The sequence below is a fragment of the Rhinolophus hipposideros genome, assembly GCF_964194185.1.
Source record: "Rhinolophus hipposideros genome assembly, chromosome: 1".
Classification (NCBI taxonomy): domain Eukaryota; kingdom Metazoa; phylum Chordata; class Mammalia; order Chiroptera; family Rhinolophidae; genus Rhinolophus; species Rhinolophus hipposideros.
Window position 1 is genome coordinate 64,167,779 of NC_138047.1, and position 55,696 is coordinate 64,223,474.

The following is a 55,696-nucleotide window of genomic DNA, read 5'->3' on the forward strand; positions in this document are numbered from 1 at the left end:
CCTTTCCTGGTCTGTTTTCTCATTTGCCACTCTTCTGTCATTCTCTACAAGGCAGAGAAGTGTTTTACAAACATAAATCAGATTGGGTCAGTTGTCAGCTCAAATTTCTCAGGTGGCTTTCTCTACACTGAAAGCAAAACAAAAGCTTCTTACTGTGGCCTGTGTGGTCCCCAGTACTTGTAAGTGGGCCCTGCCTACTTCTCGAAGCACATCATCTACACCCCTGCCCACTAGTTCCTCCACGCTGCCTGCCCTCAGTGACCCTCACGCAGTTCTTTGGAGAAGTTTGTTTCTTCGTTAGCAAATTTGTACTTTCCTTTCCCTAAATATTTGTATGGGCTGTGCCTTCCATCCACACATATTTCCACCCCCAAATCTTGCTTTCTCAGAGTTCTTCCCTGATCCTACTATTTTAAACACTCTCTCATAATATTTGTAGTCTCTTTATTGTTTGTCTCTCCTACTAAAATGTGACACAAGGAGTTTCCTTATTCACTGATGTTTCCCCTGGATCTAGAACTTGTGCTGACACTAAATAAGTGTTTGTTATGTAAGTTGGTAAACAAACAACCTGAGAAAAACTGGAAACATCTTAAATGTCTATCCCAAGGGAGTGGTTAAATATATTAGGGTGGTGCAAAGGTAACTGAGGTTTCTGCAATTATTTTTAACCTTTTAAACTGCAATACCTTTGCACCAACCTAATGGTACCATTTAATACTGTGTACCCACGAAAAAGGATGATGTTAAACTCTATATACTGAAAGAAAAGGCTATTGGTGATACATTAGTGACTTTAAAAAAGCAACTTACAGAATATAATGTATATTATGAGTCTACTTATGTAACATGCAATTAAAAATGTAATGTCATATAAATGTACTTGTTCATATATATGTTTTTGTTTTCATTAGACAAAGATCGAAAGACTGTGTATTAACAGCCTGACCTCTGGGGAATGGAATTGTGGGGAGTGGGTTTATATGATTCACTTTACATATTTCTCTTTTGAAGTTTTGTAATTATACTTTTAAAATAATACATTTTAAAGCGTCACTCAGAAAGTTCTTAGTTTTAAGGCAAGGAATTAAAAGAATGTCATGAACAAAAATTATTGCCAAAGTAACTAGGAAAAAAACATCTCAAAACAGTAGTACTCTCAGTGCTACACATAGAAAGGACTAAGTAAATTTCAGTTGATAAACCAATGCTCCTGTCAAAGAAGCCAGTTTCCCCTTAATATCTGCAAGATCTAGCTGTGACTATCCGGATCCTTGCTTCTTAAGAGAGACTCATAGAATCTCAAATCAGAGATTAGAAATCAAAGCTCTTTATGACTACAAGAGGTTATTTTTTTTAAAGCACAACAACATATTTATCATTTGTTTTTAAGAAATTGTTTTTACTAGTGGTTTATTTTTAATCATTTGTTTTTAATAAAAATAGTCTGACATAAAAGCAGACTGTAAAGTATGTAAAAAACACAGAAAGCAAAATTTGTCTTGATGCAGTGGGAGTCAGATTTTTCTTTCTTTCCGCTCTTAGACCCATTGTCCAGTATTAGGTAGCCAGCCTAGTTCTTTCTCCTACGTTAGTTTTCATTCTTAAAGCTCAAAAATATCTACACATCTCTGGTACCACTGATATGTGAAAGTATAAACTATAAAGAGTTTATCATGGGGTTAAAGTTTCAGATACTCCAAGAATTGAGTCATCTATTGTAATGTTACCGTATTTTAAGAGATTATAAAAAGAGCAGCGAGTATGGAGGGTCTACAAGGGACAGAATCCAGAGAGAATGTCCATAAAACCGTTGCACTCTTTTGGGCTAATGAAAATGGGAGACCCTAAAGGAAGTTTCCAAGCGTTGAATATCATAGAAGTTAAGTCTGTCCTTTGGAATGTGGCTGCCTGCTTAAACTTGATATCTAACCACTAGCTATCACTGTGTACTTGTTGACATTCTGTGGAGCTACTGACTAGAAGGCTACTTTGAGAATAGTCTTACTCAGAGAATAGTCTTAAACCTTCCCTGTGTAAATAACTTCTCTTTGTATTTACTCTCAGGGAGGTAGCTTTGTCCACCTTTCAATAGAAAGAAAAGAAATGAGATATCCTAAAGACAAATTACCTTTTAAGTATGTTTATATAAAAATAGAAGTTTTTAAGAGGCATAGAATAAAACGTGGGTCTGGGTATTAAAATTACATTAATATTCTTGAGAAATAGAAAGACAAGTCATTAGTTTTATTCGTTCGACTGCTGCTAATTTTGACAGCATTGAAAAATGTGAAACAAAGCTTTGAAGCATTGACTCTAAATTTAGATCCTCATCATTAAAGGTGCATACATATCTGGCTGTAACTCATTTATTCATTTAAGTTTGGTTTTGTGGGCAACCACTGACTTCAAATTGAGTATTTTGTATACGATTTATAGTTGCCAAGGTACATTCAGGAAGAAATATGTATGAAAACAAATTTTTCAATACAAAAAAAATTGTTGTGACTTAAAATACCTTGAGAGTTATCTGGTTTGCATGTAATTTTCCTCTGTTCTTCCTGTCTTTCTTCACATCTACCTCTCTCTCTTTTTTCTTTTCTTTTTTTTTTTTTTTTTTTTTTGTTGAGAGCCCACTGGCCCATGTGGGAATCGAACCGGCAGCCTTCGGAGTTAGGAGCACGGAGCTCTAACCGCCTGCGCCACCGGGCTGGCCCTCTCTCTTTTTTCTGTGTGTGCCTTTTAATACTCATAGTTCAAGTATTATGTAAATATAAAGAAAGCACTGATATATACCAGTCTTCTCACCTTCTCATTTTATATTACAAAATCTTATATGAGATCTTATATGAGTAAGGATCTAAAAGTGAAGGTCTGGGCTTATTGCTGAGTAATGAATCCTGATGCTAAGAGTTCACAGGAAGACACCACTAGAATCCATTCCGTCCAGCTCTCTACCTCTCCTTAAGTATTTACTGAATATCCACTATGCACTCTATACTAAGGTAGACTAAATTAGTACTGTGAAAATAGCTACTGTGTTTGAGAAGCTTATTTTCTTGGCTGAGAGGCTAAGATGGCCATCTTGAAACAATTATTGAAAAATATTAGGGATCTCTAACTAAGGGCTAGAGAGGATTAATTAAGTGTAAGGAGGATTAATGTGAGTTGGAATAGTGAAGGAAAGCTTCAAAAGGACAACTGGGTGTTCAACTGGGTAAGATTTGAGTAGGCAGGTGAAAGGAAAAGCTTATGAGTGAATACAAGGAGGCAGACATAACACATTCTGTTAAAAAGGTCATATTGAAAATCACTTTGGTATTGTTGACTAATGCAAGTTGTATTTCCCTGTCTTGGGGTGGGAGGTGAGTAGGGTAGAATATGGAGGAATCGGCAAAGGATCAGGGAAGATCTGGCTGGAAGAAAGCCAAATATAAGAATAGAACTTGTGGGGCCGGCCCTGTGGCTCAGGTGGTTAGAGCTCCGTGCTCCTAACTCGGAAGGCTGCCGGTTCGATTCCCACATGGGCCAGTGGGCTCTCAACCACAAGGTTGCCTTTTGAGTAGGTTCAATTCTTCGAGTCCTGCAAGGGATAGTGGGCTGCGCCCCCTGCAACTAGCAATGGCAACTAGACCTGGAGCTGAGCTGTGCCCTCCACAACTAAGACTGAAAGGACAACAACTTGAAGCTGAATGGCACCCTCCACGACTGAGATTGAAAGGACAACAACTTGACTTGGAAAAAAAGTCCTGGAAGTACACACTGTTCCCCAATAAAGTCCTGTTCCCCTTCCCCAACAAAACCTTTAAAAAAAAAGAATAGAACTTGTACAAGCCTTTTAACTACTCTCACAAAGAAACCTTAATGCTAGTAATTGAATATGCTCACAAAATTGTCTATTTCTGCAAAGAGAATTAAATGCAAAGGAGATTAACAGAAAGTCCCTGTTGTTGAATAACAAACCACCAAGATAACTCCACAATAATACCAAATATTTTGAGGCTCTTGTTTACTGTGCAATTCTCCAATTCTGGCAGAATAACTATGTTTATTGTCTTGGCTACATGCAAGTCTGCTATCATTTCAGATTTTTTCAACATTAATATGACCTGTTTTGAGCCACAAGAGAGTAGGAATCCCATGAAACTCATTTGTTACAGCGCTCAGCACAAATACACTAATTTAGTCAACTCTTGAGATGCTGTTGTCTGAGGTTGAGGTTATGCTAACTTAAATTAGTCTGTTTAAGCTAAAATGGAAGATTGATGTTGATTAGCAATGCAGTTTGTCCCCATGCTTGAACTGTTCCATTCCAAGTTAGATGTTACCTTCTGAGTAGAGCCATTCTGTGAGTGTCAGAAGAGAGCTAGAGCTCATAAGAGTTCATATGATATTGTAATTGATAGTGAGTAGAAGGTATAATATGGTGAAAAGAAAGGTTGACATTAAGCCATTATTAGGAATATAATCTTTTCAAATAAATACGCGTTTTTTCTTTCCTGGAGGTGTTCATTAGTTTATTGTCAGGGGTTCTCTGTACTGTCAAATTGGTAAAGCAGTGTTAGACCGTCTTGAAGATCATGTAAACTTCTCCTTGAGGTTCCAAACTCTAGTATATACCCAAACAAACAAATCCCGAAGTCACATCTAATAGAGAGCTTCAACATATTTTTGGTTTATATTCATCTCTACAGTCCTACTTCTTTCCCTGACATGACAAAGAAAGAGCCCTGCTTTCTATGGTCTGCTTCTCAACCTTTCTTTCCTTGTTCCTTGAATTATTCTTCTTTCCCTGTTAATTCCAATTCTTCCTGCCTACAGGACCTCTCTCTCTCTCTCTCTCTCTCTCTCTCTCTCTCTCTCTCTTTCTCTTAGGACCTGTCTCTTTTGCTTTCAACAATTTTCCAATCTCTCATATCATAAAAATATTCAGTAACATCTTTATCCATCCATCCCCATTGCCATCTTGTCTTTATATCTTTCTGTCAAATTAATCTATGGTGATTGCCTCTGCTTTCTGGCTACCCATTTCCTTGGGAAGATACAGATCTTTTACCTCTCTACTCTCCACCTGGTGCAAAAGTCTATGACAGTCTTAAATATAAGGAGCTATGTGAGCTCATAAGAAGGGCAAATCACCCCGTTGTGAAGATAGAGGTGGGAGATGAGCCATGAATGGCACCGAAAGGATGAGCAGAGGTTTGGCAGATGATGAAGGGAATAAGAATGTTGCAGATATAGGAAACCATGTATGCAGGCATCAGGAGGTGAGAGACCGTGGTGCATTCAAGGAATAGAAATTCTGTCTTGGACACAGAGAGAAGATAGAGGACATAGCAGAGGTCCAATTACTCAGTCTTAGCATGAATGAGAGCTAGTAAAAGATTTTGAGTAGAGGCCTGCTGTCATCAGATTTAGAAATGCTGCAGGATGAAGAATGCATTGGAAGAAGGACAAGAACAGATGGAGGGAGACCAGTTAGGAGGCTTTTTAGGAATCTGGGCTAGAAATGATGGTGGCCTGAATGAGGGTGGTGGCAAAGGAGATATTTAGGATAGAGAATAATAGAAGAAATGGGCATTTTATATATATATATATATATATATATATATATATATATATATATATATATATATATATCAGCTGGTATGCTTTAGGGACTGTTCCAGGCATTAGGGACACAGCAGTGAATACAATACATAAAAACAAGTGACTTCCCTTGGGAAGCTAATGCTCTAAGGGCAATGTAGACAATAAAGAAGACAAGCAAAATATATGTATACACCATAGTGATAAGTGCCAAGGAAAAAAATGGGAACCAGAGGGAGAAATGGAATATTGTAGGATATGACTGTGTAGGCAGGGTTGCATTTTTTGGTATGGAGTGAGAAGTTCTGGAAAGACTTAAGGAAAAAAATGGAAAAGGAAAGAGGGAGTTAGCCTTGTGAATATCTGGAGAGGAAACCGTAATGTGCAATTCTTGAGATGGGAACATGTCTGGTGACTTGAGGCACATCAAGGGGACCAGTGTCACTAGAGTGAATTGAAAGAGGGTGAGGGAGGTGATGGTTAGTTTTATAGGTCAGCATGGCTAGGCTATAGTTTTCAGTAGTCAACCAAACACTAACCTAAGTGTCTCTGTGAAAGTCTTTTGTAGACGTGGTTAACATTTATAATGAGTACTCTTTAAAAAAAAGAAAATAATTCTTGATAATGGGTGGGGTCTCATCTAATGAGTTGGAAGGCCTTGAAAGCAAAACTGAGCTTTCTATGTGCTGTAGACTGAATGTTTGTGTCCCCCCAAGGTTCAGAGGTTGAAATCTAATCCCCAATGTGATGGTATTTAGAGGTGGAGCTTTTGGGAGGTGATTAGGTCATGAAGCTAGAGGCCTCATGAATGAGATTAGTGTTCTTATAAAAGAGACACCAGAGAGATCCCTCACCCCTTCTGCCATGTGAGGACAGCAAGAAGACAGGGTGGCTATCTGTGAACCAGGAAGCAGGCTTTCATTCACCAGACACCATTTCTGCTGGTGGCTTGACCTTGGATGTTTAGCCTCCAGAACCGTGAGGAATTTCTGTTGTTTATAAGCCACCCAGTCTTTGGTATTCTGTTATAGCAGCCTGAACGAAGATATCCTAAGTAGAAGAAATTCTACCTCAAAACAGCAACATCAATTTCTGCCAAGAGTTTCTAGCCTGCTGGCCTACCCTGCAGATTTCAGACTTGTTAGCCTCCCACAATCATGTGAGCCAATTCCCCAATTCCTTGAAATAATTTCTTTCTCTCTCTCTCTCTCTCTCTCTCTCTCTCTCTCTCTCTCTCTCTCTCTCTCTCTCTCTCTGCATGTATGTATGTATGTGTATCTGTATATAAAAATCTACTGGCTCTGTGTCTCTGGAGAACCCTGATAATACAAGTAGTAAGGTAGTGGGTAAGAAGACTGAATCACCTATGTCCTTGTAGGTCTTGGTAAGGACTTGAGCTTTAGGTTTTAGACGAGAAGCTAGTGGAGGATTTTCAGCTGAAGCATGACATTATCTCCTGTTTTACAGAATCACCTGGCTGCTGTGTTAGAACTAGCACAAAGGGGAATAAGAGGTGATGGTTGCTTGGATTGGGGTGTTAGCAGTGGGGGTGTTGAGAGTTGATAGAATTCTGGATATATTTTTAAGGTACAGCAATGGGGTGTTAGCAGTGGGGGTGTTGAGAGTTGATAGAATTCTGGATATATTTTTAAGGTACAGCAAAAGCAAATGGAACTGTTTTTATCATGGATGTGGGGAGTGAGACACAGTAATCAAGGACGACACTGACTGTTTTGGCCTGAGCAACAGGAATAATGGGGTTTGCAGCGGGTTTGGGATAACATCAAAAGCTCAGTTTTGGCAACATTACCTTGAAATGAATGTTGGCCACACAGGCAGAGATAACAAGAAGCCATGTGGATATGTGTCTGATGTGCAGAGAGGTTCAAGCTGAAAATGTGAATGTGGGAATGATGACTGATATTGAATGTGTGTTGTGGGGATCCGAGGATTTTGGTGAGGTGAGGGAGGAGGGTGGGGGGAAGGAAGGAGTCAGGTAGTACCCCAGGTTTTTGGCTTGGACACCTGTTAGACATTCTCTGTTAAGGAACACAGATAGGGTAGAGAGACGCTAGGTTTTGCATTTGTTGATTATAAGACATTTATTTAACTGGTACTGGAGATAATCTAGGACAGGATGCAGTCTAATTTGATTCTTTTATAGATGAGGAAACTGAGGTTCCAGAACGCCTAGCTTGAATTAGATTGCCCAGTGTTCTTTTTTGCAGTACTAGAGCACCTGCAATTATAGAGAAGACTATAAAAATAAAAGGCTTATCTTCCTAATTCTGAGGTTGACCCAGTCATTCCTAGACAAAAACAAAAATAGAAAAGAAAAAATATTCAGTGGTCAGATGGGCTCTAAGGTCAAGTGGGAATTCTTATCTATTTCGGGGAAGATGTAATGTCCAGTGTAGATTAAGACTATACCAGTATCTTCAGGCTCAGTATTTTAATTTCAGGAAATTAGATTATTGATATTGGGCCAGGCCAGAATGGACCTTTTTCAGGTAGAATAGTTGGGCATCTGCATTGTAGCATTTTATTTCACCATAAAATAATTTCTAAACGAAATATCTTCAACTGCTATCAGAGATTTCCATTGGCTGATCTTGGAATATTGTTTGAATACCAAGGAAAGCTTGGGTAAAAGGAAGCAGAGGGTGGTTAGGGTGATGTTTCAACTCTCCAAGAATTCCACTGAGGTCATGGGATAGTGAGGTCAGCAAACTTGGGCTCAGATTCTCAGCTTGATCTCTGAGTAGCTGTGTGATTTTAGGTACATTTGTTGAACCTCTTTGGACTATAGTTACCTCTGTGATAAAATGGGGATAATGATGTCACACACAGAGAATTGCCCAAGGGAATAAATCTGTCAGCCAGCCTGGAGAGGAGGCTGTTAGTAATTGTTCCCCTTCCCCACAGTAAAGTCCTTATTAGCCATTTACTCACTAGCCAAATTGGTATTGAGGATGTACCAAGAGTGAATTTTAACCCTTTTCCGTGGCTGATTCCACACTCTTTCTAATTCTTGTTTCCATTACAGAGTAGATTTCTGGCAAGTGAGAACAGTGGCATGGGGACAGGGCAGGGAAGAGGGTTTCGGAAAGTGAGCAGGTGAACATTCTCAAAGGGAAGAGAAGAGAGGCCACTGAATCCTAGCAGTTCTGTGGCAGGGCCCCAGGATGACAGCAAGGGATCAGAGGAAGGCTTTCCGGGGTCCATGGAGGGCAGGTTCCTTGCCACAGTCGGGATTTCTGTACCCCACAGAAGAGAGCGCCATCTGTCAAGGTCCTAGTGTAGGGCCAGTGTACCATGACCGTTGACATTAGGGGTCTTTCCCATTTACCCCAAGACAATGGAAGCTTCTTTGATTTTGGTGTGATGGTCGGAAGTAGCCCTATTGATGGCTAAGATGGATTTTCCCAATAATCTGTTGAGAAGTGGGTTCAGGGTTAGGATTCACCCCATTCAAATAAATTATAAATTTTCAAATTTAGAGTCACCGCTAAGGTGACTCCAGCTTCCAAGGGCCTCAGCTCCTGCACACCGCTGCCGTGTTCACAACTGCTTCAAGTCCTCCAACAAGACTTGCACAGGACGGCAGGGGCGTTAAATGGCAAACTGTGCCTAGCATGTGGTTCACATTCAATAAAAGGAACTGATTACCATTTTGTCAGCATAATCACCAAGAAGTAGTACTTATTTCTCAGAAGAGTTAAGGCCAAAGTTCATCCAAGTGTTAATTTCAGACAGGTGTGTTAAGAGCCAAAACATGTTTGTTGTGAAAAGAGGGAAGTTGTCAGTACACTTTGGGCCTCAGTTATCTTCCTGAAGTTTCTCTACTGGCTTCCTCCTAGCCTACTTCACAGTTCCACTAAGCAAGCTAGAACAGGTATAACTTAACTAAAAGCATAAACAATTACATCTATTTCAAACCGAGTTAGCAGCTGACTGGAACAGACTCTACGCCTTCTAGAGTCATTCTCAGATACTCTAGCAAAGTGCTACTGCAGTATGGCTAATGTATGGAAAGGAATCTAAGTTACAGTATTCAAATGAAATATATATATGTATATATTTAAAGATTTTATTGGGGAAGAGGAACAGGACTTTATTGGGGAACAGTGTGTACTTCCGGGACTTTTCCAAGTCAAGTTGTTGTCCTTTCAGTCTTAGTCGTGGAGGGCACAGCTCAACTCCAGGTCCAGTTGCCCTCGTTAGTTGCAGGAGGCGCTGCCCACGATCCCTTGCGGGACTCGAGGAGTCCAACAAGCAACCTTGTGGTTGAGAGCCCACGGCTCCAACCAACTGAGCCATCTGGCCACCCGGGAGCTGAGCGGCAGCTCATTGACTTCGTTCTAGTTGTGGAGGGCGCAGCTTACTGGCCCATCTGTGAATCGAACCAGCAGCGCCTTTGCCCATGTTGTAACCAACTGAGCCACCCATCTGCCCCCAAATGCAATGTTTTAAAAAGCAGGCATTTTTGACTCAGAAGTCTTTACATCAAGCTAATGTTGAATACAGTCAAACAGTAACTGTATTTTGATTCTCTGTATTAGAAGACAGTAATTGATGGGAAAGAGGGAGAAATTTGTTGTAGGAATGATACCTTCTGTGAAATTTTCTTACATGGTATAGAATGGTATAGTGTCTACAGTATAGCCTTCCTTAAACAAATTGTCACATGATCATGATAATCTCCAGTGGCACTGATGAGATTACTTAACTTGTTCAATAAGTGTTTAGGACAGCACCTGACACGTGTTGAATAAAGAAGTTTCTGCTTAGAGACTGGATCAACATCTTTTATCAGGAAGTGTCTGAATCTAAATGTGGTTCATTTGCTACATTTTACAGGGGTCAGTGACTCTGATTTATGTTATCTGAATATGAACCTTCTGATACAAGTTCTTCATATGTATGTATCTAACATTGTCCTGAAAATATTTTTCTTTAATAGAAATCCAACAAACCTTATTTTTTAATTTATAGGTCTGATCTTATATTACCATCTCTCTGAGCCTCATTCTCATCTGAGAAATTTCCAGACACGAAAATAAAAAATAAAAAATACAGACAGACCTTTGATTACATAATCCATTTTCTTTTAATTTGAAAGTTAAGCCATGTTCTGTGCCAATCAAAAAGATGGAAATACAAGTTTAAGTTTGATCCATTTATTATTGTTGCCACTTATGAGTCTATTCTCCCAGTTCTCTGCCGTAAGTCCCAATGATGCTTTTTCACTTGAAGCACGTGTCCACTTCTAGTTTCCTTGTGCTGAAATGTTTGGTTTTGGAATGTGAGGTACCTCTCAGGAAACAGAGCGGTAAGGTGTAAAATGAAATGTTGGAGTGACATTTCTTACATCACGTGAAATTCATTGTGAAACACCACTAGAGATAGTCTTTCCTTATATTTAGGGAGCTTAAAGTTTCTATTTTATGTACAATAGAAAAAGGAAATGTGCATTATTTAAAATTTAAGTGTAATTAAAAATAAAAATATATCTTAAAAATTTATAGTACAAATGTTGCAAAGCTTTCATATGAGCCACAAAATCTTAGAAATTATTGTAAAACTGCTTTTGTTCTTTTTCTCCATTTTCCATACAGTCGATTGCTAAGGTATTTCTCTTTCTGTATTGTATGACATTAGCCTTCAGTTAAAGAACAATGGTAATAAATGAGGACTGCCAGAGCTTCAAAAGGTGATATGAAAGAAAAAAAGATAATTAGAAAAAGCACAAGTCCGAACATTAAAATTCTGATTATTATTAGACGACATGAACTTAGCCCTGGTAAATCAACTTCCAAAAGTACTTATTGTCCTTCAATTTTTATATCCAATAATTGCATCAAACCTAATATTGATCTTTCGCTTTAAAATTGCCAGGAAACGCTCAGGAAAGATCCTAAAAGAAAGATACATGAAAATAATTAGGAAATTAATATTATGTGCATTTGTAAGATATCGTCTCTTAAAATACTTGTTTATCACGTATCATGTCCATGTTCATTTTAAACACGATTAAGAACTTTAACTCACTGTCATTACAGCATGTTATTCCCAGTTAAATCCATTTTCTTTTCAAAAGGAAAAGGAAGGAGGTTTAACATTCTTTAGGGTAGAAGTGATTTGAAATATTCAGTTTTTGAAATAAATATATGCCTATATAGAGCTAAGAGCTAAGAGAGGAGGTGAATAGAACTGAATCATTGAGATGCTAAAGGCTTTTTTAAAAAAAGAACCTGACATTGGAAAAGCAGTGAGAAGAGGAACTAATTTTATACTGTATAATCCAGAATATTATTAAAATGTTCCACTAAGAGACTAGGGAAGTAGAATTGCTAAACGAAATTGCAGACAACAGACCTGGCTTTGAGTAGAATGCTGAAAAAGTTATTTAACTATTGATTTTAAATTCCTCATATGTAAATGGAAAAATCAACACCTACCCCACAGTGTTCTTTGAAGAATCAATGTGTTAATATAAAATACCTTAAACAGTGATAGACTCATAATAGGTCTAATGTTTTTCCCCACCTTATACTTAAAAATAGTGAGGAACTTATCACATTCCAATGAGTCTGAGAGAAACTAAACAGAATATGTAAGTCAGTGTAACTATATATAGACATCGGCCGAGATGGCATTAAAATAAAGTTTTGAAATTGCTCCCCGAACATTCATGGTCAAGGCAATGATAATGATAGGGTAATTATAAAAATAATAGTGGTATGTAACATTTGTCGAATATTTATAGTGTATTAACTACTTTAAGTGCATTATTTTATTTATTCTTCACAGCCCTATAAAGTCTTATTATTGTCTCCATGTGACAGATAAAGACACTAAGCATCAAAGAAGTTAAATAACGTTCATGTTCAGACTGTAAGCATGTGACACAAACATAGCTTCATCTAATTTGAGTCTTTATGTTAAAAGTCTAGGAAATTTATAATGCTAAGTGAAATAAGTCAGACAGAAAAAGCAGAGAACCATATGATTTCACTGATATGTGGTATATAAACCAAACACAACAAAAGAACAAGACAAACAAATGAGAAACAAAAACTCATAGACACAGACAATAGTTTAGTGGTTACCAGAGGGTAAGGAGGGACGGGGGTGGTAGATGAGGGCAAAGGGGATCAAATATATGGTGATGGAAGGAGAACTGACTCTGGGTGGTGAACATACAGTGGGATTTATAGATGATGTATTACAGAATTGTACACCTGAAATCTATGTAATTTTACTAACAAATGTCACCTCAATAAATTAAAAAAAAAGTCTAGGAAATAGAATTAATTTATTCAATCAGCAAACATTTTGGTGCCTCCTATGTGTTCACCAACTCTTCAAAGTGTAGGGGACGTAGTGATTAAAAAACAGGCAAAATCCCTTCCCTCGGAGTTATATTCTATAGGACTGTAATCACTGAGTGCTTACGTATGTGACGTGACAAGTAAAACGCTAAACACTTCACAAGTTTTACCTCGGATTTTATTCACCAAGGAGATTCTTGGGATTTATTATCTAAACCTCTAAGGAATGTTTAACCACAATTACCAAAAGAAGTGGCTAAAAAACCTGACACATGTCACTTATGCTTTAGATCTCTTGAATTTTTTTCAGTCAGTGACTCTTATTTAAAGTATGCTCTTTGAACCAACTGTCTGAGGCAATTGTCCGTGAACATACAGGTTTCTGGATCCCAGCTCAAACCTCCTATATTAAAATCTCAAGAGGTGAGATCCAGGAATCTATTTTTTAAATCGACTTCCCAGATGATCCTGATACCAGTACCACGTTGGACAAGCCTGATTTAAAGGACATGCAGGAAGAGGTGTTTTTTTGTTTTGTTTTGTTTTTTAACCTAAGGCACCTATCTCTTCAGTTTCCCCTCATCACAGCTTTCCCAAATGAGTAATGAAGCAATGTGTTATGATGAGGCATTCTTTAAACCACTGGTTTCCAGTCTTATCTGTACATTAGTATTACCAGCAAAGTTGTATCACTTAGAGACCTGGCCCCACTCCAGACCAAATCAATCAGAATCTTGGAAAGTAGGTCTCAGGCATTAGCATTTTTAAAACTCCCAGGTGAATTCCAATGTGCACCAAAGTTGAGAGCTACTGCTCTAAATAAATGCATATTCTAAATCTAAATAAATGCATATTTTAAATCTGAATATGCATACAACTCACTCGTGGATCTCATTAAAATACAAATTCTGATTCAGGAGATCAGGAGATTCTGCATGTCTAACAAACTCCCAAGTGATGCTGATACTATTGGTCCATGGACCACATCTGAAGTAGCAAGGCTCAAGAATCTCTACAATTATAAAAGATTATTTAGCAATTCCCAGGCTTCAGTGTGATTTTGCACAAAATAAGAGCTCATGGATTATCTGTTATATATTTAAATGAATATCTAAAACCTACCTATGGACTCCTCTAATATCATTATTCTATGATTCCATTATGTAGTAATATTTAAAAACTGTCATAAACATTCATTTATAACATAAGACTTCCAGAAACATATACATTTCTTTCTTAAAAAAAAACACAAAAACTTATAAACTTGTGGAAATTATTCAGTTCATTTACCCAACTGCTATATCAATCTTGCTTCAATGATTAACAAATGTAGTTTAAAAATTGATGGACTCTTTAAGCCTATTATTTTTATTAACTTAATTCCACTTAATTGTGCTTTCTAAAAATTTGGTTTTAACCTGAGTAAAAACATGTAATAGATAAATATTTATAATACAGACAAACATAACTGCTGCTTACCTTTCCACCACTGTTAAGAGGTATACAGAACGTGGAACAAAAATCATTTTCTGCTCAGTCAGGATCCCATTCATCAGCTGGTTCACCACTTCCTCAGGTTCCAGGGTGGGTCCCAAACTGAAATCAGAGGCAGTCTTCAGAAACAAATCATTTCACTGAGTTATCAGCTTTAGTTTAGTGCTAAACAAATAAATTACCACACGAAACCATGAAGGAACTGACTTATAGCTTCTAGCCCATCATAGTGCTCAAAAATGGTAGCTACTTTAGCATTAACAACACTTACAACAACAGCAACAACCATTTAGGTCCTGCTTATCATGTACTGCACACCGTACTAAACATTCTACACAGATTATCTCACTCAAGGTTTACAACAACCCTACGAAGGAAAGATTATACTCCCTATTATGCAAATGAGAAACATAGAAATAACCAGGACTCAAAAATAATTTAGCTGGATTAAGACTGACAAATTCACTTTCAAATCTTTAGAAGTCTTGGGAAAGAAGTTAGATACCATTCTACTAGTTTTATTATGTACTAAACCTTTTTAGTGAACATTTTCTAAAGTGTCAGAGGAATTAAAATATAGGAACGTGCCCGGCTCTAGGTTCTTGATCACCATATGGAACCCTTATATTGTGTTTGATTATCTGACGTTATCACTTTATTACTAGGTCTTGATTTAATTTTCAACTTTGTTACTTAGTTTCATGTTACATCTTCACTGTGTAATCACCCTGGTATATGCACTACTGAGTAGCAGGTGATCCCTAAAATGTGTCCTTTGTTATTTGGGTGTTAGAAGAAGTGCACTAAGAATAGAATTGCACAAGAGTTGGCCCCGAATTTTTAACATTTTACTAATGATTTAGAAAAAAAGACACATAATTAAATATACTCATGAAATCTGCCAATGTCTCCAAACTGTTGGGGTGATTAACATTTTGGGGAGGCAGATTTTCAATGGTGTGACTAGCTAAAAGAAGTGAGACAAAAAGAATTACATGAGATTTCTTAGGAACAAATACAGAATAGTTCATTTAGAAAAAATATATGCAGTAAAGTAAAAGTGGGACAACTGAGCAGTGTAGCCTTGTACTTAACTCATAAACACAGACAATAGTTTAGTGGTTACCAGAGGGCAAGGGGGGTGGGGGGAGGGAGATGAGGGTAAGGGGGATCAAATATATGGTGATGGAAGGAGAACTGACTCTGGGTGGTGAACACACAATGGGATTTATAGATGATGTAATACAGAATTGTACACCTGAAATTATGTAATTTCATCAACAATTGTCACCCCAATAAATAAATTTAAAAAAAAAAGAAAGTAAAAGAAAAAAAGTGAGTATGGTAAGTGGATTCATGAAGGAGAGAGAGCACAGCATAAAATATATATGATATGATATTTCATTCTCAGCATAGGTTAGTCATTTATTAGAATGCTGTGTTCACCCCAGGACCCTGAATGCAAAGTTTAGAGAGGTGACAGGAGAAGAAATATAATAACGAAAGTGATGGCTTTTGGCCCAATGGCTGTAAAAATGAAAGGCAATGGAAGCCTGAAGAAGACTAAGCTATCTTTTAGCCTGTGGCATAAGCAGGTAATGTGTGCCAAGGAGGATGAATCTAGAAACTGAAGGATGCCTGTGCCTTGAAAAGTGTTCAGAGGGAAACTCACTTTCTAGCATACTGCTACTCAATTTTCCCAAGCTCCATGAAAGCTCACAAATACCTGTCTAAACAGGACAGCACACTCCCTTATTCATACTGTGGCCTTGCCAACCTACCAAACAAATGGGGCTGTACTGACTGAACTCTTCTTCTTGTACTTGATCTCTTTACCTAAAACAGTCTTAGCCTCTGTCCAAGGAATTTCTTAAATTTCATGGCTATCCAATCATTTTTAAAAGACCAAAAGAAAAGGCTTTCAGAAAAAAATTCAGCTTTGTTACAATTATTGGCAGCATAAAATCTTAATCATTAAAAGGTCAGTATGTGGAAATTTTTTTTTCTGATAGTCTAATGTAAATAAGAGTTTTAAATCCTATTAGATAAACATTCATAATGGATTTTGTAGAAAATATCCAAAAACACTTTGGGTTACTCTGTTGGGGAGCAGAAGGAGAATACATGTGGGAGCATAGGAATACTTAGAAAGAAAGAGTATTTTCAGATAGAAGGACTGTGTTTGATTATCTAACTTTACACTTAAGTAGCTGAATAATTTGGGGGAAGATATTTCTACTCTTTGAAGTTCTGGTTTTTGTTTTGTGTTTAATCTGAAAAATGAGGATAATGCAGTGGTATACTGGTAAATGTTTAACAACAGACTTTAAAGGGGACAAAACTATCAGTTTGTAGCATTTTCCAATTTCTATGGTTAAATACTCATTTCTTGGCCAATTTCAAGCTACCAACATGGTGTCACTGAATAAGTGTAATCTATCTTCAGTCCACTGGTAATATGATGATTAAATGGGAAATGCACATGTAAGCACTTTATACAGTTATACTATCAAATTGTTACTCATCACCTTCTCATATAATACCTTTTTATGGTAGTAGCCAATAAAAAATGATATCTTTCTGTAGCACATTGAAAAACTAAATTTTTAGAGCAAATAGATTTTGCTATATACAGAGAGTGCCAAAAAAAAATGTATACACATTTTGGGAAAGGAAAAAAACTGTATTAATTATACTCAATATATACCAATAACAAAAATGAATACAAATCATGTTTGACTTCTGCAGTTACAAGAGGTTCTCAAAGTGGTTACCATCAGCATAATTTTAATAGTTTTTTCCTTTTTTAAAATGTGTATACATTTTTTTGGCACCCTCTGTATATATTACATGTCGGAGAGTAAACATTTTAAAAGGATGTTCAACAAAAATAATTTTTTGTTGTCAAAAAATTAATGAGAACATCCAATTACACTTAATGTTAATAAATTCAGATTATGCTGCATTATTTATATCACTAATTGGAAAGAGATAACTTATATGAGAAAAAAACATTTCATTAAAAATTGTTCATATACCTAACAATAGAGTCCCAAAATACATGAAACAAAAATTGACAGAATTGAAGGAAGACATGAACAGTTTAAAATAAAAGTTTGAGACATTAATCCCACTTTTAATGATTGAACAAATAGAAAAAAGATCAACCAGGAAACAGAAGACTTGAAAAAACAGCATAAATCAACTAACTCTAACAGCATCTATAGAACACTCTTTGCAACAGCAGAACACATATTCTTCTCAAAGGCACAAGGAACATTCTCCAGGACAGATCATATGTTAGACTACAAAACAAAAGTATTGTTAAACTTAAAAAGAAAACTGGATAATTCAGAAATATGTGGGAATTAACTAATGGGACAAAGAAAAGAAATCACAGGAAATTAGAAAATACTTTGAGATGAATGAAAAAACGTAAGATACAAAATTTATGAGATGCAGCAAAACAATTGCTCAGAGGGAAAATTATAGCTTTCAGTGCCTACATGAAAAAAGATCTCAAATCAATAAACTAACTTTCCACTTTAAGAATTAGAAAAAGGAACAAACTAAACCTAAAGCAAACCTAATGAAGGAAATAGTAAGATTAAAGCAGAGATAAATAAAATAGAGAAAAGAATCAATGAAACTCTTAGTTAACTCTTAACTAACTCTTCGAAAAGATCAACAAAATAAGTAAATCTTTAGCTAGACTTACCAAGAAAAAGAGAAGACTCAAATTATTAAAATCAGGAATGAAAAGTGAGAACATCAGTACAAACCTTACAGAAATAGAAATGATTATAAGAGAATACTATGAAAAAGTATATTCCAAAAATTAGATAACCTAGGTGCAAAGTACAAATTCTTAGGACTACACAAAGCACCAAAACTGGACTCAAGAAAAAATAGAAAATCTGAGTAGACCTTTAAGAAGAGATTGAAACAGTAATCAAAAAACTTCCATCAAAGAAAAGCCCAGGACCAGATGGCTTCATGTTTAAAGAATTAACACCAGTCTTTCTCAAAGTCTTTCAAAAAAATAAGAGAATACTTCCTAACTCATTCTAGGAGGTCACAGTACCCTGTTACTAAAGCCAGACTAAGATATCATTAGAAAACTACATACCAATATCTCTTATGAATATACCATGTTTCCCTGAAAATAAGACCTAACCGGAAAATAAGCCCTAGCATGATTTTTCAGGATGACATCCCCTGACCATAAGCTCTAATGTGTCTTTTGGAGCAAAAATTAATATAAGAAATGGTCTTATTTTCAGGGAAACACGGTAGATGCATATATTCTCAACAAAGTACTATCAAACCAAATCCAGCATCATATTAAAAGATCATATGCTATGGCCAAGTGAGATTTCTTCCAGGAATGCAAGGTGGTTCACTATATAAAAATCAACCAATGTGATGTATCATATTAAGAGAACGAAGGAAAGTCCCATATGATCATTTCAACAGGCTCAGAGAAAACATTTGACAAAATCCAATATCCTTTCACGAAAAAAAACCACACTTGACAAATAACATAAGGGAACTTCCTTAACCTGATTTTTATAAGCAGGTGTATAATGTAGTCTGATGTGTATAAGCAGACTGGAGTAGAGAAGATAACAGGACTTATTAAATATGAAAAAATAATTGTCAGTCTTTCTAATAATCAAAGATACATTAATGTAATATAGAAGTACTGTTTTTTCCTATCATATTGGCAAAGATTAAAAGTGTGCTAATATTCAAAGCCTGCAAAGGTGAGAGGAATGGACACTTTATACCCTGTTGGTGGGAGGATAAATTAGGGCAATCCTTCTGGAGAGCAATTTAAAAATTCTATCAGAAGTAAATAAGTTCCTATTCTTTGATCCAGCAGTTCTATTTCCAAAACAAAAATAAATAAATAAATAAATAAATAAATAAATAAATAAATAAATAACAAAATGGTTGGGAGAGTGAGCAAATACACACATATATACATATAGGTACATATGTACACCTACATATTAATATATAAACACATAACACGTATTTGTGTGTGTGTATATATATATATACATGTATGTATGTATATATATATATATATATATATATATATATATATATATACACACACACACACCAAGGGTATGTATTTATTACAATAATGAAAGATCAGCAATCTAAATATCCATCAATGGAGAAGTCATACCCAAAGGTTGCTGGGCTAACTTTAAAATGAATAAGGTAAGGGAGCTCTGTATACTGTGTTTCCCCGAAAATAAGACCTTAAGGGTCTTATGTTAAGGTTTGCTCCAAAAGATGCATTAGGGCTTATGTCCAGGGGATGTCATCCTGAAAAATGCTAGGGCTTATTTTCCAGTTAGGTCTCATTTTTGGGAAAACACAGTATATCAACACAGAAAGGTGAAAACAGTTTATTGTTAAGTCAAAAAGGACAGCTTATAGAATAGCATGTATGTTTCCATGTACCCAAAAAATAAATGCATTAAATTAAGAAGTATAGCCTCTTAAATTGGAAAGTTGTTACTGGAAATCTAATTTTTCAGTAAAGTGGTTATCTCTGGGATAGCAACATCTTTGCAGGGGCTTTTCTGTATATTATTTAAATTTTCTTTATAATAATAATTATCAGAAAAGCAATAGAGATATTGCCAGTGAAACAGTGAATATGCATTTAAAAAATTATGATTCTCAGGAGAAAAAAAACTTCAATTAAAATTTTATTAAAAAAATAAAGCTAGGAATAGTAGGGCATTTGGAGGCAAGGACCTGGTAGGAATTTCAGTCTGCCCCTTTGGGGCTGTGTGAACTTGGGCAGTTTTCTTAACTCCTCCCAGTTCCAGTTTAATCCATAAAATGGGTACAGTAAAATTTATCTTGCAAAATTGTTGTAAGGATTAGGGCAGGTATAGGCAGACTATAATCTGGGGCCAAATGTAGCCCTCCCGGAGTAGAGTTTAGAGGTAATTTATATAAGGTAAAGCACCTAATAGAGCACCTGGCCTTCAATACATGCTTTTAATAAAACAACCTCTTGTTTTAACAAAAATAACTCCTAGTTGTTAAAAAAAAATTACACAGGACACCTGTGTAATTTAAATGTATTTAATTTTAATTTAATTTTAATTTATTTAATTACACAGGATACCTGTGTAAGTTTAATTTATTGGATTAAACTTAATTCCAATAAATTCAGATGATGATGTGTTATAACCTTTACAGTAAACCAGTTTCTTCGCAGTGTGTTAGATATGTAAATATAAGAACCAACAACCTACATCTTTGGTGTGCTTTAAAAGAGAATTTAAGTTCCAGTAATAATATGATACAATTATTTTGAATCAGTCATTTAGAGGTCAGTTCAATTTCCTTCTTTCAGAAAGGCTGTCCTCTGTGTAAAAAGAAAAGTTTGGTCTGAATCTCAGTTCTGCTACTTACTGGCAAGTTACTTGACCTCTCTAAGCAAAGTATTATTGTGAGGTTTAAGAAAACTACTACAAATTTTATTTAGTGCTCAAAATATAAATTAGAATAAGATCTTCTGTCCTCTAACTAAAAGAACTAAGTTTCTATATTAAAACCAACTTAACTTCTGGTATACACTCTAGTATCAGCTTATCTTCAAAGGCGTTCAGGTGGCAGGACCAAGCCCCAGACCCTTCCTTAGCCCGGTTATATTCCTGCAACTTGCCTAGAATTATGCCAGCTTCCCTTTACACTTTCCCCCTACAGCAAATTTCCCAGTTGCGTTTTAATTGTACCAGTAAACCTTTGCCAGGAGAGGGCACTCCTGCCCACATGAAGGTTAGCTTTGTGCAGCCTGTCCTGGGGCAAGGGTAAAAAATTCAATTATAATTAAAAGAAAATATGGTGTCTGTTTTTAACTGCTGAAAGACAGGCTGAGTGAAAAACCTGACTCAAACATATTCTTTTAGTATCTACATCCTGAAAATAATGAAGGAAATCGGCAAATTTTATCCTTGGGGATGGTACTCACATTTTCCTTTGATACCCCCTTTCAGTTTTAGTGAAGTCTTTGCATTAATTCATTTTTATGGAGATATAATTGACACACAACATTGTGTAAGTTTAAGGTGTACAACATGTTGATTTGATAGACTTATATATTGCAATATGATTACCACCTTAGCGTTAGCTAACACTTCTATCACCTCACATAATTATGATTTCTTTTTTGTGGTGGAAACAGCTAAGATCTAGCTTCTTAGCAGCTTTGAAGTCTGTAATACAGTACTGTCTATAATGACTATGCTGAGGGAAGTAAGCAGTTTATTTATTGCTTCCAGAACCCTATGTGTAATATATGCCAGTTACATAAAATTTAGACATTTAATCTGTCCAGTGATATATCTAGAAGGATGTTCATCAAAATGTTAAGAGTAGTTTCCACTGGGTGGAAGGTTTTAAGAAATTTTTAAAAGAAAATTTCTTATTTGTATTTTTCTGTATGTTGGAATTACAAAGTATACATCACACATACAAAAGACATTATTCCCAAAACAGGAAACATTCAAAATTAACCTCAGAGCAGATTCTTATGCGTTTATTTTTTAACATAGGAAAGACACGGTCTGCTCTCATTTTGGAAAATAATCTCTAGAGTACCAATGGAGAATGTTTTTCACACTGTGGTCCTGGGTTCTTTCTATCAGAATTACCTCTGATGCTTGTTAAACACACACAGTTCCAAGTCTACCACTACCTTGTCCACCAAGGTAGTGGGGTACCTACCCCACCACTACCTTGTTCCGACCAAGGCCAGTAAGTCCACATCTCTGGGGGTAGGGCCCCTACCTGGTTCCCAAGCAGTCCTGGCGAAAGGTATTATACGTTAGTCTAAGAACCAGTGCTTAGGGGAAGGAAAGAAAGGAGGATTAGCAAGTTCACCTGTGTCATTCATGTTTATATTTATGTACATTCTCTCCCTCCTTCTTTGTCTTTCCACCTGTTTTCCCACAATCTACAGAAGCTGAAACTGAGATGAATGAAGGGCATGGAATATCAGATGTTTTTTTTGTTTTTTAAATTATTTAATTTTTTTTTCAGTTATAGTTGACATTCAATATTATTTTATATTAGTTTCAGAATATCAGGTGTTTTAAGGATTCAAATACTCAGGAAAACCCAAAGAATGGCTCATATTCACACAATCACCAATCATTTTATCTCCTTTTCTGTCTCAACTTACCTGGTACTTGGGTTTTTGATGAAGCCAGTGTTAATGAAATTAGGGCAGAGACATGATGTTTTGACTCCAGTTCTTTCTAAGGAAGCCAGTTCTTCAGTCAAAGCTCTATGAAATCCAACAGCAGCAAACTTGCTTGAACTGAAAATAAACAGGTCACAAAATAATTCAAGAAAGCTGCCGCATCTATTTAATTCAGATGTCTGTTTTCCTTAGGTAAGTGTGGTCCTCTGTCAAACAGCACAGATAGCACCTGAATCTCAAGGCCTGGCCCAGACCTACTGAAGAAGAATCTGCATTCTAGAAGATTCTCAGGTAACTTTATAGGCACATTAAAGACTAAGAAGCACTGATGTAGAACATTTACTGTATCTCAACATTATTTATCAGAGTGACAACTGAGTAGGTGTAAATGTTTTTTTAGGAAAATTGGTATTTGTTTTGTTGTTTTCATAAAACTTAATAACACAGTAGGCTGCTCATTATTTATTAGACTTATGAAATTCATTGGAAAATTCTCCTGGATAAGTCCTATTCTTCCTTTAAGTTTCTGCTTGACTTCCTCAAAGAAGCTTTTCCTGATCCCTAGTCTAAATTGTTTTCCCATTATATGGTAAACTGCAGTATTTCCATGACAGCACATCTTGAATTTCTAATTAAATATTCAGTCGGGTGAATTTTTTCAATGTCTGTCCCTCCTACCTTTTACTATAAGCTCCGTGACTATTTTGGTTTCCAGTGAATCCCCATGGCCTGGCACAGTGCTTGGCCTGTAATAGGTGTTTAATAAATATTTGTCAAATCAATGAATCAAAATGCAAAGCAATTCTTATTGTCATAGCTCCTTCATTTGGAAAGAGAAGGGAAATTAATTGTATTTTAAGTGGACGTTACTTTTCCAATTAGGGTTTTTTTTTAAACTTTATTGAGATATAAATTCACATACCATATAATTTACCCATTTAAAGTGTAGAATTCAATGTTTTTGGAATATTACATTATTAATGTTTTAAAAATTGTGTGAAAAATATGTCACATAAAATTTGCAATTTTAACCATTTTTAAGTGTGCAATTCAATGGCATTAATTACCAGACAGATTATTTTTCCATTAAGTTGGTGCAAAAGTAATTGCAGTTTAAAAGGTTAAAAATAAATACAAAAATCGCAATTACTTTTGAACCAACCTAATATAAATCTTTATAGATTAGCAAGTATACAAAGCAACTATAAGTTCTGGCCAATTAGCCTGTGCTTTGGAAAATACAAAACTGTTGAAAGAAAAGTTCTCTTTCACCTTTTTTCTTTTGATTTTTTTTTAGAATTTTTATTTTTTATTGGGGAATATTGGGGACAGTGTGTCCCTCCAGGATCCATCAGCTCCAAGTCAAGTAGCCATTCTCAATCCAGTTGTGGAGGGCGTAGCTCAGCCCCAAGTCAAGCTGCAAATGTCTTCAATCTAGTTGTAGAGGGCACAGCTCACTGGCCCTTGTGGGAATCGAACTGGTGACCTTGGCACTATGAGCACCGTGCTCCAGCCAACTGAGCCAACTGGCCGCCCCCTTTCTTTCTTTTTAAAGCTTAGACTATACTGAAGGCTTAAAAGAAAGATTTCTATAATAGATTCAATTATATAAAGTATAAATTTGTACTTTGAAAAATAAAACAAATATAATCATATCTAAGGTTGATTACTATAAGCCAGACACTGTCCTCAGTTATTCAGATTCATTGTTTCATTTAATCCTTACAACTCCATGAAACAGATATTATGATGAACCCCATTTAGCAAAAAGGAAACTGAGGTACAGGAGGGTTATAGAACTCGCCCACAGACACAAAACAGAGTGGTAGAATTAGGCTTTAAATCTGGGCAATTAACTAGGCCTCTATATGTTATACTCTAAACTTTACTGGCTCCCAACCAAGTGAAGAGGCACATAAACTAGTAAAGCATTTGCAACATGCATGTAAGACAAGGGTAAGGGTGTCTTGGCAACTTTTGTAAATGAGTAAGACAATACTCTAATGGATAAATGGCTAAAAGACATTAGCAGAAAATTTATAAAATAAAAACTATCGAGGGCCCGCCTGGTGGCTCAGGTGGTTTTAGCACTGTGCTCCTAACCCCGAAGGCCGCCAGTTGGATTCCCACCTGGGCCAGTGAGCTGTGCCCTCTACAGCTAAGATTGTGAACAACAGCTCTCCCTGGAGCTGGGCTGCCAGGAGCAGCCAGAGGTTGGGGTGGGCTGCCGTGCGTGGGCTACTGAGTGCTGCCAGGAGCGGCCAGTGCCAGTGTGAGTGGCCGGCAGCCAACATGAGTAGCTGGCAGCCAGTGTGAGTGGCTGGTAGCTGGTGAGAGCTGCCGTGAGCTGCCCACCCACGACCGGTGACCAAATACCTGGGGGGGGGTAGGGGCGGGAGAGAGCAAGGCTCATAATACCAGCATGGGACAGGGAGCTGTGTCCTACACAACTAGACTGAGAAACAACGGCTTGAACTGGAGTGAGGTGGGGAGGTGGAAGAAGGCGGGGAATAAAATAACAATAGATATATAAACATAAAAATGTATTATTTCATGAGTAATTAATGTTAATTACAAAGTAAAACAAGATAGAATTTTTGCTTAGCACTAATGGTAAGAATATAAGGACATTTTTATTTGTTTGAGTGGTTTTCAATGTACAAGTTATTTTTATTTTATACAATTGAATTAGCAATCTTTTCATTCTAAGCCTTCAACATGTCTAAACTTAAAAAAGGAAAAATGAGAGAGAACTTTCCATAGCTTTCTATTTTCCAAAGCACAGGTTAATCGGCAGCCTTTCTTGGAAGGCAATTTGGCAAAAGGTATCAAGTTCATTAAAGTATGCCATGCTCTTAGATCCAGTAATTACTCTTCTAAGTATTCATCTCAAGGAAATAATCATGTTTCTAAAGATTGATTCAAAGATAGTCTCTAGGATACATAGTTCATGAAGGCAAATAGAAACAAAACAATATATTACTTATTTATTTGTTTGTTCATTTATTTGAGGTAACATTGGTTCATAAGTTTCAGGTGTAGAACGTTATAATTCACTATCTATATATACTACATGTTGCTCACCACCAAAGTCTAGTTTCTATCTATCACCATACACTTGACCCCATTTACCTGTTTTGCTTCCCTCTGCCCTACTTCCCCTCTGGTAACTACCAATGTGTCGTCTGTCTCAATGAGTTTATTTTCTGTTTATTTTGTTGTTGTTGTTGTTTTTGGAAACAATTTAAAATATCTGTAGTGGACAGCTGTTGTTTTTGCTCATCGGCATTCATATTCCCTTATTCTGGTAATGTCACTCTGATTTTGCTGGGTAACATCCCTTCTTCCCCCACTCATACAAGTGGTTGGATCCAAGCTAGTCTAGTTAGAGTGAACTCTAGAACGTTTGAAGGCATTATTAGGAAGTCATGCTTTTCCCCCACATGGTGGACTTGGAGTTGAATGGATATTACTCTGGAACTGTTGGTAGCTACTTAGGGTGTTTGGAGGCAAGGACCTGTAGGAATTCCAGTCTGCCCCTTTGGGGCTGTGTGACCTTGGGCAATGTTCTTAACTCCTCCCAGTTTTAGTTTGTCCATAAAATTGGCATAGTAAAATTTATCTTGCAGAATTGTAAGGATTTAGGACGGGTGTAAGGGAAAGAGAGCCTCCCTGAGACTTGAATTTATAGAAGTAAACAATTCCTCTTTGGTCTGGGGAAGTTTAAGTTTTGTGTTCCTTGCAACTGAAAAGAGTCCAGACGAATAAATTACCCAACATTAATGGATAAATTAAATAGTGGCATACATGTACACTGGCATACCATTCAGGAATTCAAAATGATGTTGCACATATATATTTATTAACATACAAAAACATACATAAAAATTTTTAAAAAGCAAGATTTGTATGTAGACTTTTTTCAATGCATGACTACATATCTGCATTTAAAATGTCCTAAAAAATTATAGCAAATGCATATCATGGTTATTGCTGCATGGTGAGATTATCAGTAAATTTTCTTTTTTTTTCTTTTACTAAGGTGTATTTTCTGATTTTTCTTAAGTGAGTCAAAAGTGCAGAAATATACTAAAACTTATGATTAATGATCTTAAGCAGATCTTAAGCAGAAAACAATTTTATATTTTTGAACTTCCGAGTGAATTTATTTTTAGATATACATGAAAAATAAAAATGGGTTTTTTCTATACTTTGTAACATTACATCAAATTTCTTATTCTTAATAATCTAATATTTCTCATTCCAAATTATTCTTTTAAATAACATTTCATTACAAGCTAATGATCAGGACTTAATTTTGCCACGTCTTTCCATACTGCTAACTTTCATGCTTATAAATTGGCTATTTGAGTTGACAAGATGTATCCGCCAGAGTTTTGTGACACCAAATTATTTTTAAAATCAAGATACTTTTGGACAAAAAACTTAGCAAGCAGCAAAACAATAGAGTCAAAAGATTAACCTCTCTCACTGTGAATTCAGTTCTTTCATCTTGCATTTTTTTCACATTAATCATTGAAACTACTGAACTATAATTGCAACAGCAACTGAAATATTTTTTTCTAACATAGGCGATTAGAGCTGTAATAGACTCTTTTGTTACAGTTGCAGCAACTCAGGACAGTAATAGCTGAGGGCTGAGTTACAAGAGGAAAAAACAGGTTATTCTTGGTCCCCTCTTATTTTATTCTAACAAATAGAAGCCAGAGCATATATGATTCATTCCATCAGGGCAAAGCATTCTGGAAGCTAAAATGAGAGGTGCGACCTTACCATGTTATGTGAATATAGGGAAGTGGAATTGGAACATACTAACATTGGAATTGGAACATTAATACCCTGTTGTTGTTAAACACTTGCAGGATTCTAGATTCTATGCTAATGCATTACATCATATGATTTAAACTTTAGAGCATCCTGATGAGTTAGTTTGTTGCTATTCTTAGCCTATGTTATAGATAAAATGTACAGAGAAGTTGAGTAACTTCTCAAAGGTCACAAAGTTACTAAGTGATTGAGTCAACATTCGTAACATCATTATTCATAGTAATACAATCCCGGAAACAACCCAAATGTTCATTAACAGTAGTATGGATACTAAACTATTAACTAGTCACGTGATGCAGTACTATATAGGCATGGAAACGATTAAATTGCACTTATCAACAACAACATGGATAAACATCACAAAATAGTGTAATTCCATGTACATAAAGATCAAAAATAGACAAAATTAATCAATGATGTTACAAGTTAATACAGAAGCTACCTTCGGGAAAGAAAGAGGGATTGGTGAATGGGAAGAGTTTATTTTATTTTTTGACCTGTATGGTAGTTAAATAGATGTGTCTACTTTGCAGTAATTCATTGAGCTGTACACTTATGATTTCTGCATTTTTATAAATGTATTCTGCATTTTTATTAAATGTATGTTACACGTCAGTAAAAAGTTTATGTTTTAAAAAGCAGCACCTCAGTTTAATTGCCCAGTTGTGAATAACAATTGCTTTCTACTGGGAGACATCTTCAGTGAATCTATGTGGAAGTTAGACCACTGATCAGATAGATGCTGAGCAAAAACCAGAGAGTCAACTGAATTGAAGAGAGTTGTCAGTAAGGATCACAGACTGCAACAGCTCAGGCCAGTGATAGCTGGAAGTGCACAAACCACTTGTGTAGTTGCAACCCTCCCTTTTAGCCCAAATGGCACGTTTGTGTGAATTAGAAAAGGCCACTCCTATTGTCAAGCTAATTGACTGCCATCTCTGGAAAATCATTCAAGTCTAAAAGGACCCGAATGTGAATTGTGCACCCTAGAATTGTGTAGTGCACAATTTGCACAACTGGGTATGTCGTTCCTGCTTTGACAGTACTCCATGAGAATCTTTACTTCTGTTGAAAGCACCATCACTAATCACCAAAATAAGTTTGTTTCTCACATGAAGTCTGTTCTCTCTTGGTTTTCATTGCTAACAACAGTAGGGTAGAATCAAACTACAATCAAGAGCTACAGTGTTTACTACGGCAAGGGAAGGAGCAAGAGTGACAGGGTTCACAGTCCTGTAGAATTCTCTAATCCTCTTTGCTTACCTGGGGACTAAGACAGAACTGAGCAGGGTAGTGGATTGTCACATAGTAGCCTAGCAGCAGCACCTGCAACTATCTTTCATCAAGGAAGTGAAATAAATGCCAAACTGATTTAGCCTTTGATGGCTAGGGGATAACTGCCTAACTTCAATTGGCTCTGAGAGAGGTAAAATACAATCTGGACACTATAGGTCTAGTCTGTTTTGTGACTGCTTCAGCAGTTATTTCATTCTTTTTTTTTTTAAAGACACTCAATCCATGTCTATATTTATTTTTAAAACTATTACAAAACAAACATATGTTAAGAAAGAATGCAAAGAAGAACACAGATGAACAAAAAGATCAAATAAAAATTATTTTTCTTGCTATTACCTAAGAATAACCATTCTCTAGGCGTGGTTAGAGTAAATGGTTTGGTATATATCCTTGCAAACTTTGAAAATGCAAGATTTTATATATATATGTATATATATATATACATATATATACATATATATGTATATATACATATATACATATATACATATATGTATAAATACATATATATATACATATATACATATATGTATAAATACATATATATACATATATGTGTATATATAAAATATATATATGTATATATAAAAATATATTATTCACATATATAAATAATATATAAAAATATATAAATAATATAAGTACATATAATATATAAATAAATATAAATAATAAATAATATAATAAATAATATAAAATAATATATAACATATATTACTTTATATATGTATAAATATATATATATTATATATAAATATATATAAATAATATATAAAATATATAAAATATATAAATAATATAAACATATAATATATAAATAAATATAAATAAATAATATAATAAATAATATAATATAATATAATAATATAATATATAAATAATATAAAATGATATACAATATATATAATATATTTTTATATATATAAAATAATATAATATATTATTTTATATATGTGTAAAAATATATTTTATATGTATATAAAATCTTGCATTTTCAAAGTTTGCAAGGATATATACCATTTATACATATATACATATGTATATACATATATAGATATATATGTATATATAGCCAAAAAAAAGTGTGCACATTTTAAGAAAGGAAGAAACTGTATAAATATATACCGATAACTTCTGCAATTGCAAGAGATGCTCACAGTGGTTACCATCGGTGTCCAGACACTTCTGATTATGGCGAACTACTGCTTGAGCAACATTGACCAAAGAGTTAACATCTCTTACAATGTGTATACATTTTTTTGGCACCCCCAATATATACCCACCCATGCCTATGTCTATGTATTTATACACACATCTATAGCTACATATGCAACTATATGTTGTTTCTAGAATTTAGATACGTAATTCTAAAAGAGCGCAATGGTAGAAAACAAAAGAGCATCATTTGTATGCATGTTTATTTGCATAATCATAGTTCAACATTTTAAGAGTTATTATTTGCTAAAACATACAAACGGCCAAGAACTGTTAGGGTGTATGCAACCCGTTAAGATCACCTTGGCGACGGTGGCCTCACTGATCAATTCTTTACAGCATATAGTGGAGCACACCAATACTGCGCTCTGCTTGCTATATAGTAAGTTCTATTATTATAATAGCGTGGGTTTTATAATGGATAACTATTATAAATATTTTTACAACTTTTCCATTGTTTGGATATTTTTAATGTTTAGAATCCAAAATTATACTCTCTGTCTTTACACTGTTTTATTTCCACAACATTACTTTATTAAAAATTAATATTAACTTCTGTTCATGGTAGAAAACTAGTGCTCTTGCTTTGTAATTCCTTGCTGCAAAAAGGGATGAGAAATGTTTTAAGTAGTTGGTTTCTAATTGTATAATTTTCCTGCAGCCACCTTTAGAACAGTCATAGGTGGCGATTGATAGTTGATAGGGCTATTGCACAAGAGACTCTGTGTAACTTCCTGCCTATTTCAGCAACTTCCACTCATCATTAACGGTAGTGCTCATGGGACAGGGTAAGAAACCACACACAGGTTAAGCATAGGAACCAATGAAGGAAACACATGTTCACTTACCAATAAGTCACTAAAAAGGGGGTCACAGTATGCCCAGCTGCTGAAGCCACAGTGACAATATGGCCATGATTACACTTCATCATCTCTGGAAGAAATGCCTTTGCAGTCTAGATATAGTTTTTATTAAAAGAGAAAAAAATATTGTTATTTCTGATTCACAGACCCATTGGGAATATTTTGAAACAAATGTATATTTTGTTAATATTGTTCCTGTCATAAATGAAAAAAACCTAGATTAATTGCCAAATGACTGGATAGGATGCCAAGATTAGAAAAATTAAGCTAAATAATGGATGCTGAAAACTTTGAGAATCCATTTCATTCCAATTGTGAACTCGTGTCCACCTTTTGTCATTGATGTCTTCTATTATCTCATACATTGAATAGGTATAATGTAGGCTTATCGAAAGGATTTACATTTAATGTGAAATCGTTAGAAAATAGTTTGGTTATGTCATCAAAATACTGAAGTGAACAACAATCTTCTAGTAGTCACTGAATATTCATGCAATAAATACTTATTGAGCACATACTATGTGATGGGGATTCAGAATCAAGTAAGACGATATCCTACATTCTAATCAAGGTAGAAAGATAGGCAAACTCGTAAGTCATAAAAATACAAAGACAGATGTCAGCAACTTGGGGATGTTAACACAATACTGCATTTTCACCATCTAACTCCAATATTCTTTTGAGATTACTCATCCTAAACTGACATCCAAAACAAAAAACAAAAAAAACTCTACGGAACCCTTTTAGGAACTGGTTATTTGGCAATGTTTAGACTCTTCTAAATCTTTCTCTCTCTTTCTCCCAATGGATGGATGGATGGATAGATAGATAGATAGATAGATAGATAGATAGATAGACAGACAGACAAGATCTTGAATGATGAGCTTCATAATAAAGTTCGCAACTTTGGGGCCAGGATATAATAGCAGGCCTGGGTCTCATGAGAACCAAAAAACAAACTGGGTTCACCTTTTATAGAATCACAGAAGATGACTCAGAGGGTCCCTAATCCCTACTTCATCTCTAAATAGGATCACACAGAATTGTGAGGCTCTAACTTAGAATTAAAACATATATAACACCTTAAGTTTATTATTTATTAATTTATTATTATTATTAATTTTTCTGAGGGGGGAGGAATAATAATGGATGAGATTTGGTGGTAGCATGAAAAATGATCTCTTTGTATATTTTCCCTGGTACCTGAAGAAAATTTTAGTATTGAGTTGATGTGTCCTTATGTCTACTGAAAGCTCCACTTTAAACTTAATCTTTGAGTCTTACATTAGGGAATGTTTTTGAAAAGAAATCATACTTACCCAGAAATGTGCAAGTACATTAACTTCAAAAGTCTTTTCAATCTGAGCATCTTGGGTAGTAAACAAATCCGATGGATAGACCACACCAGCATTATTTATTAAAATACTAACATTTCCAACTTCTGCCTTCACCTTTAATAATAAGAAAAGTGTCTGCATCATTAAGAAATAGAGGGTAGGTTTCCATGCAGTGACTGTTAAAGTATCTGTTTTTTTATTAGCTATGCGCAAAAAGTAGTTTTGAACCTACGTGCCAACATGGAAAAAAAGAACCTTTTAATTTTAGGTACTGAATTTCAAAACAGCTCTGCCTGTAAGTTTGCTCAGTAGAAATTTCTTTTGCAATATAGTCTCGTGACTTTGCTCTATTGATTATAGCTCAAGAGTCACTTGGCTAACATAAACAGAACCAGTGACAAATAAGCTGCATTTCAGTTTTTAAATACTTCTTCAAAAGGTAGGCAAAAAAAAAAAAAAAAAAGGTAAAATTAATTGTCCAATGCAGGGACTATTATGGGAAACTATGTAAAACTAATTACAACACTAAGTTGGCTACATCTTCTATTTATTATTTTTGATCATTCCATTCTATTGCTCACCGACCTTTCTCCATCAGGAGGCAGTAGGCGTAAGGGCTAGCAATACAAGAATATCTTATTTAATAGTCAATAATATGGTAATAAGTATATATAGTCCCAGGTGAGTACTAGACTAGACAGGGGGATTATGTCTTAAATTATATAAATGTCTAACCACTGTGCTGTACACCTGAAATTAATATAATAGTGAATGTCAACTGTAATTGAAAAATTGAAAAAGGTGGGGGGAGATAAAGGGGAATAAGAGGCTCAAATTTCCAGGTATAAAACAAATAAGTCATGGGGATGTAATGTACAGCATTATGGAATATAGTCAATAATATTGTGAAAGCATAGTATGGTGTCAGATGTTGGGTGGACTTATCATGGTGATCACTTCTTTAGGTATATAAATATGAATAACTATGGTGCACCCCCAGAACCATACAATATTGTATGTTAGCTATATTTTAATAAAAATCTTTTTGAAAAATACCTCATTCAGTATTTTTATGGTTCTTTGAGTAACTAAGCTTCTTGGTGGATGGACCCTAGAGTTACAATGCATTTAGTTATACATTGTGTTCCAAACAAATGCTGGTTTCTCTTAATAGAGTTATCATTATTTAGAGAGTGTGGCGTGCGGTGTGTTGGGGGACTAAAGAAGAGATGGCAAGTAGTCTATTAAAAATGTTCACATATATAAGTGCTATGCATTTTACACGATTTCATTATCTCATTTAATTCTCACAATTCTATGACGTAGCAACTCAGTATGCTCCTTTTAAAGATGAGGAACATGCAACATAAAACGGATAACTTTCTTGCCGAAGTTCACATGGCTTTAAACGTCACATAGAACTGGCACTCTTCCAGATTTTCTGACCTCAGAGCCCAAGACAAGTCTCAAACCTCAAAGAGCAAGGAAGCCAGGAGGGGAAGGCTGACCAACCTCCCAGCAGGACATCAATGTGCCATTGGGAAGGCTCCTTGGCCAGAACTGAATTTCATCAGGTTGTATTTAAATGATTCAAGAGTCAAGCTGAAACTGTTGTTCAGAAAAATGCCCTTAAGTTATTGAGAAAAGCAGATATTTTATGTGGTTGAATTGATGAAGTTGCTGTCATACCTTCAAATTGACATGAATCAAAATACAAATCAGTTTTATATTGCCAAAGTGTTTCCCTAGACCCTCTTCACGCTGCCTTCATCCCTGAGCTCCCCATCATCACCTGTTGTCTCCCCAGGATGTGAATGTCTGTTTTCTACTTTTCATAATAATGAAAGCAAGCTGAGCATTTAACTGTTTGGGTGGCATAAAATTGTCCTGAGACCATAATAACCACATCTAAATAGCTACTTCAAAATATCTGATAATCATATCTCATTGTGTATACCGTTTAAGCCTACAGTTAGTTAATCTTAGAAGAAATCCAGCAAAAACACTACAGTTAAAATACATGGAATAGCTTCAATTAATATTATCTTTTCCAGGAAAGCCTATTCCCAGATGAGTCTGGAAATGAATGTTTTCCATTTAGGTAACTAAGGATGTTGGGCTAGTAAATCTCAATAGTGGCTAATAACAAAATTATATAGACAATATGGGTTGTTCTATTATAATACTAATAACTAATTCTTACAAAGTGACTGACGGCCAGGTACTGTTCTAAGAACTTTCTATCATTAATTCACTTAATCCTCATAACACCCCTATGAGGTAGGTACTGTTAAGATCCCCATTTTATAAACAAGGAAAGTTAAGGACAGAGAGGTTAGGTAACTTGCCCAAGGTGATATAGCTACTAGTAATGAGAAGAGTGCTCATCTCTATGAAGAGAATAATTGTTAATGTAAGTAAAATAGTTGCTGTTAAATGCAGGTGTTTCTTACATCTAGGCCTTCATCCTACTGTACCCCTTCCAGGAAAGGCATTTCCCACCACTGGGCTGGGTTAATTTCTACTAATTCTTTTGACTTAGCTCAGGTCTCACCGACAATAGAGGCACCAGTTTGAAACAAAAGATTACCATTTAAAAACAGCAATTAAACATGTCCCCAAATCTAAATTCCCTAAAAGTTAAGAGGTCCTCAAGTCTGACCGAATCAGAATCTTTATACTGCACTGAATCAGAATATCCAGGGTTGAGGTCCAAAGAGTGAATTTTAAGGAATTTGCCCAGGTAATTCTGCTGACTTAGCTATTATTACCACATTTAGTAGGTATGAGCGTGTTGAGAGTGAAACCCCATTATATCTAACACATCTCAGTTGTACGTAAGACAGGCAAACCACGCTGTATAGAAATAGATGTATCTATGATCAAAGCCTGATAAACAGGTTTGTCCAAACGTCCTAACCCAATTCTTTGACTGAGCTTTGGAAGACCCTGTCAGTGATCTGCAGGATCATCCATCTGTGTCAGAGTCAAATGGGAGAAGTGTAGGTGAGTAGGGTACTAAACATGCAGATTCCTGGGCCCAGCCCTCTACCTACTGAATGAAAACCTCTGGGGTGCCTATTTTTTAACAAGCTCCCTGGAAGATTCTAGAACACACTAAAGCTGGGGAACCTCAGTTCTAGGTTCTAGTTCTGGGTCTGCCACTATCTAGCTGTACAACTTTGGGGAAATCACAACATTTCTGTTAGCTTGTCTGGATCACGACTGGGTCATCTCCAAACCCCTCCCAGCTCTGATGTGATTGATTCTAACCAAATTAAAATTTCACCTTTTTCGCAGAGTTGTAAATATCTTCTCGGTTACTGCAGTCTACCACAAAGGCATAAGCCTTTGCACCCAGTTTCCTGCATTCAGCAGCTGTTTCTTCAATTCCGTGCTAGGAAAAGCAACAAGGAGGGCCAGGAGAACAAAATAAGTGATGTGAGAGCATTATATCAACAGCTGAAAATAATTAAGAGTAGTCAGATTCTTTTAAATTAGGATTGGACAAGAATTTAACTGACACATTTTTGATGAGGATACAGGTGCATGTTATTCTCAGTAGTTTGACAAACTTCTTTTCTTTGGAACTGAACTTAAAGCAGGCTTTATAAAAGAAGATAAAAATCTTAAACTACTGGTTTTGTGTCCATGAATTTTACCTTGTGAATGTATGTATGTATGAGTATGTATGTGTGTTCATTCCGTATCAGGTTTTTTTTTTTTTTTTAAATCACATTAAGCTTTTATTCTGTGTCACTAAAAGCTATTCAAGGGCATCAGTTTTCTGGCTGCAAAATAAGGAGTTAACCACAATTCATTCATTCATTCACTCACTTACTCCTCCAACATTTTAATGTGTAGCTCATATTAACGGTGTTTAGAAAGGCTCTGGGGACACAAATATGAAAGAGTCAAAATCCTGACCTCAGTGGGCTCATTGTGTAGTAGAAAGAAACATAAATAAATATAACATTTAGGTAGGACCATATGAAATTGTTATTGTTTTAGAACAAAAGATTGAATGTTAGCAGTTTTGTATGGTTCAAACTAATAGAGTGGTAAGTATAATAATGGAGCTCTAGAGAGAGAGTTATGGGGATATAGAGAATGGATATGCAATATAATTGTAGAAGAAGAGATTACCTGAGTTAGGTCTTCAGGATGAGTAGAACAGCCATGCAAAAAGAGGCAGGGCATGCCAGGCAGAATGTAAGCAAAGGGACAGACAGGAGAAACGTTCTATGGAGAAGCACTAGGCGATTCGTGTTGGTGGGTTATCAAGACCAGTGGCAGTCCAAATGAAAATATATGTCATATTAAATGTGCATTACTTGGCATATACCATGTGCCAGACACTGTGCTAAATGCTTGGTGTTCATTATTTGGTATAATCCTCCCAGCCCTCTAAGATCAGTACCGTTCATCCATTTTGCAGAAATGGACCCTGAAGCTGTAGGAAGTTACCCACGAAATAGGGTAAGTAGTCTGTGAAGAAACAGAAAGCTGAGATGAGCCTGACCACACCACTATACCAGACATTCGCCACCTTGACCACACCAGACTAGGCTGGGCCTCATTTGTATCTTTCATTGCACATGTAATTATTTAATGTCCATTTTCCTTAGTAGAGTAAGGGCATAGGACCCTATTTCCTTTGTGTCACTGTGTTCTTAATATCTAGGCAATAGATATTCAAATAGGATTTGTTGATTGCTATCTTGATCACTCACTCACTGGGTTAGCTGTCATCTAACTTTACATGCCATGAATTCTTGTTTGTATCATTGGATGTTAACTAATGTGTAAGGTGTGGTGTTTCAGGCCACCAGGTGCTATCCAGAAACCTCCTTGTACATCAACCACTGGCCAAACATAAGATTCTAAGTCCTCCTCTCTTCCTTAAGCTTACACCTATTGTGATAAAAATCACACTGAAGATTTTTTTTCACTAAAATATGATTTACAAAATTACTCTTGGAAATTAGTATGGCATAGTAATGTTGCTTTCTGTTGGGTATCTTTTAAATCCACTTATCTCAGTGATGGCAAGTAGGATTTTTTTCTTAATAGGTACAAACCTCTTACTCTTTTCATATATTAGCTAAAACTTTTCGCTTATGATTAAGATAGAGGGATCAGTGAAATCAAGTTCAGGAGGGGATTACAAATTATTTTCAGGGCAAAAGTGAGTAAATTTTCAATGTCAACTGGGCAGTAACTGAGAATCATGTTCTCATCTAGGTCTGTTTATCATGTGATCATAAACACATTAATTAATCCCTATCCCCCCCCCACGTCTGTAAAATGGCAACAGTATTTTTTTTCTACCTACTTTACAGAGATGCTGTAAGAGGTCGTTGCCTGCAAAATGTATACATGTCTACCGATTAAAGTTCCCAGAAAGTAAAACATAGTAAGATTTTTACCTTATTTATATCCCACAGAACCAGTTTGCTTTTAAGTTTGGCAAATTCATAGGCAGTCAGTCTCCCGATTCCATGTCCAGCTCCAGTAATCAGGACGATTTCCCCGGTGACTGATTTTTTCTTCTTAGGAATAAAAAGCTTCAGGAAAGACTCTAAGGTGCAGATGATCAGCAAGGGCAGCAGCAGGAGGCAGCTCAGAAAGAACTGCATCGTTTTCGTTCTTGCGAGGATTTGGTATGTTTTACCAATCACTAAATTGCTTCCGGGGAGTTGTTCCGTCCAACACTAGCAAGAATAAAAGAAAAAGCAAGGAAGGGCTCCTTTATCCAAGAGAAGCAAACAACTCTGAAACCGTTCCTTCCGCTGGGCTGGGCTTGGTTAGGTCCTTTGCAATTGGCTCAGACTGCCGCGCGGGGCGACTGCTCGCTGGCTCAGGAATCTGGGGAGGGACAAAGTCCGGAGGAAAGCAAAGCTGCCTAGTTTTGGTTTGCGCTGCCCACACCAGGTGCGCTGCCCAAGTGGTCTTTCACCCACTTTCTTCTGATCTTGTGAGCTGACCTCAGAGGGTTGCTGCTTTTTTCCCCTAAACTGGATAAATTCCCCTTAAAGTTACAAGTTTTTAATTGACAGTGTCCGCAGTCCAGATGCTTGTTAAAACCTGATGGTTGCCCATCACCAGTTAAGTGATGCAGGTGGAGTTCCTGGCTTAAATGAACCTGGGGAGGCCGCCAGTTGTTATGTCCCGGCCGAGAAATAACGTCACATCACATTTTCCTTTGAGCTAAGCACGGTTTTTGGAGGACAGAGGAAGTTTCGTCCTTTTAGGGACAACCATAATCAGGACCCAGGAAATATCTGATCGTATTAAAGGAGATGGTTTCCACAAGGGAGAGCACCATCTTTGGATAACTTTTTTTCACTCCACCTATTAGAATTTGTGAAAAAACATATTACCCTTTTGTAATTGTATATTTATCCAGCTTAATAAGTCACTGCCTATAGAATGGATAATAAAGTAGAAAGAAAATCACTCTGTCTAAAGATTATTTAATGAATTTTTGGTTTAGTAGCCTGTGTACGAGTATGTAACTATTCAGTATAAAACTGGTGATTTTAAAAAATCCTAGTGATTGGTTATTGAAAAAAAAAAGACCCAACTCTGGGCTTGTGTGCAGTAAGAGCCTAATAATTATTGCATGTATTTTCTTCAATTCAGTTCTTGACAGTAATTGAATTGGGGCTTTTTGTAAGACACTGCAGTGCTTGGAAAGGGACTTTTGTCATGTGTATTTAAGAAGCATGAAGAGCACAAGAAATGGAAGTTCATGAATAATTTATATTCACTCTTCCCTCTACTTAAGCAGTCCTACACTACTATAGGGGATGAAGAGAAAGTGATAGTCCTGCAAAAGTAGAACTCCACTATGTAATTCTTGAGTATTCTGAATCTCATCTGCAACTCTTTCTTAACGGCCCCCAAATCCAAGTTTACAATAGTACAAACTGTGTATAGGAAGTTCACAGGTTCCAGAGCTTTTTTCCATATCTATTATCTCATTTGATTTTCAAATAGCCTCCTAGGAAATAGAGAAAAAAAATTAGGTTTTTCCTTATTTTATAAACAAATCAGTTAGATCCACCTTTTAAAGTTCCCACAGCAAGTAAAAACTTGGGGCTAGACACAGGGTTACTGTTTGTCAAACTTTTTTGCCCAGCACCTATAGGAAGAAATCACATTTTCAATGTGTTTGCTTTTGTATATATACATATATATTGAGGCTCTGTATATATACATATATATTGAGGCTCTGACTCTATTTTCCTATTAAGAAATTCTATTAAGAAAAAAAACGGGTGGTTTTGACTCACTAAGTTAACCAACGTTCCGTTGGTTTAAGGAAAGAACCCATGGTTGAATTCGTTGATACCTAAATCCTATATGTGTGTGTGTGACTTCACCTCCCTGGGTCTGTACTTCACCTTCCTAGTTTGTAAAATTGGGATGTTACTAATACCTTACAGGATTCTTGTGAAATTCAAATGAGTTAACATAAAGGACTGTTCAATTCTATGTAAATTATAATTAACACTAATATAACATGAATAGTTTTGTTAGTTTTGTGAAAGGTTTTTTGAGATGACTAGCTACTACTCTGATACAGTGGTAAAGTGTGCGGTTTCATATACTTGTGGTTTTAAAAACTAGCTTGCATTGGGAGAGCTTAAAATATTTTATATGTGGAGCATCTCAGTTTCTCGTTGCCTTCCCACTTGTTGAAGTGGCATAAAAAGCAAACAAAAAAAGGTAAGCCTAAGGGTTTCCTCAACAATGTTTTGAGCATTTACTATGTATAGTCAGGCATTATATTGAAAAACAAACAGATGCATTTGGATAAGCTATCATCTAACTCCCTCCAGCTCTGAAATTCAGACTTCAGTCAGAGCCACTTGTGAAGGCCTCTATCCAGGAATGACAAGAAAACTCTTCAAGACCTACACAGTTCTTTTTATCCTCTCAATAACCTTAAGAATAGGTTCAGTTGAGATCTCTATCACATGAATGAAGCAATAAAGGATTAAGAGAAATTAAACAGATAGTCTGAGGTCATAGTATAAATGGTTGAGTTGAATTTAAGTCTAGGTCCTTAGGACTGCTTTAGATTGCCTTCTTTTTTAGGGCAAAAAAGAAAAGCTAAGCCAATTCTAAATCACTGTGAAAATCCAAAAGGATCAAAACTGCCACTGTTTATAACATCTACTATTCATAACTCCAACAGCTTTCTAAACACCTCCCTCTCATACCATTACATAAATGACTAATTAGTAGGCAATAGAGTATAGCTGTTAAAACAGTGAGTTTTAATTCCTGCTAAGATTTTTATTAGCGATTAGCTGTGCGATCTCTGATTAATCACTTACCCTTTCCTCTCATCTGTAAAATGGATATAATAGCAGGTTGGTTGAGTAAATGAGATATTTAAAATGCACAGAGCTACTTATATACAAATGTACATAATAAATAATAGCTATTACTATTATCTGAACCAATCATCAGTAAGGGGGTCTGTTTGTAAGGCTCTGGCTCTGTAGAATCCTAGAGGATTCAGAATGAAAGGCTACCATACTTAGTACTTGCGCAAGCCAGTGAAGAATAATCATTTTCTTCTCTCTGTTACACTAAAGAATACTGAGGAAGACCATCCAGAAATGATTTTCAGACTGTGCTGAAGGAAGTACTTTGAATGGTTTTCTTGTCATTCTTGGATAAAGGCCTTCACACTTGGCTCTGAAGACTGAATTTGAGAGCTGGAGGAAGTTAGACGTTAGCTTATCCAAATGCATCTTTTTTTTTTAAAGTAATGAATTCAAGATAATGAGTATATCTGGTTTAAAAATGATTCAGCAGGGCAGATATTAAAAAGGCACAGTCTTTAGTCTGACATTTCTCTTACTTCTCAGATCGACTACTTTTAATCCATTTAGTTGTCTATTGCAGAGCTGACTTCCACGCATCTAATAAAGGCTTACAGTGCTATTTCCCGATTAATCAATAGTAGACATTAATCAGTTTTCTCCTGTGACAGCTGAGGATGTAGCACACTTATTCCTCTCCTAACTCCCTTCTCCATATATATATAATTATATTGGGAATATATATAAAAATATATATTATAATACATAATAATTTTATAATATATAATATATTATATATTATAATATATTATATATATTCCCAATATAATTATATATATGTATATATGTATATATATATGTGTATATATATACATATATATATATGGAGAAGGGAGTTAGGGGAGGAATAAATGAGCCACATCTTCAGCTGTCACAGGAGAAAACGGATTAATAATGTCTACTATTGATTAATCAGGAAATAGCACTGTAGAATATATAATATAATATCAGGAAATATTATTAATATAATATATAATATAATATAATATATAATATAATATATATAGAATATAATATAGAATATATAATATAATATAGAATATTATATATTAATATAATATATTATATTAATATATAACATAATATTAATCATGAAATGGCACTGTATAATATATAATATATTATAATATATAATATATATATTCCCAATATAATTATGTTATTATCTTTACTACTTTTACTTGGTTACATTGAAAACTTTTACAATTTTAATGTCTTATTCCAACAAATATATGCTGAAACTTTTGGCTTCTCAGTTTGTAAGAGGAGAGTATGCCCTATTTTCCTCAGCTGTCCATTTCTATGTCCCAACTTCTATTATGTGTACATTTACTTTCATAGTGTCAGGACTGATAATATTTACTTCCTGTTTTGTAACTGTAATATTTTCTGTGCTTGGTTTATTGGTTGATTCTGAAAACTGAAAGTAAACAAATAGCATTTACATTCTGTGACTAGCTACAGTGGTCTTCCTCAGCATGATGCTGCTTATTAGATTGTGTGGGACAGACTGGACCAGAAGAAATCACTGTTGTCTCGAAATTATTCATCATTGGCCTTTAGGAAATCTGAGGCAGCATAGCATTAGAGAAAAAAACTCCAAAGTTACATTGGAATACTAGCTCCATCGTTCTCTAGGTGTGTAAATTTAGACAAGTTATTTAAACTCTTTGTGCCTAACTTTCCTTATCTATCAAATATTAATAACCACCTTACAGGATTGTCAAGAAGATTAGAAGAGTTAGCATATATAAAATATTTAGAATCATACTTGGTACATTGTAAGTGTTATATGAATTTTGAAAAAAAAAATCAACCAATGGCTTTAGGCACTCATCTTAGAAGAAAATTTGGAGGTAGCCAATGCTGTAAAAGGTGTTCCTACAAAGTTATTCTGTGCTAAGGCCCCTTGTTTTCCTTGGAATATTTCTTACCTGTTGTAAGATTGTGACCTAAAGGACCTAAATTCAAATGCCCCGAATTTCTCTATTTAGAATGGAACAAAAATACAATTACCCTTTCCATAGTGTAATTTTCTCTAATAATCTGCTTTATACCACATTTTCTCATTTCGCAAGCTATGGTAATGAAGCAAAGGCCCTTATTACAAACTGCACTGCAATGTAAAATGCACAAACCGTCATTCTTGAAAGTAAGTGAAGATCTATTTAAAAATGTAAGGTAATTACATTCATTTTTTTAATTCAGTAATTTATTTATTGAAAAACAAATAATTTTTATGTAATTTCTTGGTTTAGTTTTTAAATTACTTTCTGACTTAAACAGAAAAACTAAATCTTATACATAAAAAAGAAAGTGGGTCTATCCCAAAACAAAAGAATCAAAGAAAATGCCATTACTATACTGTGGGAAGTTTGAAAGGAATTGTTCCTTTTCTTTATTCCTTCAAGAAACTTAGTGTCTTTATTCTTCCTAACAAAATACTATTAAGGTATCACTATCAATTCTATTTAATTCAGTTCAACAAATTTAATTACACATTCTATGCTCAAGGCAGCATGAGGGATATGAATTACCGTTATCCGCCGCTTAACAACGTTGTAAAGTGATTTTATCATTGTGCGAACATCAAAGAGTCCACTTACACAGACCTAGATGGTATTGTTCCCGATTGTGCGTAAGGTCCCACTGCTTGCTGCAGGAAAGCCCAAATCAAGAGCCGAGGTTGGTGAAAAGAAAAGCAGGTTTTAATCCAAAATGCCAGCCTTAAGAGAAGACAGTGGACTCCCTGTCCCAAGGACTGCCTTTCTGTTCTTCATATCACCAAAAGGTTTTATAGCTGTGCAAGGAGGGGCAGAGCAAAGGAAGGAGAAGTTGGCCAGGCAACTTCAGGAAAAAGCTCTTCCTAGAGGCTGATCTTCCCCAGAGTAAGGAGTGAATCCCATACAGATGGAAAAACCCTCCACAGTTACCCGGCCATGTGTGTACTGACCCGACGTAAACAGAACCATTGGAACTGGTGTGCATAGTAAACAATGTCATCAAGGTTGGTGGGAGGACAGGGGAGCAAAAAGGGGGAAAAAAAACCTTTCAAAAAGTCCCCAGCCAAACCACTGTCAGATCGAATTACATCTGAGGTTTAAATTTCAAAAATAGAAGATATAGGGTCATTGTTATATAGCTTAGTACACACCTAGGTTATATGGCACAGACTACTGCTCCTAGACTACAAGCCTGTAAAGTATGTCACTGTACAATACAACACGATGAGACAGGTTAGTTAGCATGTTGTTAGGTAGACAGGGAAGTCCCTGGTGGAATAAACAAAAGACAGCCATATCCTGAAACTTCAGTTTTTGAAACAACCCTTTAGCTCCAAGACAAAATGTAACAGCACCTTGAGGTTAATAAATTATCTCATAAAATTCCTTTTGGCCTGACAAATGGAACAGATCCGATAGATAGGAATGGGTTGTTTTGCTAATGCCTTCAGGATGGGCTAACAGAACAAACCTGGTAGTTGAATTCCATTAAAATGTGCCAGCTCTCTTTCCTCAAACAGGCAAGGGAAGGTATAAAAGTAACAGCTTTTGCCTCAGTCACTGGGCACCCCATTCGGGGACCCCCTCCTGCACGGGAGCTCTGAGCCTTTACTTTTAATAAATTATCCTCTTTCTAAAACTCTTCGCCTCTCCTCGGTCCATGCTTCCATTCTTTGTGTTCAGACACGATTCCTGCACACTCAAAAATCTCCATCAATGAGATGAAATCAACAGCAAGAGAAAATGACACAATGAATCAAGAGGCTGCTGCTGGCACAACACCATACTGTTTTGCAGCAAAACTTTATTTTATAACTAGAGAGAATACGGTCTGAAATGTCAACCAAAAGTATAGAATAGTAAATATATAAACTAGTAACAGTCGTTTATTATCGTTGTCAAGTGTTACGTATTGCACATAATTGTATGTGCTATCCTTTGAGATAACTGGCAGCATAGTAGGTTTGCTCACACCAGCATCACCACAGACGTGTACTCGAGTAATGCATTGCTCTGCAAAGTTATGATGACTAAGAAGTTACTAAACAATAGAAATCTTTCAGCTCCATTATAATCCTATGGGACCACCATCATACATGCAGTCTGTAGTTAACCAAAACTTTGTTATGTGGTGCATGACTATAGAGAAAAAGATATCTACCTCTTTAGGAGTCTACAATCTAAGGAAAAGAACAGACCAGTAAGTTACCCTGCAAGGGGTGGGGGGGGGGACAAAACAAATACTTGAATAGAAACTGAAACAAAAAAGTGCTATGGGAGTAAGGGGAGAGAGATTTGATTTCAGGTTAGGAATGGCTTACCATATATGAGACAGGTTAGGTAGCATGTTACTAGGTAGACAGGGAGGTCCCTGGTGGAATAAACAAAAAAACAGCCATATCCTGAAACTCCAGGTCCTGGAATGTCTCCTTCACTCCAGGACAGAGATATGAGAATATGCCTTGAGGTTAATAAATTATCTCAAATCCCCTTTGGCTGGAAGAAGGAGCAGATCTGATAGGAATAGGTTATTTCGTTAATCCCTTGAGCATGGGCAAACATGGACAAACAGGACAAACCTGATAGACGAATTCCATTAGAAGGCTCCAGCCCCCTTCCCCAAGCAGACAAGGGAAGGTATTAACAGTAAGAACTTTTTGCCTCAGTCACTGGGCTTCCCAGTTTCAGGTATCCCCTCCCACTCGAGAGCTGCAACCTCTTCTCCTGCCTCTAATAAACTATCTTCCTTTACAACTCCTTGCCTCTCCCTGGTCCGTGTGTCCATTTTTCGGCTTCAGGAGACAGGATCCTGGCCCACACCCAGAAAGTGCTGGCAGATCCTACATCATCTGGAGGATTGATTTATGTCCTGAAGGTGGGTAGGATTCTAACAGGCAGAGTAGGAATATGGGGAGGGGCATTTCAATCTTGCTCCTAAATCCAGCTAGGGAAAAAAAAAAGTTATTTTTGAAAGCCACTATTCTAGTCCACTCTGAATTAATCAAAAAACGTCTTTGTTTCTAAAGTATTTAAAAGAAGCTAAGTCTCGTTTATTGTACTGCCCAGAAATCTAGTGACACTATTAGTCAAACTTGATCTATCCATGTTTTAATTATTTCCTTTTGTACTAGACTGTTTCAAATCAATGTAACCACTATTTTTGAGCATCTTCTCTGTGTCAGGCACATACTTCTCTTTCTAAGGACTTCTACATTTCTAATTCCTTCACTGAATCATTTTTTGCCTCTATTTCAATTCAATTTAGCAAGCATTTATTGAATGTATGTGCCAGTAGCTGCACAAAGTGATAGGTGTGACAATATTAATATTTAGGAGAAGCAAACAGTCCAATGTGTGAAACACATATGCGAAATGTTGACTGCTGAACAGTGTGAAAAGTACTGAGAGATAAAGAGGGTTAATGGGGTTAATGGGGTTAATGGAGGCTCAAAGAAAGGAGTCATCACTTCTCCCTATGCAGGTTAGGGAATGCTTCATAGGCAAACTTAAGTAGGAGTTCATCACGTTAGTGCAGAGGAAGAGAAGGGAGAGCACTTGTAGCATATGGTACAGGGCATGCAAGGGCATGATGGGTATGACATGGCATGTTCTGGGAACTGTGTAAGATTCTAGGACGGAGAGATGGGAGATGAGACTGAGCAGGTGGACGGAGGCCAAGTCTTGTAGGGTTTTCTATGTTAGAGGCTAGAATATGATATCCAGTTGGAGATCAGGCATATTGGTACATTTTAAACAGTAGGATAATATGATTGAGTACTTCATTCATGTAACAAATTACTACACACCTCCTTTGTGCCTCTGGTTGTATTAGGTCCTGGGTTTAGAGGGGCAGTGTGTCATGGTAGCAGAGGTTAAGAGCACTGATTTTGGAGTGAAATTTCTAGTGTTTGAATTATGGCTCCATCATAACTACCTTCATCACCTTGGACAAGTTAGTTAATCCCTCCACACTTCATTTGCCTCACCTATAAAATACTAATAAGAATAGAATCTAACTTTTAGGATTGCTGTGAGGATAAATCTATTAATATACACAAACCACTTGGACAAATTTGCTATCATTATTGTTGTTACAATTTTGAATAAAACCACCCACTCTCTGTTCTTGTGAATCTTACATCCTGGTAGGGAAGGTAGAAAATGAAGTAATAACCTATATGAATATGTAATCACAAATTTGCTATTATAAAAATTCTATGGAAGAGTCAGAGGGGTGCTTTGACAGAAAAACAGGGAGCTGGGAGGGATGCTTTCTTTATTTACGGTGGCCAGAGGAGGTGATATTGAATCTGAAGTCTGAAGAATCTGCCAAATACTCTCTTCTCTAGACATTTAACCTAAGCCCATAATTTCAATTTTCACTTCTCTGTGATTGTATCTTAGTCCGTTCAGTTTGCTATAACAGAATGCCATAGTCTGGCTGGCTTATAAACAACATAAATCTATTTCTGACAGTTCTGGAGGCTGGTAAGTTTAAGATCAAGCTGCCAGCAGATTGGCATCTGGTGAGAACCTGCTTGTTGGTTTATAGATGGCTGTCTTCTCCCGGTGTCCTCATTTGGCCCTACCTCCAAATGTCATCACGTTGGGGATTGAGTTTAAATGTACGAATGTGGAACTACACACATATTCAATATATAGCAGAGTAACTCACCGATGTACTGCTTTGGACTAGAACTTTGTCCTGAACTTTATACATTTTATCCAATTTCCTGTTGCACATTTACACTCAAGTTCTCTCACAACAATCTGACTATACTCTATCTTCTTCTTAAAGATTATGAGAAAAATGCCACTCCAACAACTTATTTTTCTTTCATATTTTTGCATAAACTTTAAAATGTGTAATAACCAAATAAAGCCACAAAAACATATGGACTATTAAAGAAAATAGAAAGACAAAGTCAACTGCTTTATCAAAAGGTTATTTTCATTATGCAGCTATATAATAAACTTATTTCTGTTCCTGGGTTTAGGAGGCCTCAGGTACGAGAGAGTAGAGAAGTAGAGGCAGCTTGATGTAATGTAGTGTCTTTAAAATATTTTATGTCACGATTCACAGAAAGAAATATATTTCACACTGAGAGGCAATACATATGTACAAGTGCAAAGGCCCTGAGGTGGGATGTGCCTGGTACGTTTGAGTGAAACACCTGTGGCATTTAAAGTCAGACGGGCATGGGGTTTCTGACCCTACACTTACCTACCAGTCATTAGGCCTAGGACGAAGAACCAAATATTTGTTTCTAGGCTTTTTTTTTCTTTCTCTAACCCTTGGAGACAACTTGATTTAAAATATAATTTCTAAACTTTATGCTTTCTTTTAACGTTATTTGAAATTACTGAACAAAATTCAATTAATTAATGTTGAAGTATGTCTTTGGGAACTAATATCAAAGATAATTAATCATGTTAATGTTTAAGACGTGTTTCCCCTTCAAACTGCGTATTTTCCTAGAGATCCTGATTACGTAGGCCTCTTTTTGCCCTCTAGTCCATTTTCACCCTCAGTAAGAATCAATTATTCATGCCCAGCGGGTCTCAGATGTTTCCTCGTTTGTGATATGAGAACCATAACTCTAGTTATGCTTGTTTAAAACTTGTCTCCTTATTTCTAGTCACACCTAATGCTGGAGGGTAAATGGGAGAATAGCTTTTCTTTAGTCTTCAGCTTTTCTCTGTAATTTTTTTTGTAGCATAAATGATTAAGGAATGATATTTAAATGTATTCCTCAATAATGGGGCAATGAATAACATTTGAATAGTATTTTGGAAGACAAACAAAATTTTATTCCCTAGATTCTTTTAAAAAAAGAGTACTTTTTCATTGACCTGCAATACTAAACCTTATTCAATGCCCTGGATTGTAAAAGTGATAAGCCTATATTGATTGAATCAAAGATTAGAGGATCAACTACGCACAAAAGTTAATAATTTCTAAGAATAATTTAGCCACAGTAGTGAAAAGTTTTGGAAAAACAGTGATCTATCAAGATGACCAGTAAGAAAATATCCTATAAGGAAATCATCTAAGTCTGTACTCTGAGGAAAGTATATCAGTAAATTCATCAATGGGATTATAAAGTTGTCAAACTAAATATATCTTAAACCAGTCAGTTGTTCTGGATCTACAAAGTTTTCTGCCTCAGAAATGAGACCTGAATTTGAACCTGGATTTCTTATCTAAGAATTTCTTATATAACTGTGAAAACTATACAATTTTTAATCTAGGTTTTGAAAGAGGTTGCCATTTACACTCTGTACCAGAATTTAATGCTGTTTTTTTTTAAACCTAATTTGCTTACTGTTTTCTGCTAAGTGACTCAGAGTAAACTTTGTACCAAGAGAAAGAGGTTCTGAATCTTTCCTATAATCTCGCCCTTTGTTTTACTCTAATTTGTTTTCCTCTTCAGGCTACTCTGGATATTCATTATAACTTGATTCATTTCATATGAAATTATTCCCTTATGGAGAGATGAGGAAGTAAATAAAAGCTTTCAGGGCTATTTGCCCTTGACTTATAACCCTGGGGATTAGAGTGAATTTGTTTAATTCAATTCTTCTTTCACACTATTGAGCAGTTTACTTCCTGGTAAGCAAAAGCTCTCAACACTATTCTATTTTTGTCACCTTTATTGTCTACAGACTTCCAAAGCACAAAGGGGTTTATACACTTGATTTTCCCTGGAGCTATATAAAGCTGCCAGAACCTTGGTTTTATGATCTCTCTTGTGTGAATCATAAGAATCTATTTACTGTGCCTTAACTATCTACCTGCTAATGATAACCTTTGAGAGGTCACTGCTCTTTCATAAGCCTTGATATTACGTCCTTGAGAACTGCCAAATCTACCGTTATTGTGCAATGGTAAAAACCAGTTACATGTTGGAGACTAATGTGCAGAGAAAAGACTAGAATAACGCCAAAAAATGATAGATTGGTCTTTTACTCAGTTCTTTTTTTACCACCTATTTCTAGGGTTGTGTTCATGACCTTGATATCCCTAGTAACTGCACTGCTTCCCAATCTCAGCTTGAAGCCTCCCACACTCTCACCACCACCCCTCATCTGCCATCTCACTCACTTGAATACACCCACTGCAGCAACTACGTGATTGGTATCCTGCAAGCAGCTGACTCATCCACTTCCTGATTACCTCACTCAGTTGCTCCCCCATCTCCTTACTCAGCTTAGATCCAAACTCCTACATTGTAGTCAATTATTCTTTCTCACTTCCTGTAGACTCACCTAGTGAAGACCCAGCCCTCATTAAACCCTGCTGTCTTCTAATGCTGTGCTTGCACCAAGAAGCTGAACATTTCGGAACACAAATAAACTGTTAAAAACAAGACAACAGGCGCAAAATGGAGTCACTTATGCTAAGCCCTGTGTCACCATGCCTAGATTTAACGCCTATGTAATGCAGGGTCTTAGCTCCCGCTTTCGCACATGAACGCAGGAAATGGTGAGGCCAAACAGGAACAACAGAGCCATAGACAGTGGAGTCATACCACTATATTCTCAATGGCGTCTGGTCCAGACACAAAAACAAATATCTACCAGTACCCCAACAGGGTGTCTTCCTGCACCCCAGTCTCGCTGGCGGCCAGGCAAGACACCAGAAGTAGGATCCACACAATCTGCAATCTGCCATCCATGGTTGCTAACCCCACTTGCTAGCTGCAACCTTCCGTCTGCTTCTCTGCCAACCAACTAACCCCCTAGCGTAGCCACGGCAGTTATATTAATGGCTAATGGCTAACTGGTAACAGCTAATGGCCACCCAGCCTCAGCAGATGACCATCTGATTACAGCTGATGGCCATATAATAACCGAGCCAGCACCTTTCCACGTGAGGCCGAGAGCCAGGAAACTGCTCTCTGAGACTCTGTCCCCACAACCTAACAATTAGTTTCAGCCTTTCCCAGGAATGGAATCTTCAATCAGTCAATCTGGAATTACTGGACAGCACTAGTGAAACAATCTGCGTAATAGACTCCTACTGCACCAATAGTGTAAATTCTCTGTTCTACTTTCTCCTGCCTATGGAAGTCTTTCATTGTTGTACAGCTCTTCAGAGCTCCTTTCAATCTACTAAATGGGATGCTGCCCCATTCTTGAACTATTGAATAAAGCCAATAAGATCTTTAAAATTTACTCAGTTGAATTTTATTTTTTAACAAAACAAACAACCTCAATGATGCAGAGTGAATTTGTGAACACAAATTTCAGATGGGTGTGAAATACTCCCTGGAGGAAATTTCCCATGATGCTTCCTTTCCCACTCTCTGAAAGAGGCCCTGTCTCATGTTGTCCTCTCTTCAAACTGCCTATACTCTTCTCTACCCTCACTCTCAGCTGATGAATCCGTCTCAACTGACAAAAAGAGAAGCAGTGATAAGGAATGTCCTCATCCTCCAAGTACCAAATCAATCAGCCTCTCTGCCTCAGACTTCTCTACCTCCTCTTCTGTTCCTATGGAGTGTCCCTGCTCCTATGTCCTCCATGGGGAAACTCCTTCACTGGGCGCTCGATCCCATTGCGTCCTGCTGCTGCTGTCCTTCCAGCTTTCGGAAGAGCTTCACTTTTACAATTATTCCCTTTTCTTCCTGTTGGAGCTGAGTTTTAAACTGCAAGTAGTTCTCTGCCTGGAAGGCAAGTCCTTCTCCAGAGCCCTAGGCATCAGCTCTATGACCTTATTGTTGAATCATTTTCTAGCCATCAAGGAGGAAAAACTTTTCTGTTACACTCTTATGTCAAGTAATTGAGGTTTTGTGAATTAAACACACACACACACACACACACACACACACACACACACACACACAGATTAGCAAGAGAAAAGACCGGAGTTCACAGAAAAATGTGATTTAAGCAGCAGGTTAGAATTAGGGACTTACATACCATTTTAACAGGGGAAGGGGAGAGGCAGAAGGGCACTCATGAGAAAACAAATGACTTTTAGGTAAAATAAATAGGCCCTTGGGAGAATACATGGGAGATATGGTAGTTCTGTGAAAACGTCTGTGACAATCTTCCCTGGTTGTGAAATTCCCCAATCTCCTTGTGAGATGATTTATGACAATTGGGTTTTTTGGGAGGCTCTGCTTGAGTGGATAAGGAAGTTCACTAAAAAGCCCTTTATTCTCAAGTGCCTTCAACTGAAAATAATTTTTATGCTACAGTGGCATTGTGGGGACAGAGTCCCAGAGAGCAGTTTCCAGGCTCTCGGCGTCATGTGGAAAGGTGCTGGTCCGGATAGTAGATGGCCGTGAGCTGTGGCTAATTGACCATCAGCTATAACCAGTTAGCCAATTGGCCACTGACATAACTGCTGCGGCTGCGTTGGTTGGTTAGTTGGTTGGGTGGCAGGCAGAGAAGCGGACAGCAGGTCACAGGTCATGTGGCTCCAGCCTCCAGTGAGATTATAGTGGTGTGACTCCCCTACCTACGGCTCCGTGGGTGTTCCTTTTTGGCCTCACCATGTCCTGTGTTCTTATGTGGGGAGCGGGACCAGAGACCCCACAGGACGCCCCGCACGGCAAATGGTGCAGCGAGCAGGGTCTCCGGCACAACAGGCATATTCTTCACCCCTTCACAGCGTTGTGCTGAATCACTCTCATTGGCATACAAACACTCCTATCTTAAACAACAATAAACTCTGCCTTTATCACAACCCTTTCCACCTACCACTGCATTTCTCAACTCTCCTTCACAGGAGCCAGAGGGATATTTTACAAATGAAAATTAGATCCTGTCAGTCACCTGATTAATTTACTCAGGCCTCTCATTGCACTAAGCATAAAATGCAAACTCCTTTTCTTCTTCTGCAAAGTTCTACGTGAAGTGGTCTCTGCCCGCTTCCCTGTTCACATTTAATCCTTCTCTCATCAGCACAACTATGTCTTCCATAAAAACTAAACATAGAACCCAATTTCTTTGACACTTATGAGCAGTAGACATAAACAATATTTCTTTGGGACAGATGTGTAAGAGACAACGAACCAAAGGAGATTTACTAATCCAATACAATTGGGACCGCTATTTGAAAGTTGTGCCTTGAGTGTATTAAAGGCTCTCTTACTGGCATGACAGAGTTAATGCAGCCTCCGTGGCTCACCTAGCTACTTGACTTTCCATGGTCAGCCCCTTGGTATGTAGAAGGGCCAAGTAACTGCCTAATTTTCAAACAGCAAGGAACTGTCTGCCATGGAAGGCACAGTCCTGCGCCAGAGCCCTAGGGCTTTTGCTCTGTGAACTGCACACAACTTCCTTATCCACCCGGGGTAGCTCATGCCCAACCCATTGGCAGGGTCGTAAGGACCAAGGAGCACGCAAGCTTGCAGCATAGTCTGGACCTGACATAGAGCACTCTGTTACTCTGGCAACACAGCCTTCTGAGTTAATCAAGTAAAGTGTCCAAGGAGTATTCCCAACAGCTGTCTTTATGTATATGCCACTTTCAGACCCCAAAGAGGCCATGACGCATTGTTCCTCTTTGTTAGTGGTGGTTATGAAATGCATAACCACCATAATGCATAATGCACCATAATGCATAAAATTACCTAGAATTTTACCACCACCTAGATTCTATAATTGATATTTACTATGTCATATCCTTGAAGTCATTCATCCATGTAGCTTTACATTTCAAAAATCTACACACATAAGACCAGCACATACTTGTACTCAGTATTTAATGGTAAAATGTAAATCTGTTATAAGTACAATAAAACATAAATTCTGCATACCCATGCACTATTTGAATGTGGATTCTTCAAAATGTCTATTGTCTCAAATAGGCAAGCACATGTAAACGGGGGTGCTTGTGAATGCAACGTCCCCAAACAAAATCTCCTGGACTGAGAAGGGAGGGGGACAAATTGGCAGGCTTCTGGGCCACACAAATGAACTCTAGTATCTGCTTCAGCCTACCTTTAACCAGGACAGGAAAAGCTTGATGGCATCAATGGGGAAATCCTGTGTCATGTTTCCTACAGAGGGAAGAATATGGGGGCCGTTCTCTAGAATTGGTAGACTATGTCTATATAGGACTGATTTGGGTTCAGGGGAAGAATATGGCCTGGAGTTCCCCTACTCAGTCATAGGGACACTACCATATCCTCCATATAGTCCTAGCTCTTAAACTCAGTACCTGGAGTTTTATTTTTCCATGTGCTACTATGGCCCTTTTAATTTATCTCCTTGTCAAACATTAATGTCCCATTTTAAAGAAAATTAGTTTCAGGTGTAAAAAACATTGTAATAGTTAGACATTTATCATTTATATCCCTCACACAGTGATAACCCCCTCCCCCCAACTACTACCCCTCTGACATCGCATACAGCCATTACATTTCCACTGTCTCTATTCCTAATGCTGCACTCCGCTTCTTATATATATACATATATATATATATATACATATATATACATACATATATATATACATACATATATATATATATATATATATAAAATTATAGTTGACGTTCATTATTGTTCAGCTTCAGCTTCAGGTGTACAGTGCAGTGATCAGGCATCTACATCATCCCTGAGGCAGTCTCCCTAATGAGACAAGTGTCCAATGATTGTCCTACAAAATCTTTACACCATTATTGACTACATTTCCCAAATTGACTTTTGTATCCCCGTGGCAATCTTGTGGTTACCGACTGTGCTTTCTAATCCCCTCCACCTTCCCTCTTTTCCCCACCCCCCTCCCATCTAGTAACCCTCAGTTTTCCTCTATGTCTCTAAGACTGTTTCTGATTAGTTCGTTCATTTATTCTTTTCTTTAGATTCCACATATAAGTGAGATCATATGGTATTTGTCTTTTTTCTGTCTGACTTATTTCACTTAGCCTAATGTTCTCTAGGTCTATCCATGTTGTTGCAAATGGTAAGATTTCTTTCTTCTTTATGGCTACGTAATACTCCATTGTGGAAAATGTACCAGTTTCTTAATCCAGTTGTCTCCGATGGGCATTTTGGTTGTTTCCATGTCTTGGCTATTGTGTATAATGCTGCAATAAACATAGGGGTGCATAAATTTTTTGTATTAGAGTTTTGGATTTCTCCGGATAGATACCTAGGAGTGGAATTGCTGGGTCATAAGGTAGTTCCATTTTGAGTTCTTTGAGATACCTCCATACTGTTTTCCATAGTGGCTGCACCAATCTGCAATCCCACCAACAGTGCACAAGGGTTCCTTTTTCTCTACATTCTCGCCAGCTTTGTTGTTTGTTGATTTATTGATGATAGTCATTTTGACTGGGGTGAGGTGGTATATCATTGTGTTTTTTATTTGTGTTTCTCTAATGATTAGTGAGGTTGAACATTTTTTCATATGTCTGTTTGCCATCTGTATGTCCTTTTTAGAAAAATGTCTCTTCATGTCCTCTGCCCAGTTTTTAATTGGGTTGTTTGGTTTTTTTTTGGAGTTGAGTTGAGTGAGTTTTTAAATAAATTTTGGATATTAATCCCTTATCAGATATATCACTGGCAAATATTTTTTCTCATTCAGTAGGATCCCTTTTTGTTTTATTGATGGTTTCCTTTGCTGTGAAAAACTTTTTAGTTTGCTGTAATCCCACATATTTATTTTTTCTCTTATTTCCCTTTCCCGAGGGGATTAATGTCCCATTTTGGACATTGTTTCCTAGCAAGCCTAGCCACAAAGCTACAAAGGGAATTCCAGTTTTCTGGCAAGCTTTAAAAGCTCCACACATAATCTCAATAAATATTCCAGTGGTTGGGAACCATTGGGCTACCAAAGATTTGACTACTGTGTTGATATTTGTTAGAGACTTGGCCATTAAAGAGATTTACATTTGAAAACGGCACACAGATTCGGAAAGTGATGGGGGTGGGGCGGGGTCTCTTCCCAGAGAGAATTAAACCTCTTTTAATTTATAATTTGCCCATTTAATTTTGTATTTGCACCATGGTACAGTTCAAGTGGCTGAATCAGTAAGATGTCTGCCAAATCCTGTAGCAAGCAATATGTAAATATGCAATAGTCAACTATAATCAAATCACTTTTCTGTTCT

General features: G+C 36.6%; 1 protein-coding gene across 1 annotated transcript; it reads right to left on the bottom strand.

Annotated features, from left to right (window-relative positions):
• Positions 1–9,666: 9,666 nt before the first annotated feature.
• Positions 9,667–38,413, bottom strand: HSD17B11 (hydroxysteroid 17-beta dehydrogenase 11). The gene is made up of 7 exons (XM_081051145.1): positions 37,648–38,413; positions 35,508–35,615; positions 32,201–32,332; positions 30,867–30,973; positions 22,639–22,776; positions 14,403–14,519; positions 9,667–11,506 (listed from the first exon to the last, which is right to left on the bottom strand). The coding sequence occupies exons 1-7, from the start codon at positions 37,855–37,857 to the stop codon at positions 11,425–11,427; spliced, it is 894 nt and encodes a 297-aa protein (XP_080907271.1). The 5' UTR covers positions 37,858–38,413; the 3' UTR covers positions 9,667–11,424.
• Positions 38,414–55,696: the final 17,283 nt, after the last annotated feature.

What these genes read in the sequence shown, in the direction of transcription:
- HSD17B11 (XM_081051145.1), bottom strand. Translation starts at nt 37,857, where the DNA reads ATGCAGTTCTTTCTGAGCTGCCTCCTGCTGCTGCCCTTGCTGATCATC. An exon ending in TTCTGTGGGATATAAATAAG is followed by an intron (nt 35,616 to 37,647) that starts GTAAAAATCTTA and finishes TGCTTTTCCTAG; the next exon opens with CACGGAATTGAAGAAACAGC. An exon ending in ATGTACTTGCACATTTCTGG is followed by an intron (nt 30,974 to 32,200) that starts GTAAGTATGATT and finishes AACTATATCTAG; the next exon opens with ACTGCAAAGGCATTTCTTCC.